General features: G+C 43.1%; 3 protein-coding genes across 5 annotated transcripts in view; 1 reads left to right on the forward strand and 2 right to left on the reverse strand.

Annotated features, from left to right (window-relative positions):
• Nucleotides 1–5,747: 5,747 nt before the first annotated feature.
• On the reverse strand, nt 5,748–40,457 carry mon2 (MON2 homolog, regulator of endosome-to-Golgi trafficking). 2 transcript variants are annotated; one of them, XM_068722598.1, is made up of 35 exons: nt 39,987–40,457; nt 33,980–34,043; nt 32,012–32,139; nt 28,889–29,020; nt 28,518–28,647; nt 28,169–28,266; nt 27,629–27,754; nt 27,234–27,428; nt 26,692–26,816; nt 25,993–26,132; nt 25,628–25,781; nt 24,347–24,537; nt 23,915–23,996; nt 23,218–23,399; nt 22,284–22,396; nt 21,414–21,518; nt 20,930–21,010; nt 20,755–20,828; nt 20,259–20,349; nt 19,964–20,065; nt 17,871–17,981; nt 15,989–16,164; nt 15,666–15,828; nt 14,829–15,122; nt 14,480–14,678; nt 12,900–13,537; nt 12,214–12,357; nt 11,385–11,402; nt 10,706–10,834; nt 9,300–9,490; nt 9,156–9,216; nt 8,947–9,070; nt 8,463–8,670; nt 7,154–7,236; nt 5,748–6,666 (listed from the first exon to the last, which is right to left on the reverse strand). In XM_068722598.1, the coding sequence occupies exons 1-35, from the start codon at nt 40,092–40,094 to the stop codon at nt 6,503–6,505; spliced, it is 5,124 nt and encodes a 1,707-aa protein (XP_068578699.1). In that variant the 5' UTR covers nt 40,095–40,457; the 3' UTR covers nt 5,748–6,502. The 2 variants fall into 2 exon arrangements, with proteins under 2 accessions (XP_068578699.1, XP_068578700.1); XM_068722599.1 differs by lacking the exon at nt 11,385–11,402.
• Nucleotides 40,458–43,666: 3,209 nt separating this feature from the next.
• Nucleotides 43,667–59,557, reverse strand: LOC137881751 (sodium- and chloride-dependent GABA transporter 2-like). 2 transcript variants are annotated; one of them, XM_068723836.1, is made up of 15 exons: nt 59,429–59,557; nt 54,835–55,008; nt 54,178–54,312; nt 53,161–53,301; nt 52,313–52,394; nt 51,948–52,080; nt 51,345–51,479; nt 47,962–48,065; nt 47,609–47,733; nt 46,008–46,120; nt 45,579–45,716; nt 45,156–45,258; nt 44,721–44,821; nt 44,320–44,490; nt 43,667–43,836 (listed from the first exon to the last, which is right to left on the reverse strand). In XM_068723836.1, exons 2-15 carry the CDS (start codon nt 55,004–55,006, stop codon nt 43,672–43,674), a joined length of 1,818 nt encoding a protein of 605 aa, XP_068579937.1. In that variant the 5' UTR covers nt 55,007–55,008; nt 59,429–59,557; the 3' UTR covers nt 43,667–43,671. The 2 variants fall into 2 exon arrangements, with proteins under 2 accessions (XP_068579937.1, XP_068579938.1); XM_068723837.1 differs by having other exon boundaries at nt 59,404–59,557.
• An 8,418-nt stretch (nt 59,558–67,975) lies between these two features.
• LOC137881752 (sodium- and chloride-dependent GABA transporter 2-like) overlaps nt 67,976–71,939 on the forward strand; it is a 17,896-nt gene continuing 13,932 nt past the window's right edge. Inside the window, exon 1 of the mRNA XM_068723838.1 lies at nt 67,976–68,104. The gene's annotated coding sequence lies outside the window, so the exon portion shown is untranslated. The remainder of the gene's footprint in view (nt 68,105–71,939) is intronic.

Genomic DNA, 71,939 nt, shown 5'->3' on the forward strand with positions numbered 1-71,939 from the left:
CAAGAGTCCCAGAAAGCTGTGGCAGTGAAGCAGCTATATGGAGTTCAGCCGGCATTCATTTAAACATTCACACCTGTGCTTTGATATGTCAACATGTCTTCTGTTATAGAAGACCTAGTGGAAGATCCTTTTGTTTCTCTTACTCCTCGCAAAGCATTTTGTAACTCAACACAAACCACACATCAAGGCACATAAAACTGGGACAAGGACAGCCGAAGCGTAGATAAAAAAACCTTACTTTTTTATGCTGGGGAAGTTAAGGAGATTAACTTTCAAGTAGTCCACACACATCTGAGTAGTATCGGTGAGCAGTGAGACCAATTAAGAGACACGGCTGCACAATACAACTTAATATGTGCAGGTATGACTGAATATGAGAACAATAAACACGATTCTGAGGCCTTTCCCATTTATATTACCTACCTTTAGTTTATTCTTCTCCCTACTGACTTTTTCTTAATAATATTTTGACTTTTTATTGAAATTAGTAAGCAAAAAAGACAAGAGGCTGGAAAGTTAATGCTCTGAGGGACAACAGAGCAGAGAGCCAGGAAAGGTTTATGGACCACCCATGTCTACAACAATTGTAAACAATCACTTTTTATAACTGGCTTGATCTCCTATTCAGGAAGAGTGTGATTGTGTCACACAAACGTACATCTGTGGACGCATTTACATACTAAAGACGGTCATAAAGTGCTGTCGTGGGAGTCTCACACTCCTGGGTTCCTCTGCAGGAGCTGAAGGGGCCATCTGGTCCTCACAGGCCAGCGCTGCATCCTCCTCCAGTCCGGCCAGCTCTGATCAGGCACCCCACTCCTACTCTCCACACGTGTGTGTGTGTGTGGTCCAGATTGCATGACGGCAATGATGACACAGTCATTCCTGTGGGCGGCTGGTTTTTCCAAGGTTACAGCACTGCCCCCCCCCCGTGGATGGATCTGAGGGAGATGCTGAGTGGGCTTGCAGCGAGATACTCATCTCTTGTGCTGGAAAGGTGAGGCGCTGCTGTAGGCCACAGCCTTCGAGCCTCCTATTATTAAAAAGATACTATTCTTTACATCGTTTTTTAGCTTTTTCTTCATGGATTTTTCTCACAAATTTTTGGTCTGACTAATTGTTCAGAACTTAAAAGATATTCAATTTAATGTGTAGTAAAAAAAAAAAAAAGATAAAAGCAAATCTTCACATTTGAGATGCTGGAACCATCACATTTTTGCTTAAAAAAAAATAAATCAAATTATTTGCCAGATAATTTCCCGTCAACCACTTAGTCGTTTCAGCTCTATTTTACAAATCGATGACTCACTTGGGATATAAAATGTCAAAACATTTAGAAAAACTCATTTATTTGACTTTTAATCAAAAATGATTGAAAACATTTAAAAAACATTTTTTTAAATGTTCTCGGAGCCCAAGATGACGACTCCACACGGCGAACATTTGGAGCTTACAGAAATGTACTATTTTGCTGCTTTTTAAAAATACATTATAATTACTTGAATAAATTTGGGGTTTTTAACTGCTGGTCGGATAAAACAAGACATGTAATGTCTGACTCACCACGTCCTCTAGGATATTGAAATAAGCAATTTTCACTGTCACTGACTATTACTGTGAAATTGTTGGCAAATTATTTTCTAATGATCAACTCATCATTTAATCAACTAAATATGTTTTAGGAACTAATCCCGCTCCAGCATGTTGGATTACAGAGGCAGCGCGTGAGGAGGTATTAGAGGCTCGACCGTCCAGTCCGGACGAGGGTGCGGCTGCTTCAGCGGTGCAGCTGTGATAACCGTCTGAGAGGGCATTTTTCCACAGGGGGCTCGAATTAACCGCTTTAGGGCTTCGGCTGCCTGAAGTATGATTTATCTGCGGCCCCGGTTCAAATGAGAGCTCTGACACAAGATGGATGAGGACGAGGGCCGCCTCGGAGCTGCTTACTGGCCCACAGACCGGCTCTCTTTACAGACAGGGTTTGATAAATGATGTTTTGGAGGCCGGATTACATGCATTTCTTAAACGAGACAGACTCTTATTTGAATACATGCGATGCAGACCTGTAGGACAGCTACTCAACAGGGTTGACAATAACCACAAGTCTCGTGAGTGTGTGTGTGTGTGTGTGTGTGTGTGTGTGTGTGTGCTTCTTCTGCGAAAGACAAGCACTGCTTTCCAACCTCCGTGTGGAGTAGAATTTATTGTTTGATATCAGCACAGATGCTAGTGGGCAGAGCTGTGGCCCAAGATTCATAACTCATGCCTAACACACTATCAAGTGTGAACTCATAAATAATTCATCGGGTGTCTTCTCTGGAGGTCAAACGCTGGATTCAATCTTCAGTCAGTCAGTCATCGAGCGAGCAGAGAGCTCTCTTCTGGGCTGTGGGGGTCTGACTCTGAAGTCAAGACTGCAGCCTGCAGCCCCCCCCTCCCCAACGGTTTCATCAACCCGGGCTGCCTGGCTCCAGCAGCCAATCAAAGCTCATTACTCATTCCGGTCTCCACCCCCCACACCCCACCATCACGAGACCCCTGGCTGCCCATGCTCTGTGATACAGAGCAACCAGATGCTGTTGGGCCGCAGAGGGGAGGATTTCAAAAGGTTAACCCTCAACGCATGACCCACATAGGCGCTGCACTCGCAGACCTCTGTGAGGACGCTGCTGCTAAAACCCCTGTGGGGGGGGGTGGGGTCATGTGGTGCGCCTGTCTGCGCACACCACGGAGTTCAAATACACACCATCCAGATTTAGCATAATAATCAGATTATTACTAGGGCAGTGCCAACAGCCCTGCACGGATTTATGGCTGAGCTCTGCCCTGCATAGATGAGGCGTTCAGGTGCAGGGGGGGGTGGGGGGGAGCACGAGCACGCGATATCTGCTCCAGTGTCTGGTGGTATGCAGCATTATCAACAAAGGACGTTGGGGGGGGGGAGCCACGAAGCCAGCTTGTGTGCATCAGAGCAGATGTATTGTGGGATACCTCTGTGGGCAGCGGGAGCCACGTCACAGCGACAGTGCCGTTGACCTACATGCTTTCTACACAGCCCACTCCGCCCGAGGTGGTGGAAATGCAAATCCATACAAGATGTCGACTTCCTCGTGCATTTAAAAAAAAAAAAAAAAAAAAAAAAAAAAATGTGCATACAGATTACATAAACTTGCATGTCGGATACCCTGCTAATACATGCACGTTCTCTGCTCCATCCTGCACACAAAAAAAGAAGGCATTATGGTACCACTTAAAATCAAATGCATGCCAGTGAGTCAAATATCACACCGTCAAATTAAAACTGCATACAAAAAGTGATTTTTCTTCCTCCTCCACAATCATTCTCCGTTTTATTGGACGAAACACACGATACAGATCTCAAAACGCAACAATGCAAGCACGACCTATTTCCAGCTTAAAAGCAGTACATTACAGCGTTTAAATGTAACACTAGCTGCAACAACAGCGGCGTGCATTACCTGTTCAGACCGTAAAACAGCGTAGGGAGCTGGGCTGCTTTTTCTCTTTTCCTCCGTCCTCGGCTGAAGTGGAGGCACCAGCACTAGCAAGGCAGTAGCTTGCGCAGTCATCTCCATAGCGGGCAGTGTCACAACCCAACCAACAGCACAAACTACTACCTCAGCCAGTGCGTGGTCAACAATGCCAGACGGGAGACGAAAAACGAAAGAGCATGAGCGAAAAAAAAAAGACACAAGAAAATGTACATATATGTGTCGTAAAGCTGAAGAAATGCACCGTCTCGACTACACAGCGCCATTCCCACACACAGCCGGAGACGGTCCGTCCTCGACCGCGCCGCTCCTCGTTCTGTGCAGAAATAAGAGGGGAAACCCCGCCCAAGCAGACCTGCTCCCTCCGCTCTCTTCCTCCTCCTCCTCCTCCTCCTCCTCTTCCTCCTCCTCCTCCTTCTTCTTCTTTTCCAAACCACAAAACGGTCCATTCCCCTCGTATGACCTACTGGAGAGTCCGAAACTCGGTGCTCGGGGAGCTCCAGGGGACATTTGAGAGGGAGCCGAGGGGTCCACGAAACCGTTGTTTCGTGTTTAGGCTACTGAGCACAATATGTTAAGAGTAAAAAATACAAAAAGGTGTTGTCAGCTATAACCCCACCTACTGTACAGATGAACCACTTGTAAAGTACAAGTGACACCAGCAACCAGAAAATACAAATAAATATGTTATACTTCTGTAATACCACATCCTAATAACACACTATTAATATGTCATACTACTATTAATATTATATCAGTGTGTTCATTAAATAACTAAGGGTGAGAATATTTTTGTTTTAACGCATTTGAGACAAATCAAAAGTGTGGGCCTCATTACAATATGGTAATTATATTGTAAAATATTAAAATGCAGCAAAACTCATTAGAGTTAATGTGAAATTCCAGGTGTCCTGTGCAGTTTTAAATTAAATTCACCGTGTAAACTGGCTTGTTTTTCCAAGGCCTTTACACACCGGGGGCGTTATTTAATTGGCGTGTCACAATATTTCTTAAAATGTAGTTTTTGTCATGAGTTGCCTTCTTTCACACAAAACACAAATATGTAGCAAAAAAAGCTTCACAATTATTTTTCGGAACGAGTGATTTTTCCGAGCTTTTGCACAGCAAATAAAGTCATTAACCAATCATATGGTGCGGTCCACACCATGTGATTGGTTAATGACTTTATTTGCATTTATAATAAAACGCGGAGGCTTCATAGTCCCAAACAACAAGGCTAACTGTATTATGCCTTTCAACCTTAGCATACCAGATCCACACCTTCTGTTCTTACCTTTCACAATAAAAGCCCTAGACAGAAATTATTCGCAGGTAAGTTTTTCCGCATTTTCGTGTCATTTATTCGTCACACTGGTGCGTAAAGGCCTTCAGTCGCAAACTCACGAATTCCCATTTGGCAGGTTTGCACACTGTCCACAAGGGGGAGCTGTTCCGTTATCAGACCAGTTATACACGTGCAAAGTGACACACATAGGACAAGTAGGCAGCCATTCGGACCAGCAGATGCAGACATTTCAATGTCGCCACCTACGGGAAAACAACGAAGTGGCTGCGATTTACACTTGCAACCCCCCGGCGGGCAACAGCGGTTGCAGCAACATTTGTTTTCTGCCATTGCAGCTCGAGGCTGCAGCTGCTGCGCGGAATCATTCTGCTGTAGCGAACGTAAACGTGGGCAGTTTTTGTGGGATTGTGTCGCCAACGACGTTCCAGATAAAGAGTCGTTGCTGTTAAGTGAAGGTTCTCCTCCACACTTGGATAGAGGGGCGTCACAGAACTTAATCAGGATCCCGAAGATAAACTGGAAAAGACAACTAAGGTCAAGGACATATTTGTCACGCGGGGATAACACTATCCCCACTATACAGACGACATATTTTCTCATCTTACTCTGTGAATGAAGGATTCATTTCAACCAAACCAGAGTTGCTGATTGTTGGAACAATGGAAAGTCTAACCACGATGTGTTTGGCAAGTTTATTTTTGTTTCTGTCCAGGTTGAATGCTGTGTGTTTAATGATGCGTTAACAAGGCAAATCAACCCGGTCTTAGTTCGGTGTGAAAGAGAAACTTGAATTCAAAAAAGGTATACGGTTGTATTTGTTTGGTTTAGGTTGTAAGAATGATTTGCAAGTTCATTTTGTCCATTTGTCAGACGTTGGCGCAATGCATCCTGGTACATGTAGGCACAGCCGGCACATGAAGTCAATAAAGCACGCAGAGGGGGAATTTATTTCTTCAGTGGACTACATTTACCATCAGCACTGATTGGACATCCACATTAAAAAAAAAGAAAGAAAAAAAAAGGTGGCCAACGTTCCCTTTGCCATGCATTGTAACTGAGCACACTCAGAGCACAGAGCTGATCATAGAACTGTCCCATTTATTTTACACAGACAAGTACATCCCTTCAGATGGCTGCTAAAGATGACATGGAATGTTACAGCGAGATTTGTTTTCTTGCATAAAATCCTCACCGTTGAAAATGTTGCAAAAGTCTAGGTGTTCATTTTTTTAAGATCAACAAAGCCCATTTTTTTTGCCATTTTTTTCTTTTGTTAATTACATCATCAACACTATCACCACACACTGTACATCGACTCGGCCGCATCAGGGGAGAAAAACACACTAAACCCAGAGGCAACACTGCAATTTTTTTTTTTAATCTCTGCAGTTAACACAAGAGAGCAGTCAGTCAGTATGAGGATGGAGGGGGCAGATGCGTAATCAGCTCACATGAGAAGCATACCATGATGCGTATGAAGGTTGTGGTCTGAGCGGGCCCTCGGATCTCCGTTCACCGCGAGGGGGAGGGGGGGGGGGGGGAGCTTCATGTCACCGTAGAGGGGGGGGGGGGGGGGGGGCTCACGTGGAGTTCATGTCCGTGCACTTGTGAAGCGCGTGGGGTCGAAAAAGACACATTCAAGATTTCTTCATTATAAAAAACAAACAAATTTGAGTGAGCCTGGTCAGGACTCTCCGTTCTGGACTCTGGAGACGGGTGGCTGCATAAAGTCTTTGAAGGGCCCCAGGGCCTCCTTCAGGGCCGAGCTCACCTCAGGCGAGGAGCACGTGATGCACTCCACCAGCGTGGGGTACAGGGCGATCACTTGAGCCCACGTGTTGCCGTCCACTGCAGACGGTAAACAAAAGGGTCGCAGAGGGAGGCGAGGAAGGAGGATTGGGGATTGGAGGGAGAAGGGAAGAGGAGAACGTGAATTGTGATAGAAGGCTATCGAAGAAATCATTGCCTTCATAAAATCCCCACAGGCGCATGGAAATGAGTTTTTGCTCCGACGATGTAATGCAAACATCTTGAAGGGCACTTCAAAAACGTAATTTTAGAACGTCTCACTTCAATCTATTGCGGTGAGAAGAAAAAAAAAAAAAAAAACATGATTTCTTGTAATTGACCTTGCTGGAAACGTAAACAGTTCCACACAGATTGGAGATTAAACTCATTTGAAAAATGGTCCCAACTGTGCTCTGACACATTTATCTGAAATGAATAGATGATAGCTTTATGGCGGCATTGTTGTATTTTCCTAGTCCCCCCCACCTCATCGTGTCAACTCTTTTTTTCAAGATCTATTTAATCCTTGACACAGTTTGGTACTCACCATTTTCCGGCTGTGTCTTTTTAAGCGAGTCCATCAAAGTGCTGATAGCTTTCAAGACAAAGATTATCTCAGTCACTTGTTGCCTGAAACGACAAAAAAAACAAAAGACTTATACAATACAGGAAACATGTACAGTTCAAGGACGGGTTAAAAAAAAAAAAAAAAAAAACGTGAGATGAGAGGTGTTGAATGAAAGATGTTTGCTGAATAAGTTACATTTAAGCTGTTTGTAGGAAAAGGTGAGCAACCAAGAACCATTTGATCTCCTCTATACAGCAGATAGGAAGCAAATGATCATACTGTGTCTGTGATAACGCAAGATATTGATCTCTGACAAGAACAGCGAAAGAAAGACAAAATGTTGCTCAAAAGATTAAATATGACTCAATATGTATTTAATCACTATGAATAGGTGTACAGAGAGATATAGATATATATACACAGGACATATTTGTGTCTTACAAATCAATTTATTATATACAATTAGTATTATTTGTTTATTTTTTTCCCCCACATTCACAAATCCTCTCATTAAAAGAGGACTCCATATTTTCCCTTGTCAAAAACCGGCAGCCATTACCCACAATGCAACTCAACAGGAGATTGAGGCGTGCTAGCAGCAGCTAACGTAGCCTAAAGCCGCCAGTAACAGCAGAGTGACACTGCTTGTAGAAATCAGTGGAGTTCCTCTTTACATCGAACACAGATTTGAACAATGTTACCAATTTGAGTGTGAAACCATTTCTTACTTTTTGTATCTTCAAATGCACGTATACATTTTGTATATGTAGAAAAAAAATGTCTAATAATGCAATCCATGATCTTATTATTCCTTGGTTTTTAATTTGTCATGGTTAGTTTGTTTGAATTTGAGCAACCTTGCATTTGCTTTCCATGTGTATTTTCTAATTATCCTATTTTTTCTGAACCCCCTCCCCTTTGCCATTTTCTGTGCTAATGGCCCAATATCCCCTTGGGTGTCATTTAACTGCCATCGAGTCTTAGGGGGAGGAATGAAGTGTTACAGCCAACCCTAAAATGTGGTGCCAGTGTGTAAAACTGAATAAGGACCGTGGTTTTGTGTTGTTTACAAAAGAGGAAAGCAGAAATGATGGATGCACAGCTGGAGCTGGGGTGGTCTTTGTTTTGCGTTGCTAAATGTCTCGGTGGGGAAATGATGGCACTAACAAAAAACAGAGTTTGGCGCGGAATTTGTGAAGGAGACGTATGTCTAAAAACATAGAAAAAACTGGGGTTTTTTTAGCGAGTGCACCCCGTGTTGTATTTGGCGGTGCATCGTGGGGCGTACCTGGGCAGGGGGCAGCGTCCGCTCAGCCTCTCGTCCTCTACGTAGCGCCGCAGAACGTCCTGGGATCTCTTGAGGAGCACAGAAAGCGCCATGCGAGAGATGTAGCCCTCCTGCGGGGTGGACACCTTGTTGCTGAAGGAAAACTGCAGCAGCGTCTCAAAGCACACCTTAGAAAACTCCTCCCTCATCCGCACGTCGATCTCTGCCTCTGTGAAGAGGAAAGCCCTTTACGTGAGAGACATTCTGCCCTCCAGAGTGATTTACAAACGAGCGGACAGACGAGGATTTGCCGTCGTGCTCAACAACGCATGAAGAGTTTGACATGAGGCATTGTTGGTGCTGAGACACAGGGAGGGCTTTTGCAACAATCCCTTAATGGTTACAGTGCGATTGCAGCACTTGGCCGCCCTGACGTCCCATCGGAAATACAAGTGAACGACACAGCTGACGCCAAGTTATTTTACCTGCCAAAAGTACATCTTACCTGTGAACGAGGCAGACTGCGAGTGAATGGAACCTCTATTGAGCATAGTCATGATCTGGCCAACAAAGTCTTTGGGGATGAAATTGGCAAACGGTAAAATCTCTGTGCTGATCAGCTGGACCACCTAAAAAAAATAAAGAGGACACAATGCTGATGATATCAGCTCCCACACAAACACCACACTGATGGGACTGGAAACAAGCATCTACCTCAACATCAACGGCTTCATTCTTCTGGAATTCCTGGATGGACAGGTTATCTGGAGGTGTGCTATGAAAGGAAAAGCACAGAAACAATGAGCTTGGTGCTCAGAACTTCCACATTGTGCACACTCACGTTTTAAGATTCTGTACCTTTTGGTAAAAAGAAAGTCTTCAAAGGCATTGGCCAGCTCTGGCCACATAGTGTCGAACTTTCCAGACGAGGCGTGCTGGCGTGCCACCGGCAGTCCGATAGACAGCACCTTGAGCAGGGAGGACACGGCGAGCTTCCAGGTGCTCTCAGATGGACAGGAATACTTCAAACCCAAGGGCATTCGTAAAGTCTAGAGGGTGAGGGGGAAAAACAGAGGAGGATGTGGCAAAAACAATACAATCATGAGGCTGAAGCACAAAGACTTCAAGGTCTATTCAACTAACTGCAGTAGCCTGAATCCCCTTCTTCTCTTTTACAGTGACATGTGGAGAGACTTTAAATCGTAGCGGTAACATCAAAGCAGTCACGTCAAGACGTAGCAATAGTAATGAACCATCTCTTTGACAAAGTTCTGTTTTGAGAGAACAGCAGGGTTCTCCAAAGGTAGAACTGCCTTCTTGTTTTGGAGACAAAAACAAAATGGGTGGGGGGGACCAGATTTAGATTTGTCCAAAGGGAACCTTCATAATAGCTCTTTGGCAAATGGACTCTCTTTAGTGTGTGGTTTCTTTTAAAAACAGACTACGGGAAAAGAGCAGTTACACACAGGTGTCAGAAAATAGATAAAAATAAAAGGCAGAATCGGTGGCAGCTTTAGGAAGCGAAGGCTTTCTGTGACCTGCACTAACAAAATCTCGTGGTTGTTGGCAGAGTGCGTTGAGAAAAGGCTGCCGCTATCGGGCACCGCAGGTCAGGGAGACAAGTGAAGTGGAAGTCGAAAGCAAACAGAATTAAGATTTCAGAATATACCAGTTACCATCTACACAAAGCATCTCCTGGACTAGTTTTTATTAAATATATACATCCATCCGTTTGGAAAGTAACTCACACACGTTCCTCTGTTGGGTGCCAGAACGTGCAATACTCTCCCTTTAAGATATTTTCATCCATTGTGAATCCAAAAAAATATTGATTACAGCAGCTTGAAGAGAAAATCAAACTCAGCGATGGAAAAGTCGCCGCTTAGCCTTAGTCAGCAAATGGAAAACACCTGCTTTGACATCATCGATCGGGTTCGTATGCCAGAAGTTGAACTCGCTTCGAGGCCTCATCACACAGACAGAAGTGCAGCAGCAACATTCCTGCGTGACTCTTTGTTAGCGTGCCCTTAACATTTTCAAAACCTTCTCACAACATCGCACCACACTTTATGACTGGATATGGTTCAGCAATAACTGCTGCAGCCAGTAGAAAGTAGAAAGACCGAAAGCTTAAGGACTCGGTGTCCTGATTTGATATTGCAATATATATATATATATATATATATATATATATATATATATATATATATATATATATATATATATATATATATATATATATATATATATGCTATATCCTCTACCTTGATTATGTTCTGCAGAACTTTCTCGCTGATGACAGCTTTGTGGCACGCTGTTTTATGGTACAGGTCCACCACCACCTCCAAGGAGCGCTCAGCAAAGGGCACATAGTTTAAGGCAACCCATTCCGCCTGCGAGAGAAAAAGGACAACAGGAGTGGATATTAGTCAAACAAATCTTAAAAGCATTACTTGTACTTTTTTTTTTTTGGCAGAGCCACAATGAAAGCAGTTTTTAAAGGCACACTTTGTATCAGTAGTGACACGCACATTTACTTTAAAGTTACAGTGACTATTAGTCCGCTTCAAGTTTTGTTAGGCTTGTATGAGAACCACAGCTGAGATGTTGTAGCCAAACAAATGACTTGATGCTACAAAGTGTGTCTTTAAGAAATATAAACAGAACAACACACACACACACGTGTGCACATGGACGTCACCAAAAACACAACAAAAATCAACTGATAATGGAACTGCACAGGGACTGTGCACACAGAGGCATAACCACCAGTTAGTGACAGGCAGAGAAGAAAAGGGAGGAGGGGGGAGCATGGAGTGAGGAGACGCAGATGAGATGTGAGAGCCTGCCGTGCGGCGTGATGTACCGCAGAGGGTAGGTCCTCACCATTCAGAACAGCTTAGTCAAACTACAGAGGGGGCTCAAGTAGATGACGGAACTCACCGGTGCAAAGAGCTGGATCTAAAATGGTAATCCAGTGAGTAGTCCCAAGAAACAGAATGAGAGAAGATCGCAATTAAACTGGTGTTTCACTTGTATCTGATTTGCAGTGGCTTGTTGGCTATAACGGAGATTCAATAAGCAGGACTGATTTAGGGGGAGGTAACATTCCTAGCACCAAAAGCCAAACAAGGCAATAAAGACCACCCCTAACATCTGTTTGGCCGGGTGAATTTAGTTTGACGTTCTCACTTTAACAACTTAAAAAGGTTCCAATTCCGATAGTCCTGCATGAGGGGTCCAGACTAACAGTCAGGCAGGATTTGAGATTTGAGGCACGAAAGCATGACTGTACCAGCCTGTCGGATCGAGACACCTGCTGAACTTTGTAACTTTCCGCAACCACCGTGAGTAAGAAAGACACTGATATCGGAACACTGTTGAGAAAAGACTCCCCTGCTTGTGGGTTTATAAGTGAAGTCATCTTTCTGACGGTCACTGGAAAACTGTGTCTGAACTGAAAAGAGGTGAGACATTTCTCTGGCGAGCTGCCAGCAGGAGGAAGTGTGAGGGAGGGAATATTTGGAAAAGAATGGCTCGGGGCTACTGATGGGGGTCCAGAAGAACCTGTCAATCTCATGAAGGACTTCTTCATAAGGACTAGACTGAAGGAGGGAGGGGAGGCGCTTCATGAACTTGTTGAAAATGGCTGAAGAGAGAAGGGCAAACGAATAACAAGTGCACACCGCCCAACGTGTTAATGAAACAAACTGTAAAAAGACATAAAATGAAAACCAATGTAGTTCGACAGTCAATTCTTTTTCCCCCCTACCTGGTTGTATTTGGCATTGGCCACGTGTTTGGTTTCCATCCGGCCGTACTGAGGAGGCTTGCAGGAGAACTCCACGAAGAGTAGCAGCTGTTCAAAGATGGCTGGGTACATGACCTGCAGGTTCTCCGGGCCCACGCAGATGGCCTGCAGCAGGGAGGGAAGGGAGGAACAAACACTGCTGACATCCACCACGGGACTGCGTATTGCATAATTTAGCAGACTGACACATTGTTTCCTGGACTGAGTTGACTCGAAAATAGGAAGAAATTACTTTTGGTTGACAGGGAGAGTGAAAGGCTCTGCTTCTCTCATAGCAGAGAGGTCTGGAGATGCTATATCAATTCGAAGCCATCTTAAAAGACTATACTTTAGGACAATCAACGATAAAAAAGAATCATTAGTTGCAGCCAGTTTTGGGATATAATTAGGTTTTACACTGGAATAAAGCATTAGGGCTGCTCCTACATAATCTTGCAATTTTCTAGAGGATATCTATGCAAAGTCAACAGATAGACCGTGAATTTGGGGAGCGAGGAGGATGACATGCAACAAAGACCTCCTGTTGGATTCAAACTGGGACTCCTAGGTCAACATGACACCTGACTTGGCTCTAAGCCATCTTCAGTGGTACATAATGTCTAACACATGTTCTCTTTTTGGTACCGGTACATTTTTTCTTTGCCCACCTTCTGCAAAACATCCAGAGCGGTGAGCACGGCTTCCTGCAGGCTGGTGAGCACCGCCTCAGTGTAGGAGGGGAGGATAAAGGGCGAGGCGTCGCTGCTGATGGGCACCGACACGGCCCCGTGGAGGATGACCCCCAGCTTCTTCAGGTCCTCCATGCTGAAGTTGGCTTTTATGTGCTGGTAGAGCGCGGGGAAAATCTGGATCAACGCCGTGAGAAAGGGCTGGCTGGGGATGAAGGAGAACTTCTCCGTCGGGCCACTAGGGGGTCTTGTGCTGTCTGTTCCCGTCCGGTACCACGTGTTCCACGCTGACCACCATAACGCAGAGTCTTCCAGGGCCGACTCCTCCCCCGGGGGAGGGGCCTGCAGCTCGGCGCCGTTGTATCGCGTCAGCCGCTCAACCAGTGAATCTGAACGCACCAGGGGTCTGCCGGGGCCGGACGCTGAGAGGGGGTCAATGAGCACTGGGGGGACGCCCATAGCAGCGAACGCGTCACCCGCTGAGTCTCTAACAGGTGTAACGATCTGTAGGATCTCCTGAAAGCTCTTGAGGGCCGCCAGGGAGACCTCGTTGTTTTTGCTGAGAGCGGCTGACTGAATGTGGTTCAGCAGCACCTCCCAGGCCTCGAAGAAATCACCTGCAGATACACGGCACAACGGCGGGAGGGTGTGAGACTACCGTGGAGCCCACACTGTCACTAACTGCACTCACTGAAACAAATATTATCAAATAAAAAAAAACAACAACCAAAAAGTGATTTCAGAGAGAAGCAGACAGAAGAGTCTACTATATGTGTTTTAAGGATATATCAAACTGATTCAACAGCGAAAACAGGTAGATAAGATGAAGATAGAAGCTAAAGATCACAGTGTGAAAGTGAACCACCATCTTTATTTACCTTTACCATGAATACAAACCGAAAGCAGCATGTGTAGGCATTCAGTATGCCTTCAGTAGCTAGTGTAGCATAGAAGTGCTAACGCTAGTTATTGATGTGCCAACGTACTCTGCTAATGTTAGCTCCACGGGGTTTTTACTAAAATATAACGTTTTAGAAACAAATATCTCCTTCCAACCTCTCTGGGGCGGGTCAATAAGCTGCATGAGTTAGCAGTTTCCTGTTAACATGAATATGAAATGCGTTCACCCTCAGGAGGAACGTACTGTGATATCACATCGCCGGAAACAGTTATTTATTATATCACAGCTGCATGTAGGAAGAGCAGCCTTTCTCTTCGTGATCTAACGTGTAGTAAGCTGAGAATGTGTTGTATATTATGAGTCACCTCTTGTAATTTGGCACTGGCTAAAATGTTAAGAGGGATGAGTGCAGTTAATGAGGAGCTCATGTTTTATCATTCATATCTCCCCGATGTGTTAATCCTGTCCGCATGGGGCTTAACGTGACTAAATGTGTATTAATACAGCAGTAAAAAAAACAAAAAAAACATCAGGGCTGTTACTGAACTTTTGCTACGCTTGGCACAGACTTATGAATACATTTCAATATGTAACCGTCATTGTTTACGACTCTGTGGCAAACAGCGTCAGGTATCAGAGTGGATCACGCCTGGCTCACCTAACTGCTGGAGGAGATACCGTCTAGTGTTGAAAATGCGCGCCACCCCGGCTAGCGTCAGCACCCACGTCTCCGCCCACTGTTTTTCGGCTGTGTCGCGCGAGTGGTGGATGAGGATGTTCCCGCCGCCAGACTCGATCTTCTCCTTGTCCGCTGTGGTGGACGACGTCCTCACGCAGTCTAGCAGTTGGAACAGCACCTAGTGGTGACACCAGGGTAGTTCAACCAGCAGAAAGAGCTCGAAAGCCTCTTTAGTCAATAATCATGTCAAATAAGATAACAGATAACTAAATATCTATGGATGACAGCCTTTTCTAGTGTAACTAATTAACTCATTCTTCAACGTTACCTTCCAGACCACGATATGCCACGTTGGCTGCTGCAGCAGGGTCCCGTGGGCGGCTATGGTGGAGAACAAGGTCTGCCCGGCGCTTTTACGCACGGCGGGCCGTGGGTCCACACACAGCTCGCCCAGCTTGGCGTACAGGCACAGCCACAGGCAATCAAAGGGAGGGGCGGGGTGGAACGGCCTGTTCAGGGTCTCTCCTTTCTCCTGGGCCTGCTTCTGCAGCGCCTCCTCCTCCCTCTCCAACTCCTGTATGATGGCTTCGCCCCTTTGGAAGAAGTAGTCCGAAATGTTCCACTGTGGGTAAAAAAGGGGAAGGGGGGGGGGGGGGTAGCGAGCACAAATTGGAGAGGATGGTTGGTAAAATGCTTCTGGCAGTTTTGCTATCTTATTACCATAAAGTAATCTCACAGGAACAGCCACGGTCCAAGAGAAATAATCCCGCAAACCACAGATCAATATCGGGTTTTGCATGTCCTGAATACTGTACAAAGTATCTGTGAAATGTCAGCAGAGTGCTTAAGTGCTGTTAAATTAGATAAAACAATGCATAAAAACAAGGAATTATGTGATATTGTAAATGTAATGATATTAAACATAATATGTTTAAGATTTTACAATAGCTGGACAAGAAACATGTCCAGCCTGTCAATCCCTTCAATAACACAGAGTAACAACAATTATGACTAAACACGCATTATTCTACCGACGGCTTCTAAAAGCCCAGTAGTCGGGTTGATCAAATGGTCCATTAACACCAGAGTAGAGAATGAAATACTTGCAGGAGTGCGTGTGTCCAAGCAGAACACAAAATGAAGACCCCAAAATAAGTTCTCTCACCAGCAGGCCAATGGAGGTGAGGCTGATGTTGAGCTCCTGGTTCTGCAGGCCGAAGCTGCCGGCTACATCCACTACGATCTGGAGGCACGTGCAAGGCATGGTGGGCAGGAAGTCCGTCACCACCAACTGCAGGCACTGGAAGGCTGTTCGGATCAATGACTCGCTGAAGGGAAACAAGACACACGGCACGCTTTTGGTTGAGTTCGGCTCCCACAAATAAAATATTAGCTTTTAGCACAAAAAACGGGAACTATTTCTGCCACAGCTAAATAAGTGAAGGCCAGGCCTGCGTTGTACATCCCCTCCTCCCGTTGTGCTCTTACCCTTGATCATTGCGGATGGCTCCTATGACCCCCAAGACGAGCGGCCAACCGGGCCCCAAGCTGTCTCCCTGGCTCTGTAGGATCTGCAGGACACTCTCCAGCTGTTTCTGCCGGATGTCTGCATGCAGCACGTTGGACAACTCCTTCAGGGGGTTCAGCAACAGAAGCTGCAGCCGCTTGGGGACAAAAATCAACTGATTTGTTGACTTATAGACAGTTAACAACGAAGATAAAGACTTTGTAAACTATGCTATTACATGGTACACATATGCAATTAATAACACCAAACATTATAACAGTTGCATCTTATTTAAACTCATTTATTACGTCCAGTTTAGGGGACACATCGATGTCTTTTTGTTAGAGTTAGCTTATTTCCAAGTCAGGGCAGATATGTTTGTGCTCCAGCTGACAGAGTTGTTAAATGTGAGTCATAACTGTCTTTTGTTGATTCGTTCCAGCACAATGGATTCACCCCAAAAACCGAGTTCCCTGATTAGCATGATGCCATACAGACACGTAGAAAATAAAAGACATGCCTAAAATAAATGAGTGGGGAAACAGAACGACTGCAGATGCTTCACGGATCTCTGTTATGATTGTTAAAATATGAAAGTGTAGCACACTGAGTGTCTTTTAATAGCCATTAGGGGCATTTTGGTCTTTTTCTCTAAAAAAATAAATAAATGTAATAATGCATGACTTAATTTACCCGAGGAAAGCAGTTAAAAAAGGCTTTCAGTCATTTTTATTTATTATTTTTAACTCACCTGGGTGTATGGTAGAAAATAAACCACTTAAATGGCTGATTTAACCCCCAATTTATTATTTGCTATTTAATAACACTTTCAGTATGTTTAAGGCGGTGAGTTTGAGTCGAATGTATTTGTCCTTTTTTTATTTTGTTTATCGTAGAGAAAAAAAACAAAAACATTGCTTACCCGGTATCAGACTTGGCTGATAGATGAGACTATCAAACTAAATGAAAAAAGCATTCGCACAAACTCAGAATTATTGTGTATTCAATCTTATTGGTGTGTATATTGTGTATTTTATATATTCAACGTGCAGCTTAGTTGTTCTTGTCTCTCTCTAGACACTGTGTCTTTAACTTGTATTTCATTATACCCAGGACTAGAATTCCTTTGATGTTTAGCCACAAAAGTTCAACTGATTGACACAAGTGTTCTGCATTAAGGCGAATCAAGTGATGTCCCTTGAACCGTGAATGCTGCATTCACTTGCTAGGTCTGTGAGCGCAAAGTCGCCTATTAAAATGATGTTTTCACAGATTGTGTGCAAATACTTATTTTTCATTCCGTTATGTCGTCTTTTCAATATTTTAACACAACAACATGCGATGGTAAACGCTTGCCCACGCTGCAAAAGAAAAAAAAAAAGAAAAAAAAAAAAGGTCCTTGAGGAAGCGACTGCATTGTGCATTTCTGCAGGACAACCATCATTTGTATGGCTTTGTGCCGTTTCTATTAACCTCCACACGGCTCTTTCAGATAAGCTCGGTGCCATTCCCTTTATCTGGCTCACTAAGTTGAAGGTCACAGACACCGTGCATGCGAGTGGCACGAGAGAGTGACTGTGACATTTCTGTTTGCCACATTTTAAGCAGTAGGCACGCACTTTTATCTCTCATGCCATACACTGCAACAGAGCAGCAGCTTTCTCAAATGTCAGCATTACAAACAAACAATATTAAAAGGGGCTAAACCCAGAGAGGACCAATAACACATCTAATTAAATACTCCCTACAGTGTTTATACGATAGAGAATGGCAGAGAGCAAACATCGTCGTCCACATTGTTTTATACATGCAACGTCCTACTGCAGATTTTTGCTTTTCCTGCTCTTCTGTAGCGTCGCCTACCTGATTTTGCGCCAGTGGAGGGTCGTGTTTGTAGGCCAGGCTGGCCTTTATGAGTGCCGTCAGCGCCTCGGCCCCCCACTCTCTCATCCTGGAGTTCGGGTGCTGGCAGACCTGCAGGACACATCACAGACGCACAAAATGCAGACACATGCGCACGATGACAGATCTGATGCAGAGGCTGTTTGAGCGCAGTGTTTCGCAGCAGCGCTCACAGTGTGTGTGTGTGTGTGTGTGTGTGTGTGTGTGTGTCTCTGCGAAACAACAAGTGGGTGAAATGCACCTCGGTCTGTGTGATCAGGACCGGGATCCCCTGTGATCACACGATATGCGGTGACAGACGGTGGAATCATGGAAGCTAGAATAGATACACAGGAAGAGGCCGGGCTCAACAGAGAGAAGTACACTAGTGTGCCGCAACACCTGTCGTCTGCTCTTTAGATCTCGAGCTCATTTGTAAGCCAAATTAAATCCTCTTTGGTCTTTAGGGAAATATGTCAAACACGCTGTTCACTGTTGTCACGTGTGTTTATATGAAACTGTTGTACTGCTTAAAGGCATAGAGAGAGACTGCTTAGTAGATAGCGCATCAGAGCCCAGATGGTCCATGTGTATCTATTTAATAATTTGGCTTTCATAGCCCTGCATGATCAGTAACGTGTCAGATTTTAATCTTGATCTTTATCATATTGTACATCTGCAAATAAACATTAAAGGTGATGTCATCGTCACATTTCCTTTAAATTGCAACAGCATTGCATTTGAAGTCGGCAAAGAAGGATAAGCAGCGTTGTATCCAAGCATGAAGTATACTTTGCAGGTGCAGCTTCCGCGACAAATCAGAGCTCCGCATTGCAAATCGCGCACAAGAAGGCGAGGTCAAACACGGGTAGCGGAGCAAATGCACTGTGGACACATTGTGACACAGCGACCTCTCAAGTCCAACATGTTTAAAGCAGACAGAGAGAGAGAGAGAGAGAGAGAGAGAGAGAGAGAGAGAGAGAGAGAGAGAGAGAGAGAGAGAGAGAGAGAGAGAGAGAGAGCGAACGGATCGGGAAAAAGAGAGGAGACGGGAAAGCAAACGATCATAGAGGAGGGAATCTGAGCTTACCTTCTGCAAAACAGACAGGAGTGCAAAAAGAGAAGACATGGAGAAAATGTAAAGAAAACCTCTAAACACACGTCTTTACACACACACATATAAAAGGAGAATCCTCTTACAGATATGACAACACAACCAAAGTACAAACTAAACACACGTTACTTCAACTTTACTGAGAGTATATAGCATCGATCTAAAGTGCTTTAACCCTAAACACCTAGATCGGTTTGTTACAGTGCTAAGAAATGTGTCGTCGTCTTTCTTTTAAAATAGCAGAAATAAAAGTAGGAACATCCTTCTTTCTTTCTAAGAATTGCAAAACTCTGGTCGGGTCCCATATAACATAGAATCAGATATGCTGCTAATAATAGTGCTAAAACCGTAATTTGAAAGTTTCACCAATATGTAAGAACCAACAGGAAAGAGAAGAATCTCGTATTCACTAAACACTAAAAAGCTGTAATTCTAGTTGAAAACTTTCAACCCTTCTACAGCTCGTTCAACTATTTTTCTCCTTCATGACTAAACCACATGTGTGCTCCAGACTCCATGGAAAAATGTTCATTATTAGAGCTTTGGTACTGGGTCACGTAACCAAAAGGAAGGGGGCAATTTTGACATTCTTTTAGGTTTAATTATTATGATTATTATTATTATAGAGTTTGGTTCCAAATTTTTCAATGACATCTCCAATGAGTTCATCAGCCTTGGAAAAGCTGACAATCACTGTTACCAAGTTTAGACAAACCTGAGCTGGAGAGAAACTCTTAACAGGTCCTTGAACGCTTGTTGTGCCAAATTAAATAAAGTCTGATCAAAGCCTAACCAGTAAAACAAATTAAAATTCTAAAATGACAGCAAAAATATTGCCGCATGCCCTTGGTCGACAAAGAATATACCACATTTATAAAGCTCTCGTCTTTCACAGAGTTTGAGTGAAAAGTTGGGACGGCGACGCTGCACCTTGTGGGATGGAGCTGTAAATAGAGGTTACCTCCAGTAAGTGACCGGTTAGAGGTCTCCACAGGATCTCTATACGATCCATGTTGACAAGGCCGGTCTCCAGCAGCTTGGCCACAGCAAACAGAGATGGCTCCTGAAGGAAGAAAACAGAAACTGTAAATAAAAACTGGACACCTTACTGTACAGCCTGACCTTTATGATCACAGCATAAGTAGGGTTAACACCCAAATCCTATACATTTTATCATCCTACATTTGACATGTTAACCAAAGCCAAATAATGACACATCCAAAACGTCTGTGTACTAAAACACAGGGAGTGTTTACCTTGTTGTTTCCAGAAGCCATTTCCATGGCTTCCAGGGAGAGGGAACAGAGAGCGTTGATCAGGTGATGCAGGGACACATCATCCAGGTACCTGGATCACATATTAAAACACTTATTGCATATCATATGTGCATATTTTGCATTGCATGAATAGTTGCAATTGTTGGACCACCAATTCTCCCAAGTATTAAGAGAGCATATTCAGTATGTTATTGTTCAGGTTGAACAATTGTTCTCCGAGCCACAGTAGAAAGATGAAAGATTGGGATTTAGTATTCATTGTGTCTAAAACAACAAAGATTTACTGAATTTGTAGATGCAAAAAAATGACTATTTATGCCCCTATTGTTGTTATTGGTTGTGAGCAGAAAACGTAGCCCAATTAACCTTTAGAAGATGTATATTTCTGATAAAATCTACTGGTCGATTCATAGGGATGAGTAACCGGAGTTTTGAAATGAGTGATCATTTTCACAGGAAAAGGGCCGGTCCTTACTGGGAACTCTCAAATAGTCTGGACAGGATGTTGGAGATGACGGGGAGGTCTGTCATCACGGCTGTGGTCAGCACCTGTTCATGTGACGGACACAAACATCAGCCAGTGAGCTCACCGCCTTCAAACACACAGCACAACGCACGGTCAATGCACAGTTCTTAGTAAAAAAACTCACTGTGCTCGGTCCCTCCACGGCTCGGCCAGGCTTCAGGGCACCACCCATCCCCGGCTTTAGCCCCAGGATCCACACTAAGTGCTGGGAGACAAAAGTGAGACACTGAAGGACAGTTGACCGGAGGAGAAACTACATTTACATAATTTAACGCGGACGTCTCACCCTACTGTATATCGTCAGTTTGAGTGAGTTTTACAAAGCACTAAAACAGGTGAAGCAACACATTTTAATAGTTATTCTTCGCAAGTCATTGACTTTCTAAATCGCAGTACAAGCATACATTTATGCATGTATAAAAGTATTTTTGCTTTATTAGAGGAGGAAGCGTACATGCTTGTTTGTGTGTAAGAGAGAACGTGGACTGTCTATTTTGCCTTGTCTTCTCGAAGTGTGTGTGTGTGTGTGTGTGTGTGTGTGTGTGTGTGTGTGTGTGTGTGTGTGTGTGTGTCGTTAGGTGTAAACGTGTGGTATGAGTCGGCAGTACCTGCAGTGTAGCCAGTACCAGCTGCCAGGAGGTGCCCAGCACGGCCCCGTGGCAGTGGGCCAGGTTCAACAGGGTTCGCATGCACTGGATGTTCTTGGCAGTTAGCTGAGAGGAACAGACAAAATCATAGTGCATTTTAAGCGTCATCAAGGCTTTGGCTGGCGCACTTCTGGACCTGGTCTCCAGGGACAAATCTTCTTCTTCTTCTTACTAAAATGATAAGCTGTTGGTACCATGGAGCACAACAGTCACAGTCAATGGTAACAAAAAGAAGGTGAGGAAATACATGCACAGTGTAAGAGCTGAGACCAGGAAAAAAAAAAAAAAAACATGTTCACATTATTATTTCTATGGGGAGATTTGTAATTACAGGATAATGATTCCAGGTTAGGGTTAAGGTTACAGCCTGTGTATTTTTTAAATGTTATTTCCCTCAAGGGAAATTTAGATGCACAAGCTCTCCTGACCAGCCTATGTTCATAACAGTTGTCCCCTACCTGAATCGTGCCTAGAGAGACAAAGTGTGTCTGTTTGTTCGTGGGCGTTTGTGCATATAATCCATATTAATAATGAAATGAACAACCTGGTAAACAAATCGCTTTGCTCTGCATTTCACTCTTATCTGAGAGCACACGTGGGCGTCTTTTTGTATGATTCACTCTGGAGCCCATTTGGACACAATCTTGACCTGACCCTCTTTTTAGACTGGTCACGAGTCGCACTTAACTGTGATCCTTGTTGCCTTAGACTTTGGTGGTATTCAGGGCATTTATCATCCCAAACAGCAACAGTTGTGCTTTCTTTTTGCGGCTGTTAAAATTCTGGAAAAGTGTTGTATGATTTCACATGTGTGTGTGTGTGTCTCCTTACCACCACAGTGCCCTGGGGCTGCGAGGTGAGCGGCTGCCCCACAGCCACCACCTGCTGATGAGACTCACTGGAGGGGCTGATAATCTGCACACTCTGGCCCTGGATGGAGTAGGCTGTGGAGAACACACGCAGACATGAGCAAACACACGCAGACATGAGCAAACACACGCACAGACATGAGCGCGCGCGCGCGCACACGCACACACACACACACACACACACACACACACACACACACACACACACACACACACACACGAGTCAGGTATTTCGATGAGCACACAAACAGAATTTGTAACAAGCTTACGACATGCAAGAAAAGCTTTCTTAATTAACTCCAAAGGCAAACATCCATCGCGAGTTGAGACCCAATTTGCCGGCTTTATCTCTACAAGCTAATATGCAAATAACGAATGTCTGAGTGGTTGGTTTGAGAGCAGCTGTGTGTGTGTGTGTGTGTGTGTGTGTGTGTGTGAGTGAGAGTGTGTATAAAATCCCCAGACACATTTTCTGTGGTGTTCCTAATTAGAAGCCACGGTGAAAAGTTAAGGATTAATGCAATAAGAGGGACAGGCAGAGTGCCAATATTTTACATGTTAAGCCGAGTTTAGCAGCATTCACGTCTAACCATATGGGAGATGAGAGGTGCTTGTTAGTTTAACATAAACACACATGGCCAGAGGCCATCCTCGGGGGTAGGAAAGGGGGTACTTTGAGCTGTGCGTGGAACAGTTGGGGTACAAACATGCATACCAAACTCAGCATCAAATGGTTTGCAGCAGGTATTTGTGTTTGTGTGTGCGTGTGTACAGGCAATTAAGTATTTGTGCCACATCTTGTACAAATAAAAAGGAGGTAAAAGGACCCCTGAAGTACTGCTCATACTGTGTTTCCTATGTAGTTTTAAGCGGCATTCCCAACTGAGGAGCTGCACCTTTGCCGGAGAGGTTGGCGGCGTTGCTGCTCAGTACAGTCAGGGCATAGTGCGGCGGCAGGGAGGCCTTGCAGATGGCCGTGATGAAGGCGTCACGGGGCGTCACCAGGCCCAGGCGGCCACACAGCGAGGCCATGGTCAGCTCTGCCTTCAGGATGTTCTCTGTGGCCGTCTCATCGGTGCTGAAGTGAAGGGGACGAGAGGGAGAAAGAAGTGAAGAGTGTAGACCGTCTGTGGCATTGTGGAATGCACTTTGGTACTACAAAACGATTCCATCATGGCTGATTCCGATGATTTCATTTGGCATTAAAGTAAGATTATTATCACTCTGGAGAAAATAAGGAGCAGGTGTGTGATGTATTAAGACTCAAGCTAAATCTTTGTGTGTGTTTTTTTTCTCTCAGGTTAGCTGGTAGAGTTGTGTGGACACTAACCACTAAAAAGTATTTTATTTTGCTCGACCTGAACATACAATCAATATCTGAATAATTTCATTTTGCATTGCTATCAATTAGTTGAGGTTCCAAGTTTACCTCCCGTCAGCTACTGACATTTTAAAACACAACAGTTTGTTTTCAACTGTGCACACAATTAAATGGATCAGTATTCAGCATCATTTTGGGAATTCCTATGGGACAATTCCTTCTCTCCTGCTTGTACATGCAACGTGACTGCTGACTGCAAAATGTCCATTTACCTGGCGTCTAGCAGCAGAGACAGAGCAGCCAGTAGACCACACCAGCAGGCACTGACCATCTCCTCCCACACCAGATGAACTCCTGAGACAACACAAAGCATGCATGAGTTCATTCAGGGATCACATGGGGAAAGAAACAAAATATTCCTCCATTTTATTTTTTATCGTATTTGAAAAGTTGAAGACATACAGGCACAATACTGGCCACCAGGGGTCATACCACACACATTGCTAACCGGTTTGGCAACGATGCAGTAAAACATACAGTGTGTGTACAGTTTGCGCACATGCTTTGGTATTTCCCCCTTAACATGTTGCTCAAGCTTACCGATATCTTCATATTTAATTTGATTTGGTTTATATCCAATACATTTCTCTACATTATCACAACATGCTCGTCTTCCACACACTGCCCCTCCTGTTCCTTCTCACCAGGTTGTGGCTGCCACTGCTGATCAGGATGAGTGTCCCTGAACTCAGCAGCCGCCTCCTCCTCCACGGCCACCTCTCTCTCGATCATCGAGGTGATGCCCCGCACCAGGTCCAGGAGGGCACTGAAGGCCACAGACATGGCATAGCCCTCCGGGATGGACGGGGGCTCCACCTTGTCCAGCATCTCTAGACTAGAGGATGAAAGAAAGGGACAGATGGAGGATGAAGTGTGTGTATGTGTGTTCTGGTGTGAATTGATTAATAAATACAAGTCCATACATAAATTGAAATGTTTGTATATGTTCCATTATGACATTGAAAAACTGTCTCCCTCTACACAAATGACTGCAGTACAACAGTATAGTATTCATACTTCCTTCTTATGAATCTGCACTCTGTATTTAAAGCCCCTTGTAGACCGCAGGAACTTTCCCCACGCACTAGGACACTTTTGAGGAATTCATTGCATTTCGTTTGTAGGGACTACAGTCTAAATTCTGGGGATGTTTTACCCCCAAAAAAGGCCCTGGTCGGGAGGTAGAACTGGAGAAGTAGTCCCAGGACTAAAGTTACCAGGAGCAAAAGGTGTGTGCCTAACTCTCCTTCATACTAAGGAAAGTCAGCCTCCAAAACCACCAGCAAGAATCTTAACTACAGGAAATACATTTAAGTACCATCAGAAAGGGCAATTTAGACACACTTCTCTTTGTGACAGGAAGGCCTCTGGCTAATGTAATTCTCTGTATTTCAAACCGTGTCTTCCTGTGAGACTCCAAAGGGGAATGACAAAGCATTTTTTTTTCTCCTCAAGCAGGGTTAAGCCTTTGATCTCTGTCGTATTATGATTCGTATTATGATTCCCTGTGGTTTAATGCTAAATTGTTAATCACTGCTTGCAGGATGCAGCTATTGTAACAGCTATGCTAGGAGCTCATATTTATCCCACTGCAGCTATTGTAACAGCTATGCTAGGAGCTCATATCAATCCAACTGCAGCTAATGTAATAGCGATGCTAGGAGCTCATATTTATCCCACTGCAGCTAATGTAATAGCTATGCTAGGAACTAATATTAATCCAACTGCAGCTAACAGCTATGCTATGAGCTCATATTTATCCCAATGCAGCTATTGTAACAGCTATGCTAGGAACTCATATTTATCCCACTGAGCAGCACAGAGATGGTCATCCCTACAACTGTTCACTTGTTCTGTGTATGTTATGGATATAATTTGTGTGCACGTGAAAGAAAATAGATAAAAGGGAGACAGAAAGTACGTACTAGGTGGCTTTGGCGCTGCCCTGGACACTAACAGTCATAAGGGGGATCCAGATACCACGATATTCAAACGCAGCCTGGGTGGTCAGGTTGCCGCTGACCCCTCCTGCCCCTGGGCCGCCCTGTGCGGCACTCTGGGCCCCTGAACCTGAGCCACCTGGACAGAAAGTCAGAGTGTTATGCTGGAAGATGGATAAAATGAGAAGATAAATCACAAGATTATTTATTTATTGATTATTTATGCAACTCTAAATATCCATTGCATTCTTATGACAACTTGTGTCTGTACACTTTTAAATCTGTTAGTACCACAGTCTTAGAGAGCTCAAAATGAGGATTTAGTCACTGTTAAAAATCAGTGAACTGACCAGCAGGTGCACTGACAGCAGTACTGTTGCCCGCATTTGGGACGATGAAGAGAGACTGGATGAAGGAGCCCAGGGCGTTGACAATATCTCTGAATACCTTGGTGGAGTGCTGCTTCATGTCGTAAGACTGGCAGAACGAACTGAAGAAGGAAAAGAAAACAGAATTTTGTGATGAGAGGTTAGCGAGACAGAAACAGCAAGAAACTGTCCATTTGGGTGCTGACATGGTGCAGAACTATATTGTGAAAAAAAACACCATTTTAGGACATCTCAGACTCTGATTAGCTCAGGCTCAGCTCATGCTTTGTCAGCCTCAGCTGTACATAGTAGTTAACATGAATATTTGCATGTTAACCTGCAAATATCATCCTCAACCTATGGAACCATGAAAAATTACCACAGAGATCAACAGATGGAACGAGTCACTGACCTGACATCATGCTGATGGCATGCTTGAATATCTTTCATATCATTTAAACTATTTAGTATTCTGTTGACGGCACAGACATTATAAGTATTAAATTACGAGACGACTAACAAAATCATATGCTTGTATTAATTATACGATAGTACGGCGTGGTATGCGTTTTAGGTTTCCTTTCCTGCTTTGCTCAACCTGTTGTTGTATCAAGAGCAATAAAATAAATGACTGATAATTAAAATGGGCGGTTGGCTTTTGTAGAGCTTAACATTGTTTACCGTAATAAATGTGGCTGCACACATAGCCTATGGACTGATTCCACAGCCACCGCCCTCAGCCACTGTGGCTTCTCCCCGTCCAGAAACTTCACCAGCAGAGACAAGAAGATCTCACACTCGGTCACCTGTAAAACAAACACACACACACACCAATCAGATTGGGACAGACCAGCTTTGTCCTGTAACCAGATGCTGGCCTCTGGCAAAATCCCTGAATTGCTTTGGGCTTTGATGAAGCTATTCTGTGGCTCGCCACGCTTCTTGACAGATGGGCAAAAAGACAAATTTCCATTTTGAAGATTGATGGAATATCACTATAAAAAAAACAAACAGCTGCAATGGTTAAGTACTTAGATGCAGCTAAGCTCATTAAAGCGCCTGGAGCAGAACTAAGACAAAACTACTGCTATGCTAATCCAATGCTAATCAGACCAGATCAATTAAGAGTACCAGCTCTGTGCTGGAGAAAATCCCTTACTCGTAAAGCATCCATCAGAAGACAGCTCTGGCTAGCCGACCGTCGCTGCAGATCGGCCCCTTACCAATAAGCTGTAGAAGTGCTTGATGAGGACCGAGACCACGCGCAGCAGCCTCATGCAGATGGGGAAGTAAGGTTTCTCCACGGGTGCTGGTGAGGCGGCGCTGCTGCTGCCCTGCCGGAACTTGATGTTAGGGGAGAAGAGCTTGATGACGAGGGGACAAACCCGTTCCTTCAGCAGGAAGCTGAACTCTTGGTGCTGGGTGTGAAATAGAAAGAGAGAGAAGGGGACGTTGGGATCAGATCAAGCATAGTAACACCAAGACACACTTCCGGTAAAGAGCATTCGTTTCACTGCAGTGAGCTGTATATACTCTGATGTTAAGATAATACAATATACACAGGAGGGGGACAAAATATATATGTTTTTACATGTTTGTCCACTTGTGCTGCATGTACCTGTAGGAATACACCTGGAAAATCATTAAGAACAGACTCCAGCAGCTCCAGGCCAAATGTCCGGGTCATCTCTGTCATCCCCACCAGCCAGTAGGGGGCATCGGCATTCACCAGCTGGCACAAGTCCTGCAAAGGAGGCACACAACAGCATCTCAAAAACAATGGAGCGTTATGTGCTACACACATCACAGTGGTTGAAACACTGCAGTCACTGCTGAGCTCTGCTGGAATGAAAACAACGATCACACAGAAGCAAAGTGTGGGTGATGAGTAATTTCGAGACAAGGGACCTCTTCACTTCTTCCTGCAAATGTCACTTCATTGCAGAGATGAAAGCAATTTATCTAACTTATTGTCAACTTCAAAACACCAGCTTGTTTGTTTGGTAATACCAGTATTTTCCAGTTGTGGGGACCGTTTAGATTTATTGTCTCTCGTCCATTAATGATGAGATTATGAGCCCTCCATTTAAAAAGCTACTTGGTCCTGAGAAGAGGGCATGACACTTAGTAGAAGGCTGTCGCCCCCTGGTGGACATACCTGGAACAGCATGTATGCGTCTTTAGCACTGGGCCTCAGTGTACTGACAGACCGCCTGTTGGTGTTTCCCTGGACAGGAGGAGGATGCTCCACAATGCCTGGGGGGGGGGGGGGGATAGACAATTTGTATTTTAGACATTAAAGCAACAGAGTAGTGATGTTACAGATTAATATATATATATATATATATATATATATAGATAGATAGATAGATAGATAGATAGATAGATAGATAGATAGATAGATAGATAGATAGATAGATAGATAGATAGATAGATAGATAGATAGATAGATATAAACACTATGTGAACTCTTTATTTTCCTCAAACAGGAACCAGCGCCCTCTGACCTTTGCAACGCTCGTCCTCAGCCACCATCCTCTCAAAGACCACAGTGACGACCTGTCTGACGGTGGCGGCCGCCGTGTTGTTGGTGATGTTGTCCTTGGTGAAGTGAAGTCGGAAACACAGCACAATGGCCTGGATAGGGGAGAGAAAAAAAATGATAAAGTATAAACTGAACCTAAATTAACTTCTGCTGCATTTGCGGTCCATCGTCAGGAGGGGTAAAATACAAATCATGTGATCTCAGCCATTACAGGTAGAGTCTTAAAGTTTGACTTTACAATATGTGTATTGTATCCAATTATAGATGGTAGAGGGGAGTAAGACATATATATATACAAACAGTCTGTGTGATAGGAGTGTGTTGTTCGTGTACCTTGGAAAGTACTTCATCGTGGACGACCGTGTTTGTAGTTAGCAGGACCAGCACCGTCTGTAAGAGCTTCAGCTCCTCCAAGCCGTTTTCCATCAGCTGCCACAACATGTTGATGATGTTCCCCGCCGCGCCCTGTCATGCACACAAACACGCCTTCAATTGTTTACGGTGATCTTCATTAATACCTTACTAGAGTGACCAGTCTGCACACACAAGCACTTGTCAACTCAAGAGGCAGTGTCGAGAGCTGACAAACAAAAAAAAAAAAAAAAAGAAGTAAAGTGAGAGCTCCGCCTGAGGAGACAACCCTAAATCAAAGACTGTGTGTGGGACCAGCTGGAGCCGCCTGCTTCGGGGTCACAACATCATTGAGTTCACGAGGAAGCTTGTTACCAGTTAATACGGTGCCACTTGATGCTCACAGAAAGTGACACTGCATTTCCTTTCTTAGGTCAAGCTGTCCAAAATACAGCTTTCTCCTCACGCAGCCTCTCAGAGCGAGAGTCACAGGAGGATGCATTACTTCAAAAAGTGGGAAATAAAAAAATTAAATCTAAATCAAGACACATTTCATAATGAGTTTCTGCTTTTTAGATTTCAGAAATGAATCATTTAGTCTATGAAATATCACAAAATTGCTTATGTCAGACCAAAAGTCCAAAACAAAAAGATAAGACAGATATCAAACAAAAAATTTCAGAAGCTACAACCAGCGAATGTTTGCTATTTTAGCTTAATTAATGACTCCATATGATCGATTATCAATTTGTGGTCTTATTAATTCTGTCTCCTACAATTTGTTTCAGCTCTAAATCCACTAGTACATTCAAGACACTTAACGGGGCGATTTCTCTCCGTTCAGAGAGTTTATGCTACAATGCAGCTCCCAAATATTTATACAAGGGTTTATATGCAGTTACTTTTGGATCTCTACATGGATTCTGTTATCGAGTGTCACAATCATCCAACAACAACAAACTTGTTTGGCGGCACATTTTTCTATGTAGATGTGGTTCAGGAGCATTCAATCATCATTAGCAGTGTCTTCATTGTAGATATTAATGCCCAGGTTTGGTAATGTTGACAGTCTTGCTCCTGAGGACACCAGCAGATGTCTATCTGTCTGTCTGTCTGTCTGTCTGTCTGTCTGTCTGTCTGTCATCAGTAAGACACAATTCAGTGTCTGCTCTTTACTGTTAAAACATTTTCCTTCAAGACGTTTGAACGGACCCCTCTCCTTCCTCAAGGAAAACAAACCCTGCAGATCAGAGCTGCTGCTGCTGTGTGTGTGTGTGTGTGTGTGTGTGTGTGTGTGTGTGTGTGTGTGTGTGTGTGTGTGTGTGTGTGTGTGTGTGTGTGTGCGTGTGTGTGTTGTAGAATATGTAAAGTGTGCATCGTTATCAAGCTGAGAAAATCTGCCTCATGTCGCACACTCCTGTTGATCTGCCCTTGAACAAGAAACTCACCCACCACCCGCTCAAGGAGACGACTGTAATAATGTGTTTATTTCAGTTCGTATCTTTAGGGTGAAAAACAAGCAATTTCAACAATCATGGTTATTTATAAAGCAAAAATGACAAACAACAGCTGGTCCCGCTTTCTCAAATGTAGGGATTTTTTTTTTTCCTGTTTAATATAAACTGTATATTGTAAGATGTTGTACTGTTGTTGGTATGGTATAGTTTATCAAAAACTTAACAGATTAATTAGTAATGATAATTAGGTGCAACACAAATGTGAATACTATGGAATGAAAGGAGTAAATGAAAGTTGTTATAGAGTTGGTCATGTCACATTCATCTTGTTCTGGGAGGGTAGAGCACTTAGACTCTCATTCCACAGGAAGACGCTTTGAAACCAACATGAGCCTAATTAAATAAACGGCTGATATCAAAATGTAGGAAGCGTGGGGCGGCTCCGTAAGCTTTTAATAACGGCGCATTAACAAGACAGTTGTGCAGCAGCTCCGGGGTGCTGGCTTTGAAACGGCTCTAATATCAGGTCGGACTCCAGCTGGGTTATTTAAAAAAAAAAAAAGGTTCAAAACCCGTTCACTCATCACATAAGCTTATGTTAAAATACATCAGTAATTAGGAAATGATTCCAGCCGCCCATTTCCTGAAACGGAAACCTTATTCCATGTAATCACTCAGCGCGGTTCCAAACTGCCGTCTCAAACTACCGGAGCGGCCCGGTTATACCGGTGCTCTTTGTAGGCCGATGGCTTCCTCGAATACAGAGGTTGTGCGAAGACTAGAAGGTTCTGCGGGACAGAATGAGCCGTGGAACAGGAAGGAAGGAATACATCTAGATGAACTGTTCTAATATTTACATTGTCTACTTGGATATTGATCTTAGGATATTAGAAAGGATGTTGCTAAAGTGGTACGTGAACCTAAATCTGCAAGTGTGTGTACACTGAATTTACAAAATCTTAAGGAACATTGAGGATATACAGTATATTCCCTGTTTGATTACTTACTTATTATACTTGTTTTGTTTCTTTACAGATAGCTCTTGTGATACAGCAAATCTCCCCACTATATGCTATATGCTACACTGTATACCCTATTGCTAGGAAAAACAAGCGGCTGTGTGGAGTGATCTGTCTGAGAAGACCCGTTCTCTCTTGTTTTCTTAATGACTACACAGGAAAACTTGTCTCCATAAGGACATGTGCATTGATTCGGCGTTCTTCACCTCGTGTCATTCTAGAGTGACAGAATGAATCCAGATGAGAGCGCGGGGGGGGGGGGGGGGGGGGGGGGGGCTCTTATTGAGGTCACTTTTTTAAAACCCACCAGACTAAAAAGGGGAAGATGGAGGAAGTGAAGCCTGAGAGATTTGGAGGAAAATCTGGCTCAACTTCACTTCATCCAAACAAGCTATATTTTTTTATTTTTCTGATACTGTACTGGCCTAATATTCCCTTAGAGTAAAAACGATATAAAAACGCCAAATATTTCCAATTACACCTCTGCATGTTATTAACTAGTATAATGTACTTGACCATATAAGCATCTGCTGAGGCTTATAATGTCGTATTGTTTGTCAGTACATATCTCACCTCTGAACAGAACCACTGTGTTCATTTGAGATATGAAGCTCGCTCAAGGTGCTCACCTCAGATACCACCTCATGGGACATGAGTCTCTGGATGGCTGCCAGACACAGCTGGGTGATCTTTGGCTCTTTGGTGCCACAGCCCATCAGAAAAGGCTGCACGACTTCTAAGCTGTTCTCCTTCAGAGCTGCAGGCAACGGACACAGATAAAGAGGAATGTCACTGCAAGTTCTTTTATTTATATATATATATATATATATATATATATATATATATATATATATATATATATATATATATATATATATATATATATATATATATATATTTATTTATATATATATATATATTTATTTATATATATATATATATATATATATATATATACATACATACATACATACATACATACATACATACATACATACATATATATATATATATATATATATATATGCGCTTCAAGTTTAGGGAGGAAAAGTACAAATATGCCAACATTAAAATTACATCAATGATTTACAATGCGTGGAAATTATTATCAGAAACAAATCACATCATGTTGTTTAATACATCCAAATGACAGGTTATCAATATAGTCTGCAACCTTTCATGTGTTTAAATCAATAGCAGTAACAAATGCTGGTACGGGAGAATAATATCTTAGAAAAGGCAGAGATGTAACGAAAACTACAGCTACAAATAACAAAAACAGACTTTAGATACAATAAAAAAATGTTCTTTTAACTATCAAAAGTTGGAGGATGTATTTTAATGTACTTTGTCTTTACGATAAATTGTTAAAAATGAAAATATGTCCTTGCCGTCTAATCACAACAGTGAAGAGTGCGTCTCAACCGTCCACCTGTATCATTTTCACCACATCTAGTTTCTAGCATCATTTCTAACCTGGCCTAACCCAGGATTCACTCAATCTTTGTGTTCCCCCTCATTACGCCGCTTTGACAGATCCATTCTCAAAGCAAAGATAAATGAGCTCTTCTGCAGCGAGTCGCTGTGCAGAGGGTGTGTGTGTGTGTGTGTGTGTGGGTGTGTGGGGGGGGGGGCAGCGGGAGTCAGACGGTCGACGGCGGACCTCGGGAAATGTCGACTATGTGTCAACACTGCAAATGTGACTAGAAGCTGGACTTAGTTCATCGAAGCAGCGCGGAAACAATCCCCCATTCAAGCGTTCAAGAGACCGGACACGTTTGAAAGAGCTTCGGCGTAGAGGTCGACCGGTGGAGGCTTTCAATGGTCGATACAATAACGATACGGCCGACAGACGAGTAATCGGACGATACCGATCAAGAGCTGATGAGTGTCGCGTTGTACATTCGAGAGATAACTTTTATTGAGGAAAATGCACAAAAAAACGTGTCAGGTATGACTCGTCAGCTTGCTGTAAAATCAGCTGTTCGCAGCAAGTTTTAGTCCATATTTTCTAAATATATCGGCAGAATGATAATAATGAAAAAGTCATTTTAAGTATGTCGTGTCAGTCTCAGAGTGACATTTCATGGGGTCTTTAACAGTAGGTTAGATTATTATCAGGAGTTAATCACACGCACACGGATATTCTCAGCAAAGGTGGCTCATTATGTGGGCGGAGCCTCGATGCCCCCCCCCCCCCCCCCGACGTGACTGCGCAGCAATCGGCCATTATCGGAGCCCAGTTCCACCGATAACAACAGTTTGTCTTGTGAGCGGTCGACCTCTGAATTCAGAGCAGATGTCGGCTGAATGGAATCAGTTTACAAACAAAGCTGAGCGATGAGCACTGATATATGTATTAATATGCAGGGTAACAAAAACATTTAGCTTTTTCTTTTTTTTTTTTTTAGAGAAATTAAAGGTAATGTGCTTACAACACAATGCAAATGACTTGCCACAGGCTGACAGCATGAACAAACAAACAAAAAAAAAAAGCTACATTAAATGAAAACACAGTGGATGACATCCTTTTGACAGCGTGGCAACTAGATGCCTCAGCTGTGGTTAACCACCAGCCCTCTCAGTCTCTCACTCACCTGACAGTATTTCCGTATTCCTGGCAGCAATGGTCTTAATCTTCACAATGCCCGACTCTGCGGCCTGGGGGGGGGGGGGGGGGGGGGTAAAAAGAGAGATGAGACATTTAGGGTGACATGCATCGGAAGGTGCTGAGCTACACTTGTGGTAGACACAACTTCTTGTAATGATGGCACCGGGGGGGGGGGGGGGGGGGGGGGGGGGGGGGGGGGGGCTGGTAAGGCTGTTAACAACAGGTTTCAACTTGAGAGGGATGTGCGAGTAGAACGTGATTTCCCAAGTGCAATAGGAAAGACAGGAGGAATGTCAAGAGAGAGAGAAAGGGCTGGGGGGGAGACATGGAGACAGACTAAATGTGAGTCAGTCTGTGTGACAGAAACAGAGAAGCTGCACATTTACCAGTGAAAACAGAGGATGTTGTTCTAAATAACGTTCTAAAACAACCACAAGCCTTTCAAGGTCTTCTCTCGTTCTCTCCAGTCGCTGCTCCTCCTCCTCCTCCTCCTCTCCCCAGCATTCTTCCACATCACAGCTCCCTCTCTCACACTTTCTACCGCTTCTTAATATGAATTAAATCGTCGTCTCCTATTGTGACTTTCACCTAAAATGTCTAAAAGACACACGGTGTAAATGTGACCCTGGAGACAACAGCTGTACTGTCAGTGTAACGGACCATAATTACATTATTGATGTCCTTTAACGGTCTCTTACGTGAGCTTTTTTTTTTTTTTTTTTTTTTTTTTTTTCCATTTGGCAACCTGATGCTGAGGTAACGAGCTTCTGCAAAGCCCACACACCTCAAGAAAAGGCTCACACGGTGAACAAAGGCTGTCTGTCCTGTCATCCAGTTAGCTATTGTTTCATCACTCTTTGTATGAAAAAAGAAGAAGAAAGAAACTGTTGCATTTAATACATTTACAGTGGAAACCTCCAATAGTGGGTCAAATGAAACACCTTAAGCAGATACTTATCATTTTCCTTATTTCTCTAGCAGAGTACATCTAATTGACATTTATATATTTATTACATGAATATAAAGACCTGAAACGGACAGCTTCAGCTCGTCAACTTACTATACAAATTAAATTACCGCACTGTGTGTAAATCAAATACACTTTAATACAGTACAGTACATCAAATATAGCTTACTGTAGTTCTAATTATTAGTATTGTGCTGTTTACCTCAGTAGTGCAAATAGTCCACTAAGCCACAGCTTGGCGGTGTTTTCAGTGCATTTCTACATTTTTAACAGGCCTGAAAATAAACTGTGATCGCTATAAGCAGTTTCCACTGTATTCTGGAGAAAAACTTGCATATTACAGCTTTTAATCACAACATCTGGCAAATCACTGATTCCAGTGGTGGCAGTGTGTGTGTGTGTGTGTGTGTGTGTGTGTGTGTGTGTGTGTGTGTGGGGAGGGGGATAATGCAACTGCTCTTTACGTCAGAGTGGCTGAAACACAGTCGTTGGTCAACAACATGATCGTATCGCTTCAACATGTCATTTGAGCAGCCACAAGGTTGAGCCACTGTGGAAGTCAACAACTCACAACCCGCTAGTCAGTGGGTCGGGCTGTTGATACAAACGGAGCTGGCCTATTACCGCACACCTCCTTACAAAGTTAATCTCCAAAAAAAAAAATGCCGGCCTCCCTCTTGTCCTTTGTTCCTCCAGCAGAGCCGGCCGTCTATGCAAGGCAGTGAGGAAAACACACAGAGTTTCTACTCCCAAATGATTCCAACCTCGCTGTGGTTACTTTAGATACGGAGCGCTGGAGGAATGAGTCGCAATCAAACACGGAAATTAGTGAGAATTTTTTTGCACTTCTGGTTCCCTCGACTCACTCAAATCACAAAAGTTTTGTTCATTTGTGAAGATTATCTTGCTGACAATAACAATGTAAGTATCAGCAACTTATTTTCTGCAAAATTCCATGGAAAACTCCCATTGGTGTTCAGTCGAAGGGAACAGTGTGACGCCTCCAACAACAAGTCCTCACTATGCAGAACTATGCAGAGGCCATAACACACTGTAGCTATGAAGGATAACAAAATAGAGAAATGCAAGAACTGCAAAGTCTGAGGGAGCGGGGTAACTGGTTTTCAGATGCATTCACACCCATGAACTCTCGATGCTCCATCAGCGCCAAAATACCAGAGCATAACCGCGCTGCACACTGCGCTACAGCCATCAATCCAGTCGACTGAAATGAGACAACAGGAACTTCTGCAGCCTGTGGCCCAAGGGCAGTGAGAGGCACGAGCAAAGTTATAAATAGGATCTCAAGTCCCCAATCAAAAGGCGAGAGCACAATAATGGGATGTTGATGATGGGATTGATGAAATTGAGGGACTACTGCAGGTTTGAATCCAGATATTCGGCCGGGGGGGGATGTTATTAAATGATAATAGTGGCTGTCAGGGAGGCTGATGATGATGATGAGACACAAAAGTGCATTTGAAAAAAAAATGTATCTTGAATAATCGTATCTGTCCGCTGCACAACTCCTCAAATAGTTTTCATCCACTCAGTCACATAGGACTAATAAACCAATAAATGGCTCTAATTAGAAGCAGACTGTGTGGTTTGCCTTTGTTCAGCCCCATATTCTCCACCACACTGCTTGATGTTTGGCTCAACGTCGAGCTCAAACCTCTCGTTTTGCATGTGAACACATTTTTTTTTTTTTCACCTCTCTTCTTATAGAAAGTGCCGTTTAAGCTTTCTGTTGTCACGTCTAGACCTTCCATCTCTCCGACGACTGTCAGCATTATCTAGTCACCCCCGTGTGGAGGGAAATACCACCGGCCTGATGATGTCGTAACAGAAAGCAGAAATTCCACCCCAAAAAAAACAGTTAATGGGTTATTTCACGGATGATTTCTTTCTTCAGTCTTTCTGCAAAGCTAGAAACCGGTTGATGGAGGAGTTGTCTTTATGCTTAGTTAGTCTGGGTGTCAACAGTGCTACTGTGCTGGATAGTCAAATTGACCAAGATAGAATGACCACTTGTTAGCTTGTTAGCATTTAACAGCCCCATAATCACCTACTTTCAGCCACTGGCATGTCGTCAGTATATTGTCGTTGTATATTAATCCTTTATGTGTCTACTATGCTAATATTACAGAATTCAATGGATTCAAACAACCGAGCAATAATACTGTGACTGTAAAAGAGCCGACATAGTATTTTTTTGTACAGTATTACTGGTTTCTGCTGAATGAATCAGAAAGTGCTCGGTGATTCCAGCTCTTCTCCGGGGCCGTTTTGTTTTAGTTTTTTTTGTGTGGAGATCCTCAAAGCGGAACTGACCGACATCTGAGTGCAAAGCAGCATTAGGGAAGCTCATCACAGATCGACTTCCTTAGAAACATGCCCGGGAGTCTATAAACTCAGCAGTTCTTTTGGAACTGACTGGAACTGTCAAGAGTTTCAGTGCAACAGTGTCAGTTCACCAAATCCCCTCTCCCTGTTGCTCCGTCTCATCCTACATGAACCCGCCTCACAAAGTGACACAAACAAAAGGTTGCCCACAGCGCTTTCATTAATTCTGCAGGTTTCCACCCAAGACAAGCGGGCACATCTCACTGTGAGCCACATGCAGTTGACAGCACCCGACTCATCCACAGAGAGAGCGGGCTGCTTGATGGGGGGGGGGGGGGGGGGGGGGTTCCCACCTTATAGGAGAAAGCAATCAGAACACAACAAACAGCAAAGCCTTGGTGGTTTACTTTCACCGCCTGCTGCTCAATGAAAAAGACATTCTGCTATGATGCAGAAAAAAAATCAATGGGCCTCGTCTTGGCTCCTCTTAACCCAGAGAAACCACCGGCTGTGGAGCAACGTCTCTGTGGGACATGGGCTGGGAAACGGGGGAGGTACTGGAATGTAGATGGGCTGGGAAATGAGGACGGGGCTTCTTCGTTCTTATGCAATAAGGACACAATGCTGTGGTATTAGGGTTTTAAAATATCCGCACAAGCAACACAGCGACTCTACACAGCTAATTCCTTTAAAAGCGGTACGTGCTGAAAATGTGGAGCTCTTGCTAAATAAACTCACAAATCTTAACAAGAAACCGTATTCTAAGAATGGATAGAGCGAGGATTACATTTGTAAGCTATAAAAAAAAAAAAAAAAAAGCACTCAAATGATTTGAATTCACAACAAATGCCACCGGTACTCGTGTTTGTCGCACAATAATAACACCCCATCCAATAGAACCATGACGGCTCAAAATGAAGAAAAAAAAAAAAGGGTGGTTCCAATCACAACTCCATTAACCGGAGGGCGAGAGAGCTCAGGTCGTGGGGAACATCAAAGAGGCTCCCTGCACTGCTGTGATCCCTGAGGAGGAGATGTCGACAGGGACCAGGAAACACGGGCGGTGATAAATCAATACTGAAGGAGATGTTTCATGAGGCCTCTAGGCAAGGGTCAGCAAAGCAGCCCGAGACGTGAGACCAGGTGGAGGCTAACGCTGTACGCAGTGACAGAAGCACATATGGAAACTGGAAGCGCTTGCTCAGCTGTTTCTCTTTGTGACGTCGTCTTTAGCCAAGGTGAGAACCGAGAGAAAAACAAACCAAGCCAACGTAGCCGGATATGTATTGCCCCCGCTGAGCTGGATGGCAAATATATTTCCATGGCCTCAAAAACAGCCCCCACACCAGCCTACAGTGCAGCGCTTCATCTAATGACCCGTGTGACCTTATGCAAGCAAACAGTGAGCTTGCTATACCTGGGAATTACTGGGAACTAAGGGAAAGGGGATCTGACCGAGATGGTGCCAGCTGAATCGCATAACATAGGCAAACATTAGGGGCTCTGTGTGCATTTCAGTGCAAAGCATCTATATGTCCGCACAGTTAGGAAATAGAGCTCGGCCAAAACATAACGGAGAGTGAATGGAGGTCGTGTTTATCCACTGCTGTATGCCGCAAGCCTCATGATTCGGTGTTTATCTTTAAGCCACTGAATTTAAGGCTCAAAAGAAAAATGACATTCCTGATGTACGTGAACTCTGACCCAGCCCTGTGGAGTGCTGAACGCAGATCGCATAATAAAGAGGATTGTGTTGTTTGTGGCAAAATTAAGTCATAAAAAGCTGGGTGCACTGGGCTGTCCTGTCAATGTGAACCCAGCAATGGAAATACACGGTCAACGGCGCTGACATTGCACCTCCTCGTACTACTCTGTTCTGAAACTAAGCCAACCCAGACGGCTACACAACGAATCCTTGTCAACAGCCGCAACCAGTAATTCATTCCCAGAAATAAAAAATAAAAAAACACTTCTATGAAATTGCTCTCGGCTGTGTCGATACTGGCAAGCTTGTTGTGAAACCAACTTGCAATGTGAGATCCCAGACAAACCTATTCAGGTCAAACAGAGGGTTTGTCTATGACACATTTTTTTTTAAACAAAAAAAAAAAAATTCTCTAAAAATAGCACAGCTGATGATTGTCCACTCATTAATGCACTGCTGCCCTGCTATCAAAATAAAAGCCTGGTTCTCACAAATCACAAAATAATAGTTCCTCATTAGTGGCTGCTTGTCTGAGATGCCCATTTCTAGATCATATTTGTGGGATATATTCTAACAATAGACTGTAAAGCACCACACTCTTGCAATAAGTGGGGCATAAAACTATAGGCTGAACTATAACTTCCAAAAGGCAGACAATTCAACAATAGTCCCTCTATGAATACCTCATTATAACCACATTAACCAAAAGGTGTCACATTTTTCAAAACACCTGTATATTCCTTTAATTGGACGCCTGGTTGTCAGGAAGGCCCAGCAGCTGACACAACTTTTAATTAAGAGGACAACTCAAGTGTCCACAGAGTAGGGCCCCGGTGCATGATGGGGGAACGGGCTCAATCAAACAAAACGTGTAAAAATCTACAGTACAATATAATATTATATAATATATAAAATGAGAGAAGCTGCTGAACACCATAGTAAACGGCACAGTTGAGCTAGCTAGCCCCGGCTAACCTCTTTGACTGGGGGGAATTTCTTCTTGCACTCCATGGATAGAGACCGCAGGTCCGTCTGCATGTTCTCCAGCAATTTCTTCACCGCTTCGGGGCTGCTGGTCGACATCTTTGACGGCGTCTTCGGACAGAAATCGCACAAAATTTAAGGAATGCGGACGCGCAGTCGCCCCCCACCCATCCACAGCGGGGATTATAATCCCGTTGGTCACTTTATTCGGCTGTCTTGGAAAAGAAAAGAAAAAACGCCGCGGTCCATTGACACAGTATCCCACTTCTTCTCTGCTTTGTGCGCAGGAGAGCAGCGATGACACCGGCATATGTTCCTCTTCTTCACACCCGGTTGGCGTTAGCTCCGTGAAGTAGCATCACTCCCCCTTGTTTTCTGCTTCTTAAGGCTGCTCATTTATCGAATATATTTTGGCAAATTGAGCAGTCTGCCATCAGCGGCCGCCAGCTCCACTTTCCTTCCCACAATGCTTCAGTGGACAGTGACACGTCACTTGAACTTCCGTAAACAGTGACCGATTCAGAATAATGACCACAGCGACCCCTGCTGGAGAGAGCGTGATACAGACAGACAACGATGAGCCGTGTTCTGGGCGCTTCTGCGAGTTACATGTCGACATGCACCGCCTAAAGGCCACGAATGACGTGACATCAATGCTTTTTAGACACAGCTGCATTTTAAAATGATTTTACTGTATAAATTATACAGCGATGCAACAAGTACCTCCTGTACATAAGCATCATTTTGATGTGTAGGTAGGCCTGCTACTTGAGCATTTCAATCATTTTGTCTGCTTCTTTACTTTTACATTTCAGAGGAAATATTGTGTTTTCCTTCACTCCATCAATCTGTCAGCTGCTGTAGTTACTGTGTTTTGGTGCAGATTACGATTTTTCATCCAAAACACAATACTGGTTTATGGAATATGATTTATCATTAAGGTTAAACTTCCCAACAGTATACAGAGTATCTAAAATCAGCTACAGCGCAACCAGCCACATACAACATTACAATGCAGCTTACATGTTTATGCAGCAGCATATTAATCCAATAATAATTATACAATACTGACTGGCCATTTTTTTGCATGATTGCTTTTGATAGTTTAAGTATGGTTGTTGTTATGTGGTACTTCTCTGGTATTATTCCTTTCACTTAAGTAAATCACTACCTATTAATTATATAACTGATAATCAAATCTCAGACATTAATTTGACAAACTTGGATCTAAAAAATATAGAATAGTGACAACATATACATGTAGTTCAAACTCTGACTGGTTCCTGATTCTCCTTTTGTCGTAGCTTAGATTTCTGTGCTATTTTCACCACATTCAAAAAGTGTTCATCATTCTTTTCCTTTGTGATCTAAAAGCAGTTCAGTCTGTTAACGGCCTTCAACTCATAGGAGCTGCTCATTTGACAAGAAGTGTCCCACCCATTGCTTTTTGTTTTCTAGGATGGTGGAGTTCTGTATTGTCTTGCTGACGAATCAGCTCTTGTCCTCAGAGAATTGCAGCAGAGACTTCCACACCTCCTTACGTCCTTTTGATTTGTGATGAAAGGGAAAACAACAGCACTGGTAAGAGTAGCGACAACAGAGTAGCAACACTTGTCATACAATATAGAGGAAGTGAAGTTAGTTTCAGATTAGTTGGCTGCTTTAAATTGAGTAATGAAGAATGTTGCAACGTTTCCTTATGCTGTCATTTCTCCAGAAATGGACAGAGTAAGTCATTTTCCCAGCGTCACTGACTTTAAATAACATCTTGTACAAGCCATTCATATTTTTGTGTCTAGGTAAACATTTATCATGAAAGAAAGAACTTTTTTATCTCATGATCCCAAGTTAGTTATCTTGTGATCTCGAAATATCAACGCCTGTTTTAATGAGATGAATTAACGTGTGATCTTGAGACAACAGCATCAAAAAATAAGTGATAAAATGGCCATTCTTGTCTTCCGTAGTAATGAACCAAGAGTCTGCTGATTTGAAGGTGTGAGGGACAGGGAAGTGAATTATCCACATAAGTACACCCTTTGGATTTTTATGTTGTAAAAAAAATAGTCCTTTATGCATTCCACAGACAGGAAATGATATGAAATTCAAACTTAAATTGAAGTGACAGATGTCTCAGTTTATTTATACCTAGTGTGATGGACCTTGGAGGATTATAGGATTCACACAATCATTTTCTGTGAAACTGCATGGCAAATATATTAAAGTTAAATGTTATCAGAGATTATTTAATAGGGTATATCATAACTAACAAGTTTAGATATTTTCTAATGTTAAGGCAATAAAAAAGCAATACAATACATATATAGCATGTTATTGGATTGGTGGAGTCCAGACATATACTACATTGTATTGTCTAGTATTTACAGTTACACATATTTTACCAAGATCACTCACAATGTTAAAATCTAATTATGGAACATACATTACGCAAATTTAGCAACGCTTAACACTTGTCATATTTTCAAAATACTTGTTTTCTAACAAAATTAAGGATCAAAGAAATAGACTAGTTTGTGTTAGTCAATTAAACTGCAACTGCCCAAAAGATAATGTATTTTACTATTTTACATTACTGTTTAATGCTCCACAATCATGAACATATAAACACGCATACATATTTTAAATGAAAGTATTTTTATTCAGCCATGAAAAATAATTATAGCATAAGAAAGTTAAAAGTTGTAAAAGTATTCCCTATCAGCAATAACGGACCATATATACATTCAAACATGTAAAGAAACCCATGCTGAAGTTCATTATTATACAGCAGAAAGAGAGATCAACTAGCCTGCCCTGCTCATATTATCTAAAGGACACAACTGTCTCCTTCAGGCACTTAACATTTTAATTCCATACATTTCAATGCATTAGAAATAAGGCAAAACCCAACTAAATTAAAATCATGTCAATAATCAGAACACAGAACAAAAGCATGTGACATATTCATGCCACTCTGCAATGTTCAGCAAAAGAAATACACATTGAATAAATGAGCATTATAACATTAATCTGAAAAGAAAGAGCAAAGCTTACTTGAGCCGAGTTGTGGTCAGTTCAGCTAAATATACATTAAAAATCAATTATTGAATTGTGAAGCATTGGTTATTAGTATGGTTTTGTATGATTTGTGTTCTTTAGAAAATCGTACATCCTGAGATGATAACTTGGATCGATTGATGGAATTACGCTTTGCATTCAAACGCACAGCTTTTATTCATGTGACACCTCTTGTGCTCCGTCCGCATCAGATAGCTGTTAGAATCTATAAACTGGAATGTCATGTCATACTAACTGAACATTAGAGATGTCCATAAGAGAAAAGAAAAATGCTTCCTTAGAAAGCATACACGATCAAAAGTAAATTCCTAGCCACTGTGTTACAACAATGGACACATTTTAGTTTCAAGTGTATATGTGACTCTGCCACTGGCAAATGAGATGGTAACCAACTGATGTAACTCTCTAAGTAGCAATCCTGATGCCGTCATACTGGAGGCAGTGTACTTAAGAGAAAGCTCAGAAAGCAGCAGATAAGCAGTTACAGGTCGGGTGACTCCTAAAGTCTGCACCGTGCCTGTTTTGTCACCTTGTCTGGTGAAGTATTGCGGAGGGAGTTGGAACAGGGCCGGAGCTCTGATTCCAACCCTCAAGCTCTCTAGCAGTGAGACTCCTTTTCATCAACGGGGAAGTAGCCGTCCTTAGACGGAGGCGACTTCTGATGGAGGCTGTCACCGTCGGCCTCAACGACGGCCAGCAGCTTCTCCCGTTCCTTCTTCGTCTTCGGTAAATCGAGGGAAGGTGTGGTCAAGATAACGAGGCGCTGTGAACGAAAAATGTATTCATTGGAAGAAAACTTGCTCTTTAGCTGCTAAATGCTTCACTGTGTTCAGCTAGTTACTAAATTTGTTTGCCATTTGTCGCTGGGTGGGTAGTGTACGGTGGGTTTATCAGAGCTTTGAAAACAGCTACCTGCTGGATGCAAGGTCAATGAGTGTGATGAGACTGAATCAAACAGTAAGGTTGTGAAACCAAATCAATGAGCAGAAAGAAGACTTAACACTTTACTGGTGTTAAGTCTCTGAGTTTGTTAGATGAGAGCGATCTCTTTCACATAATCGTGTGATTCAGTGCTAATACAAACACAGTGATGAGAGCAGCTTTAACACAATGCATTTCCCAAGTTTCTGTCATCATGTGGACTGCTATTTTTTCATGTTTTGTTCTTCTGAAGCGACAGAAGCAGAGCCAGTCATTCATTAGCACTTTTAAAGTTATTTATTTAATTTTTTTTGGTAAAACTTACCTCTCTCAATGTTCCCGGGGTGTAGTACAGTTTCACTGCTATCCAGAGAGGAATACACAGCATGGAGGACAGGGCCAGGATCCAGCCTATCCCATTGCCCCACCATGGGTATACGTATTCATTGTTGTACTTCAGAGGTGAGTACTTGATCAAGGCAAAAGCAAAGGTTCCCTAAAACAGACAAAGATATTTCATGATTCTGTATTGATGGACGTTGCCTATACGACATACCTGATATTTGAAAAACAAGTAAATACTTAAAGTCAAAACTTGATAAAAACCTTTAACCTTAACCATAAAAAATTATCATTGTATTTTCACTGTTGGCCAGCAGAGGCTGCTCTTGTTTCAGGAGAGTACAGTGTGAAAGCGTGCATGTTGACAATGAATGTGAGACCCACCAAGCATGTTGCAGGGGTGAAGTACAGCCAGCAGTATTTGAGGATTGGGCTGGGGCGGTAGCCAATCATGTCCTCTATGTTATCATAGAAACGGTCGGCACCTGTAATCAGGGAGAGATGAGGGAAAATGCAGTGGAAACATATCAATAATGTGTGTCAAGACTGTTGACAAAAGAAACATATTCATAATAGCATTGACTGACAGAAAGATGAGAACTGCTTTAATAGGCTAGTTTCATATTACTGACTTTATTCCCTAAATATACCAACTAAGACTCGAAACACTCTTTGGCTGGAATGTGTTAATTCTTAGTGATTGGCTGAATGTAGGGGGCAGTGTGCACTGGGATGAATAGTGCCTTGTGAGAATAAAGCCTTTGTCTTAATAAATACCTCCTTCATGCCTTCTCAAATAGCCTGCCTAACAAAACTCACCATAAACCCAAGCGATGCAAACAGTCTCAAAAACAGCCACGAAGAGCAGGCACATCCCACTGGCTGCATAGTAGTCAAAGAGCTGGAAGATGTACATGCCGCCCTGTGGAGACAGACCTGGGTTTATAACCCTATAACTAGCAAAAGAAAACCTCCAGGCTGTCAAATTATGAGGAAAAACTCAAATTTGACATATTATTAAAGCCACTTATTCATTTTGTATACTTGAAGACAATTCTGCAGAGTATAATTAAGAGGTAGTAGCTCTTTATATTCCTATAGCTGATTGTTAGGTATCGTCAATATGAGTTCAAAGTTATGTTGAAAAAGGAGTGAAAAGATTCTGCACATAAACCAGGGGTGTAGATATCCTCCTTCTCTTAATCTGTAAAAACATCATGAAGTGAGATCACTGAGACCAACCTCTGTCAGCATGATGAGCCCCAAGAGGAAGGACACCACAGCCACCACCAGGATGAAGAGCTCCCTGCGGTTTTTGCGCCGGAAGGTGGAGGGATACATGTCCACCATGGCTGTCACCAGGCTCTCCACACACACAAACTGATCAAAGAAAGAACTATGAGACATTTGCATATAAGAGTATATGCATGATTGTTTGTGCATGTGTGCTGCTGAGCTATCCAAAAAACTAACAAGCAAACAAAACATTTTCAGCGGATCTGTTCACGTATACGCTTGATAAATAATTCATGGTGCTTTTTAAAAACTATGTGTATCAGTGTGATATTGAAATTTCTCTTTCTCTGTCATCTCTGTTGTGTGTATGTGTGTGTGTGTGTGTGTGTGTGTGTGTGTGTGTGTGTGTGTGTCTGGGGCATATGTTGGTCTCACTTGACTGTCCAGTCCCAGAAAGACAATCATGATGAAGAAGCAGCAGGCCCATAGAGGGGAGAGAGGCATCATGGACACAGCCCGAGGATAGGCTATGAAGGCCAAACCTGGACCTGAGTCGGATAGAGTTTAAATGTCATTTTCTCATCAAAGTTACCCTTATTGGTCACCCTCGCTCACGTGCATGCTGTAAAAACAATAACATTAAAACCATTGAGAGGCTGAAGGAAATCCATTAATTCAAGCGGGAGCTTTGCATACATCTGTTCTGACTCATATTAAGTTTTATAAAATAATTCAACCAAAGTAATTCAACAGAAATAGAAGAACATGTTTCAGGTAGTCTCTCCAAGGACAGCATACCTAACAACACTGTTAAAAAAAGAAAATATTTCTTCATGTGAAAGCAGGGTTACAAACAGTACACTTCTGGGAAAGCCTACAAAAAGGAGCAATTGTATTTTTTTGGGATTGTGAGAATGACAGCACTCAGATAAGAGTTTGAAAAAAATTGGAACCTCCCAACGTAAACAAGTGTCTGGAAACAGCTATGGACATATATAGTATGAAGTAAATTCATAAAATCAGTATGAAAGAAAACTTGTTGGAAAAAAAGATGGGCTTTCTTTAAATTAAGTTACGGTAATTGACTAACTACATATAAATATTCATGACATTAAAAGGATCATGTTCTATAATAACAGAACATGAACATGAATATCATGTTCATATGCAGCAGTTTGGCATCATTTAGAGAGCCTGGATCCTCTCTGAGCCTGTTTATGTCTGTCATCCATGGGATTTTCTCATCTGGTTTCCAGTCTATGTCTCCTAGCTCAGCCTATGGTTGGTCGATTTCAGTCAATGGACCCTCCTTAGAAGCGTCTGAGTCCTGGCTATTGAACAGACTCATCATGATTTTGAATGACAGAAATGTAAGCCAATAAGGATTAAATCTGTGGCGCGTCGCCTGAAACGTGCGTAAAGTTGCTGAAAATCGAATCCTTTCCCCCACGGCGCCTTGTTAGACAGACCCTTGTTTCTACACGGGGACATTTCAGAGACGCACCGGAAATACGTAGAAATATTGTTGATGGAATTAAGCGGAGATTTACAGCAGAACAACAAAAAGGTAAGGAGCTTTGGATGATTTTGAAGGATATTGTGCATTGTGTTTCTGGTGTTTGTTTGATCACAGCCTTGTGAGGGTTTACTTGAGAGACATTCTGATGGTAGTTCTGGAATCTGTGTCGAATGCTCTTGCTTTTTGCTATCTCGGTTGTCTATGCTAACCGTTAGCTTTGTTATGCTAACTCTGAGAAGAGCGAGTTATGGCTAGAAATACGTGATATTGTGATAAATCTTTTATTTGCGTATAATAGTTGTGTAGAATGGTGTTTGGAGTTTGTAAAAATGTCTTCGATTGTTTGTTTTACCCAGATTTTTAATTTTTTTTGGAATATAAAATATTCATATTCATAAATTGTACACATGCATAAATGGACTTTTTTGACGGTAAATGCTACAGTGGACCCAAATTTGGGTCCGTCGGGCTGAATAGGATATGTATATTAATTAATATAATGGCAGGAAAAACCAACCAGATGCAGCCACTTCTGAGATGGGCACGTTCTGTTCGTAGGACATGAAGCCCAGGATGGAGAAGATGGCAAATCCTGCAAAAAAACTTGTAGCACTGTTCAGGAAACAAAGGGACAGGCAATCCCTAGAAATAACACAGAGAGGGGAATGTAATGATTAGGAACTGTGTGTTGAGAAAACCCAATATAGTCTGTACTTCAGATTTGATTCCTGTTCTATAAAGATAAAATGTCAACAATTATGGTAGCGTGAGGTTGAACAGGTTGCATTGTACTGTAATTTAAAACAGATTAGAAAGGTAGTGTTGTGCAGTTGATCCCAATGCCTAGTGCATCATCATGTCAGTCCTCACTTGTAGCAGTTGTTGTTGTATTTGTTGTAGCTTCCCAGGGCGGTGATGCAACCCACGCAGATGGCATAGGAGAAGAAGATCTGAGTTCCAGCATCCATCCATACCTTAGGACAGAATAGGACCGATAATACCAGTTTACTATATAACCAGAATAATCATAGTATGGAGTTCAAACACAACCGTCGGCTAATTGTGACAACAATCAAAGTATAACCAGTTACCACATTGTTACCACATTTTCTATATCATTCTAGTCTGCATATTTACAACCGATTACCAATACAAAGAGATGTATGGCTAACACTCCTAGAAGACTTGGTTCACTCTGAAGTGTGGAAGATGTATCTCACCAGTCTGCGTATTGACAAGCAGCATTTCATTAGCAATATAAAAAGATATTCACCACCAAAATAATATTACATCAAATGTCTGAGACTGCCCTCCTCACACAGCCTCCCATGTACTCATAATGAAAAAGTTATCTCCACTTACACAATCTGACCCCTTTTTAAAAACAATCTAGCAATGTTAAGCCTGTTGTTGGGACCGGAGCTGTGGGCACCATCCGAACGGTCAAGACCAAGCTGGTGAGTGTCTTTGCTACCAGGTTCTCACCAGATCTTGACGCTGAAACTTTATCTGTGTATCTTAAGGAAAAACTAGGCTGTGAGGTCAACTGTCAAAAGATCGACACTGTCCACAGAAGATTCAGCTCATTTAAAGTATCTGCTGAATGCAATGAGTTTGATGAAATGTACATTCCGGAGCTCTGGCCAGAAGGGGCATTTGTCCGACGCTATTTTGAGCCCCGTAGGGCAGGAGTGATCGGGTCCAACCATGCACTTGCTGTGGGGGGAATAAGTGTGCCTGCTGGTGCTATGGGCACTCACTTGCCTTGCTAAATGTTTATCCGGGCTTTGTCGTGGCCTGTGTGTGGGCCAGAGCGTGGGGGATAAAGCTCGCCACATGGTTGTTGACAACCTTTTGGAGAATTGTGACATAGTATTATTTACAAGAGACATTCTTACTAAAGCAAGACTTGGAAAAACTGAACTCTTTCAATGATAACTTCCATGATGCTGGGGAGTCTACAACTGACCTCGGCAGGGGACTAGTCAGAGGAAGGATACCAGGGGGTGTGGCTATTTTCTGGAATAAGAAGCTTGACTCATTAATAAATGTGGTCAGGCTTGGTGTTGACTGGTGAATTGCAATACAGTTTAGTCATGATGACAAGGAATTCATTATCCTGAATGTCTATACACCCTATGAGCGCAATCACAATGAGGATGAATATCTAAATAGGCTTGCCTTCATCATTCAAGATAATACTTCTTCTAGTATATATGTCAACCAACAACACAAGCTCTGGACACAACACTACACAAAGGCAGGTATTCCCAAGGCACCGACTCCACCAGCCCAATTTATTTGGACAGGCTGACGAGGAATGAATGTTAAGTTTGCAGGTTTACTATTGTTTCCTCGCAGCCTCACCTGTCTTTTTCTATAAACTATCAGGACAGGAATTGAGAAGGCTAGCTGCATACAGGGCCCCAACTTTTCCTGAAGAGAATCATTGGTGTCATTAGCCTTGTAGCCTGAACCCAGAAGATATCAATTATTGCCTTTATCATGTAGGGGAGACAGTAGTGGAGGTGGGAGAGGGGCACGGCGCTTTACCTTCGCCAATTGTGTCAAAACTGGATTTAGAGTCAGTTGCAGGGGTGGGGCTGGAACTGTACGTCGAAGAGTGGGGCGAGGAGTGTGTTTGGTTCCAGCAATGACCAGCTCTTTCATGTGGTCAGTGAACTCCAGGTGGGGGGAGGATGGGGAGAGTGTGAGAGAGGAAAGAGACCTGGATGGAGTCTGGGGGGTGGAGGTAGGTGCTGGGGAGGGAGGTAAAGACTCCTCCTCTCGGAAGGGTGGGGAAAGTGGGAGATCAGAGGCGGTGCCTGATGATGAGGTTGGAGACTCCTCCTCTTGGCTCTCGTTAGGCGGGGGCATCCTTCCTGTAAGGTCTCTACGGCGATGCTGTGTGGTTATCTCTTGTTTAGATTCCTCTTGTCTCTGGTCCTTGGCAGTGGGAACAGACGGGTGACACAGGAAGAAAAATAGGTTAGAGGTAAACAGTTTTACCCCTGACTTGCTCAGGCAAACTCTATGTGCCTTAAAAAGATGCCTGCGCTCCCAACAAATGTAGAAATTGTTGATAAAATGTACTGAATGGTCAGTACATGCAGTTGACAGCCATTTGTTCAGTGCAAACAGCCTGATGAATCCTTCATCTCCTCCTCTGACTGGTGGAAGAGGGCCACTGATAAACACCTCAGCCTTGACAGAGCTGACTGTGTTTAACAGATCAATAAAGTCTCGCTTCAGAACTTCAGACTGTTGTTTCACAATATCACAGCTTCCTGTATGCACGATGATGTTTTTCACTGTGGGATGGTCAGCCATGATGTCCAGGATTTTGTCTCTCATGTTAGAGACCGTATCTTTCGGAAAGCAGAGTATTTTGGTATTCTTGCTGCACATCGTTCTGACATCTTTTACAGCATAGTCATCAATAATCAGAGTCTCCGGGCCAGTCATTAGCTTTCCCTGTAGCTGCTTATCCAGGTCATCAGATGGAGATTTAGGATCCTGTGACAATGGAGCAAATCTGTTTTGAAGTTGTAGGCTTGGTTGTTGTGGTGTTTTTTTGCTGGTTTTACTTTTCTCAGCTGTCCTTGGCTTTGCAAGCTATTTATTGACAGTGTAACGTTTCTGATCAATCACATCCAGACAAGATGGAAACACACTTTCAAGCAATTAAATGCCAACTCAAATGCTGTGGAATATGTGCTAAATAAAAAGCTTTCAATGCCTAATCTGCCAAACTTGTGCACAACTAATCACCATCATTCCAATTTATAGCAACATCCTCCACATATTCCTGATTTAACCAGCAACTTTTAGGTCACTGCTCAGCCTCAGCCTCCATATCTCCATCATCCTGCTGCCACTGTTTTGCTAGGTGAGCAGAAGTTATCGGTTAATTTCTCAATAAAATCGCAGAGATGGCATAAGCTTCAGGGAGCTAGGAGGATGTGTTGGTTTGGCATTCCTCAAAACACTTTTAGTAACTAGTTCTTAAAAATGTGCTGAAAATACCTGTCAATGTGAGTGAGTATTATCACCTCAGCACGTTTGTGTAATTAATCTGTAGGGCTGGATATCCCAGGCAACACTGTACCAGTTTTAATATTATTACAAATAATTAACAATATTGACATGCTGGTAGAGATGACATCATTGTGTCTTACAGTTGAGTCTGCATGTGTCGGTGTTTTTGTTTCTGTGAATGTTCGCGTCTGACAGCAAGTGCATTTGCAGCATACCTGTGGGTCAGACAGCCGTTGCAGGTCGGGGTAGAGGTAGTAGTGGATTCCAGTGGAAGCTCCTGGCAGGGTGACCCCTCGGATCAGCAGGATCACCAGCATAACGTAAGGGAAGGTGGCTGTGAAGTAAACCACCTGCAGGGGAATAGCAGCAATTTTTAATCAGAGATACATTTACAAGACTTATAACAATGAGACGTTCTTCCTTCTCCAATAGTGTTTAGGCTAAAACGTGAAATGTTATATCGTGTAAAATTGGTGACAATGTCTCAAAGGGTTCTGCACAATTTATGTACAGTATGTTTGGTGTTCTAGATTTTCAGTCGATGAGGTTTGAGGTTCAGGTGGCAATTTATGTGCATTGACACTTTTTGAGCTAGCTGCTCAGTTCATGCAAGTTTTATTCCATCTGCTACTGTAAACAATGCAACACTTCCTGCAAGTGTTGGGAAGGACCTAACCACACAGCGAGCACATATTGAAGGAAATCAGAGCAAAACAAGTGTTTTAAATAAGGAATGCTCCAGAAAACTATCTTCCAATATTCTCTTTTTATAGTGTTGAGTGAATATTTGTCTGTCATGAGTGGGGGAGAGGTGTCACCTTGCCAGTAGACTTGACGCCCTTCCAGATGCAGAAGTAGCAAATGACCCACGCAACGGCCAGACAGATAACCAGGTCCCCATTCAGAGAGCCAATGTGATCAATGCCTGAGGAAATTCTCAGCACTCTTCGCCTGGGGATCGCACACAAATAAGACAAACAAAATATTTTTATCTGGAAGCTAAGAGTCTATACAAAATTCAAAAGAGCTTGGAGCGAAACGTTTCAGAACCAGTAGCAAAAGTTGTATCCGGTCCAACAATCACACATTTTTTTAAATGGATGGAAAACAAGATTCAAGTTTTTTGAGCTTGTTGGCGCCTATAAGGCCATTTGAGGACAAGGCCAAACAAAAAGGCACTTACTCCCAGAACTCAATGACAGGAGAGGTGGTGTTCTCATGGCGATTGATGGAGCTATTCCCCCTCTGAAATGCCATACAAGAATCTTGAATGAAAGAAAAGACAGAAAGACGTTCAATCCTGTGAAGAAATCCAAACTTTCTCTGAGGTATCCAAGTTACACACAGGAAAGTGAAACAATGCCACCACTGAGACGGAGAAGTGAAATGGTGCAGGAACATTCACTACCTTAAGATAAAATGCAACTGTAAATGAATGAAATGTTGAAAGGGAACACCCGAAAAAAATAATATTTGTAATTGTTTTAAAATAAACAAAACTAAAAGTCGATAGCCATAGTTGTTCAATGCAAACATGCAGATGTTTATAGCGTGTAACATATTTAGCATTTAAGTGCTTGGTGTTAACATTCTAACGTGCTATTTAGCACTTCACAAAGTTCTGCTGGAGTTAATGGGAGTAGTTTTCTTTCGGTATTTCATCATAAACCAGTAAAGTATTGGACAAATTAAAATCTAATAGTTGTCACGACATTTTACTCAAACTCCAAAATGTCAACTTCATAATGGCACAATAGGAAAAGACAAGGAATCCCCAAAGTCACAATGATTCATCCACTGTGGACCATGAATGTCTTTCACGGCAATTCAAATAGTTGAGATATTTTAGTCCAGCCAAATGTGTTGGACCGACTACTGTTGCCGTCCACGTGTAGCTAAAATGTTTTATTCAGATCTCCACAAGCATGACATGATGGAGACCTGGCTACACCTGGTTAATTAATACACACAAGAGTATAGATGTCTAGCAGAAGCACACATTGTTTTTTGGCATTTGGTCCTGTGGCTCACCTGTGTTCCAGGTGTTGTTGCAGGAGGCCCAGGGCAGATCCCAGGTGAAGCAGTTGGACAGATAGAAGATAGCCCAGGCCAACAAAACAATGTAGTAGATGTTAAACAGGCCAGCAATCACCTGGGTGGCATAACCCACTCCTGGAACAAAAACATCAAGTTTATGACTGAACTGTAAATGTTTTGGGGAAAAAAGGGGAAATTTAAAGCCATTTTAACTAGCCAACCTGCATTCACTGTGTGCACAATGTTGCATTTGACAGTAGTCTGAGAACGCCACTAATTCAAATTAATCAGTAATCACGTGAACGTAATTACTGTAGTTTCTCTCAAATGACTCACAGAAATTACTTTGACAAGAGCTCCCTGATAGATCCATTTACTATAGACAGAGGCACAGTTTAACCTTGTAAACAGCTTGATTATACCCATCTTTAGGTCACCGCTGCTGCCTTTTCAAAAGACTGCATCAGAGTACAATAAATTAGACGCAGCTTAAATTGCACTAGGCTACATTTTTTTGGTAGAACTCTTCTTCCAACACACGATTGCACGTCTGACTCGACAATTTACCGACTGTAATCCTGTGTGGGTCATGATTATGGCAGATTGGAGACTCATTTGAAAGAAGAAAAAAAAACAATGTTAGCCCGTGTTGGTTGCTTGACAGCTGTAACAACTGCATTCATGTGTCCACATGTGTATGGCGTTCACACTGGTTGTTTGACACACGAGTGCAGACACAGACGCACACAAAGTCACATATATAATGCACGTAATGTGAACAAAAAGATATATGCACATAAACAAAGAGAGTCATCCCACATGGTTGCTCCTATTGAGAATATGTCACTGGTTTGTCTTCATGCATCTTTGCATGCATCACATGCGGAGCACAAGCACCTCATTGTTTGTAATCGTTTCAGAATGAGACGCATGTCTTGTTTGATCCACTTGGTGCTGTAGAGTGTTTTTAACATCCACTAACTTATATTGTTAAGAAAATAGTTAGATTACCTTCAAACAAGGGGCAGATTTTCCTCCAGCAAGTGATGCCTCCCTCACTGGTGTACTGACCCAGAGACATCTCCAGGAAGAAGACCGGGATCCCACAAGCAAACAGGAAGATAAGGTATGGGATGAAGAAGGCGCCTGTATACGCACACAGATTAAAAGGAACAGTTAACCCACCAATGTGCTCCCAAGCAATGTAGGGTAGGAGAGGCCACTGCAAATTGTTGGAATTTAAAACCTTCTATGGTCATGATACAAAGTCATGCAGATATCATGTTGGTAGAATAAATCTGATATTGTCCATCTAGAGAATCAAACGATTTTACTTCCTATGGGACAATAAAGATAGAAGATTATATTGTTTACCAGATTTTATTCTTCGTCACTGATCTCTCAAACATCAGCTAATTGGCAACCACTGGCTCTTTTTCAGTGAACCATGGCCCCTCTTTGATCAATGGAATTGATTTATCTCCTGCTAAACTAATTCAAAGTCATCACCTCTCAGAAGCTGAACTTTGCTGCCTGCAACGCACTTGCAAGCAAATGCAAAGATGGAATTTCTAGAGGCTTTGTGTTTCTGTGGTGGAATAACCCTGATGATTAAATGCAAAAGTTTTTGTGTTGGACAGGCCAGAGAATAGCAATTCTAGCACTCACCTCCTCCGTTCTTATAGCAAAGGTAGGGGAAACGCCAGACATTTCCCAGGCCAATAATTTCTCCAGCCACTGACAGAACAAACTCAATCTTGTTGCCCCACTGACCCCGGTCTGTCATCTTCTCCTCTGTACTGGGCACAATGTCCAGGAACGTTTTGGACACGTTCTCCATATCTTGACCAAAGGGTAGCAAAATAAACAAAAATTACGAAGAAGAAATAGCACAAAAGACATCATCATTTCATATATCTGATTGTTTTGTTTTTCAATGGCAAGTCCTTTGACGAAGAATTAAAGACACAAGCATAGCACGTGTTCTACAGCTCAGTGTTAATTGGTTAACGTCAACAAGTATGTTCTTTATCTGAAAAACAATTAAACAAATGACATCGCTGGTGATGATGTCACATGGAGAATTATTTCACAATATGGCAAATGTAAGGAAAATCTTACGGTATATGTATTTTCTCTAGTGTTTCCTTTGATTTTCCCGTGTTCCCTGAAATGTCTCAAATCATAATACTGCAAACGAAGTATGCAAAAAATATGTCAAGATGTCTGTAACAAGCTCCGTTACCACCGTGTGGGTTTTCCTTAGCACAATGACTCCAGCACCCTCAAATAGGGTTTCTCACTTTTTTTATTGTTCATTGACAGTTTAGTTTGTCCTCGGCTGTGCGCTCTCCTGCCATGCGTCCGAACGCACCCACCGCGTAAACTCTGTCTGCGTTCCTTCCGGCTGCTCTTCCAGTCCAAGTGTCCTGCTCCCCATTTGTCTCTCACTCCTCCGTTCACTACTGGGGTTTATATTGGAGAGCGACACAATTCAAGATTGAGTCCAAATGAGGCTAGTTAAACCTCTTCGCGGCAGTAATCCAACCAATTTTTGTGGGTTTAGTGTCCCACTAAAATGTCAGAAAAATGCCTTCAGCTTTTTATCTCACCCTGTGGCTGAATCGTTAGGATTTCAGAATTATTGTCTTTCTGGCTTTCGCTGGCTTTAGCCTTGTCTTCTTGTTAAAGAAGTGTGGTCCAGTCTCTATGCTGGAAACAGCTGTTAAGCCTAGTCTTTTGATAGCAGAAGTGTCTTCTAGTCACCTCTAAGGGTGGAAGTAGTATATACAATTTTATTGTATTATTTAAAAAAAATATTGAAAACCAGACAGGGTTTTTCGGTGCGTCCTGTGTATATGGGTGTAGCTACCAAACCTATGAAACCGTACTCTACCATAACTGTAAACAATGATGCAATGTTTGTTTTAAAGAATGCCATACACACACAGGCCAAACACTGGAATTTGACGTGTAAATGCATATGTAAATCAAAACACTGTTTTGACCAGCACAAGCTTCCAGAAGCAGTCCATGGGGTCATCTCATGTGATGGTATGAAATACTGTGAGGATTGTGGTAAAACATACAAGGCTGGTAAAAAGTCACACAAATGCGCACCCGCTGTTTGTACACACTGTGGTGAGAGGCAGTTGGAGAGCCATCGCTCTCCAACTGCATGAATGAATGTTTTACATGAATGTTTTATTCAGCCCCTGGAGAAAAAAGAAGTGCAAACGGATTACATATTGTTTGATTTTGAGACTTGGTATCATAATGGCAAGCATGAGGAAAATTTAGTATGTGCTATGGACATTGAGGGAAACAGGTTTTGTTTCAATACATTGAACTGTGTGGATGCGTTTGTGAAGCGTTACAGAAAACCTAAATACCGTGGGTATACCTTCATTGCACACAATGTGTCCGGATTCGACAATTCCATACTGTTGGAATACTTTGTAAAACAAAAGATCACACCTTTGGTGACAATCGGGGGAGTCGGGTTATACTGATGTATGACAATGCATTCCGACAGCGATGGATTGAGTCATTCAGCTTTCTACCCATGCGCTTGTCAAAAACACCTGCTGCCTTAGGCTTTGAGGATCTGGAGAAGGGCTATTTCCCCCACAAATTCAACACTAGGGAGAATGAATATTACAGAAGTAACTACCCCGATCCCTCCTAGTACGGGTACAATGAGATGTGTCTCAGTGACAAAACAGCCTTCATGAGTTGGTATGACACAGTTGGTTGCGACACATTTGATTTTCATGCAGAGATTAGGCGCGATTTCGCCAACTTCTTTGACAATAAGGTAAACGATATCAGATCCTCCTTCTCTCAGACCCTCTCTCCCTCCCTCTCTCAGTGTCCTTGTCCACCCTCTCCCTCTCTACCCTGTCCAGCCCTTCCCCCACAGCTCTCCCTCCCCTCTACATGCCCCATCTTACCCTATCTGGCTCCCATCTCCCCTAACGAGGTCCTCAACCTTGTTACATCTAACAGCCCCATCACATGCTCCCTTGACCCGATCCCTTCCCCTCTTCTTCAGTCTATTGCGACCGAACTCCTTCCTTTCTTCACCCACCTCATCAGCACATCTCTTGCTTCAGGATGCTTTCTCATGGCTTTCAAGACTGCCAGAGTCACCCCCCTTCTGAAGAAACCATCGCTTGACCCCTCTGATGTCAAGAACATCTTGAAGAGTTCTTGATGTCAAGAACTCTTCTACCCTTTCTATCCAAAACACTTGAACGTGCTGTCTTTAACCAACTGTCTTCCTATCTCCACCAGAACAGCCTCTTGGACCCCCACCAATCCGGGTTCAAAGTGGGTCACTCGACAGAGACAGCCCTCCTTGTGGTGACAGAGTCGCTTCATGCCGTGAGAGCTAACTCTCTCTCCTCTGTCCTGATTCTCCTGGACCTGTCTGCGGCGTTTGACACTGTGAACCACCAGATTCTCCTCTCTACCCTCGAGGGGATGGGCATCTCAGGCTCTGCACTCTCCCTGTTTGCATCCTACCTGACAGGTCAATCCTACCAGGTGACGTGGAGGGGGGCCGTGTCGGAACCACGCATGCTGACTACGGGGGTTCCACAAGGTTCAGTCCTAGGCCCCCTTCTCTTCTAGCTCTACACAACATCTCTGGGTTCTGTTATTCGCTTGCATGACTTCTTTTACCGCCCCTAGGATGACACCCAGCTGGTCTTGTCATTTCCCCCCGGTGACACCCAAGTAGAGACACGCATCGCAGCGTGCTTGGCTGACATCTCAAAGTGGATGACGACACACCACCTCAAGCTCAACCTGGACAAAACTGAGCTACTGTTCCTCCCGGGGAAGGGTTGCCCGCACCAAGACCTGTCCATCACCATTGATGATACCGTGGTGACGCCAACTCAGACTGCGAGGAACCTGGGTGTGACCCTGGATGACCAACTGTCTTTCTCAGCAAACATTTCATCCGTTACACGCTCCTGCAGATTCCTGCTCTACAACATCAGGAGGATTCGTCCCTTCCTCACTGACGAGACGGCGCAGGTTCTCATCCAGGTTCTTTTCATCTCCCGCCTGGACTACTGCAACTCTCTACTTGCCGGAGCCTCGGCGTCGGCCATCAGACCTCTGGAGCTTGTCCAGAAAGCTGCAGCTTGCCTGGTGTTCAATCGCCCCAAGTTCTCCCACACAACTTCCTTTCTCCGTTCTCTACACTGGCTACCTGTAAGAGCTCGCATCCAGTTTAAGACTCTGGTGCTAGCCTACAGGGCAGTGAATGGAACAGCTTCTTCCTATCTCCAGGCCATGATCAAGCCATACACCCCCACCCGACCCCTTTGCTCTGCTGCCTCAGGGCAATTGGTTGCCCCGTCGCTCAGAGGTCCCTGCGGCCGATCAACCCGGTCACAGCTGTTTTCTGTCCTGACCCCACAATGGTGGAATGAACTTCCCACTGACGTCAGTACAGCAGAGTCGTTGCCCATCTTTCAGCGCAGGCTGAAAACCCACCTCTTTAGAAAGTGCTACCCTGAGCCTTCCACTTAGCACTTATTGTATTCATACTAGCTTGTTGCACTTATTGTATTCGTATTACTTTGTTGCTTATTGTTTTTTTTTGTTTCTGCACTGTACTTTGGCTCTGAGTTATGCTCTGCTTCATGCTCTTAGATGTTTGTTTGGAAAAGGAAATGTACATATGACTTCTGGTGACTAGTAGTTCTCTTGAATACCTATGTTGAATACACTTATTGTAAGTCGCTTTGGATAAAAGCGTCTGCTAAATGACTGTAATGTAATGTAAAAATATAATGTCTGCCAGCTATGCCTTGTTATCTGCTTCAGCTCTGCCATCTCCAATTCTTCCCTGTGGACCCTAGATTCCCATTCTCCACAGTCATTAGTCTCACATTCTCATCCTTGTGGCAATAAAAGATTGTTTTTACACCACCACGCTGTCTGTGTCCAGCGTTGGGGTCAAACTCGTTTTCAAAACAGAAAATCACACCATCAAGAATCAGATTGATTCTTCAGTTTGCATTACGTCAGTCAAAACTCTTTTGATGTGAATCACTGATCTTGACAAAGATAGCAATACAACATGAATGAACTGACAGTCAATCAATTATTATACTGAATTATATCCCTGCCGTTTTCACAGTAAAAAAAAGTATTGTCAAACATAACAAATCTGTAAGAAAAAGGGGATCTCAAAGTTTTTCTAGTTTGTGCAGTTACCGTTTTTCTAGTTTGTGCAGCTTACCGGCACAGGTAGAGTCTACTGGTTTAATAAAGGCCGCGTCCGTGGTATCTCCGGTTGATGGGAGCTCTGATCCTCCGGTGTGGGAGTCGACTGAGCAGCAGCCTGTTAGTTTCACTCCGGCAGTGCAGAGCGACATTGCTCCAGTTTGATCCATTTGTTGTGGAGTTATCTCCTGGCTCAAGGTTAGATTCTCGAAGGTGTGCCTCGCTTCAAAGGCTGTTACAGTTGTGTAAGTTGGAGGCAGAGACCTGTTTTACGATATGTGTGAGAAATGGCTTCGGGCTCCTCAGGAGGTATGTTATGGCAAGTTCTACGAGTGCAAGACAGTGCATGTGTCCGTAGAGGTGTGAATAGGGGGTGTGTAGGAGCATATTGTAATGGAAAAAAATATATTCTTATATCATGAAATGTTTTAAAAGATGTAAAACTGAAAGGTAAGGTGAGGAACACAAATAATGACATAACACAGCAGTCCTATAGAAGTAGTTAATCAGTTTTAATGAACACAGTGTCTTGTTTCTCACGGCTGGTCACACACTCCCACTTTGGACAGAGGAAGTGAAGACACAGTGTCTGACAAGTTTGAGACAGACCATAAAACCATCACGGATTCCCATTAATTAATTTACACCCGAGGCCTATTTGCAGGCCTCAGCTAGAATAAAGATAAGAAATACCTAATTAATTGTATAAAAAAAATAATAAAATAAAAAAATAAAAAAAAAAATATATTTTTTTAATATATTTTTGAGATGAGAAAAATCATGGAACTATCAGAATACATGTTACAGGTTCACATAAGATAAGGATGGAACACAGCAGAACTTGGAAAACTCAAAAGCTCGATCTTGAAAAACAGCACTTTTAGGGTATTGTTTTTTGGAAAGTATGGGTATCCAAGACTTTTAATATGCTGGGCTCTTAGAACAACTGATATAGGCTCTATATACACAGCTATACATAGATACAGTGAAACATTTATAAAATATAGAGCATATTAAATTAGAAAACTGATCAAATATTCCAATATTTGAATAAAAAAGTATTTTTTAAATTCAAAAACACTCTATATCACTTCTATGTATCACTCATGATGTTCAATGAATCAATAGACAGAAGATTGGACCTTTTTTGAGTGTTTAAAGCTCTTTCTAAGCCCTTTTTAGTTGTTTAGTTTAAGGTCAAATACTGCTTCAGACTCTCTGTTCAGGGCTGTATCTCAGCCCCCCCTTCTCCGATTTTCACCATTGAGACATCCTTCGAACCGTAGGAGCCAATAGAATTGCCTGGAATTGAAAGCTAGATGATTGACAGCACTATTAGCCAATAAAGCTCAAAAACGTCCAGCTCTGAAATCTGATTTGCTGAGCTTCCAACCCTCCCAAGAATCCGAGGAGTGTCGGAGAGACACGAATCGAACGGATTCACACGGAGCACCAGCAGCTGGACAAACATGCAGTGGAAGTACGAAGATATTCCATTTTTTCGCTGAGATTCGACCAAAAGTAAGTAGAATATTCGATGAAAGCTGTGTGACTTTTTGTGTTCGAAGCTGAATATCTCTGCGATGGTTTACCGGGGAGAGAAATGGAAACTATGTCCGTAATCTCCGTCAGGCGGACGTGCTTTTTCATGCTGCATGTTCGTAGGTAGCACGTTGCTAACGGAGTGTAGCAGCTGTTTTCTCCGGTCTGTCCCAGTCATATCGAGTATGATTTATGATATTTTGTTATTTGTTTGCTTGGCTAATGGGAGATGTGTTTGTCTCATGTAGAAGTGACCGAGTTCATGTTGTTCCCAGGACGCTGAGGTTTCTGCAGAACTATAACATCATTATATTCGTTCTTCGTGGGTTCTCTGCCAGTTACTTTTAACACAAAACTCTCTAAGTTTTGATGTACTCTGCGTCCAAATGGGGGACCTACGGGACCCACTTGGCGTGTGGTTAGATAAGAACGATAGCCAGGGTACGAGAACATCTACTCCTTGTCTATGATTTATCCCAGGGCGTGAACTCATGTGTGCATAAAATGGTTTGGTATCTTGTACGATGTTGAACTTTTCACCACAGACACTGACTGAGGTGGCTGTGGTGCATCTTTCCCTTGCAAGCAAAATAAAATAGAAGGGGACAACTCTGAATCATTTGAAGACTTTATTATTTTCTTTGAATCTGTGAACAAAACTCTTCTCCCGATTTATAATTAGAAGTTTTTCCAAAACAGTATATAGGGGTGTGTGTTATTTGAAGGGTAATGTATATAATACTTATAATACCGAGCACTGAGCATTTTGTTTTACCTGCTGCCATGTGTAGACAGCAAAGCATCACCCTATCAGACCTCAAACAGTGATTGATAGGTAGGTTGTATTTTTAACAATATCATTATATTTATAAAATGTGTTATTTTCTACAATATACTAAAAGCCTTATTGTTTTTTCCAGATTTTGAATCAGATACTGATATCCCCATGTCACCCACCAACTGGTCACCTCGATGTCTTCACCATCAACTCCTCCTCCTCCTCCTCCTCCTCCTCCTCCCCCTACTCCTCAGTCATCCCCTTTGCTCTACACACCGTTTGCCTCAACTGCAGACATGGACACCCTGTCTCTCCCCCCATACTGCTCACAAGCATCTCCCCCTCCTCCATCTCTGTTGGTCTGTACCCCTCCGGCATCACCTCCCCTCATGGAACCATTGTTCTATATTTGTTGTACACGGTTATTAACAAATACAGAGTGGAGATCTACTATGGGTTTCAGACAAATCATCCCAGCCAGATACGTCACGACTGTTTGTGGCCCGCCTCTGTGGACAGAGACAGTGTTGTCATTTACACTTCGGCTCTAACATGGAAAGCACGCAACATAAGATTTATTATGATCCATCTCATCCCGGGGGACTAGGCAGTGTGTCTAAACTACATAATGCCGTCAGAGAATGCACTGGTGTAACTCCCTCACTATTTTCCTAGGAATAGGGTTTTGGGCAATGGTATTGACAAGCAATTTCAGATCGATCTAGTTGATATGGGTGAATATACAAAGGAAAACGACAACGTGCGCTATTTATGAATGTGTATCGATGTATTTTCTAAATATGCATGGATTAGATGTCTTGCCAGCAAATCTGGTCCCTCTGTTACAAAGGCTTTTAAAGACATTCTGAGTGAGGGTCGTGTACCTGTGAAGCTTCAAACAGATATGTTTTATAATAAACAGTTTCAACTATTGGCCCAGTATAAAAATACGCATTTTTCAACATCGAATGATACTAAGGCCAGCGTAGTGGAGCGCTTCAGCAGAACATTCAAGATGTGTATGTGGAGATATTTGACTTTTGTTAATTCACTCAGATATGTGGATGTAGTTCAGGATCTGATTAATGCCTAAAACAACACGCACCATAGATCGATAAAGATGCATCCCACTGCTGTAAATAAAGACAATGAAAAAATAGTCTTCAAACACTTGTACAAGGACAAGCCTCAGAAGACTGTAATCTTTAAATTTAACCAGGGAGATACAGTGAGAATATCAAAACTCCGAGGAGTCTTTAGGAACTTGAAGTTGATGCTAGTGCCTCTGGAGCCGGTGCTGTGCTGTTGCAAGAGGGTGAGGGAGATGTGCCATCTTGTGTGCTACTTCTCTGTGAAGTTCAAGCACCACCTGCTGAACTACTCCACCATTGAGAAGGAGACGCTGGCGATGCTTCTCTCCCTTCAGCATTTTAAAGTGTATGTGGGCTCCAGTTCATCGCCGGTGACTGTGTACACCGATCACAACCCTCTTGTCTTCCTGGCCCAGATGTACAACCTTAACCAGTGGTTGATGCGTTGGGCCCTGCTGGTGCAGCTGAGGCCTGAAAATAGGCCTCGTTTTTAAAAGGTTAAAGGGAAGCGAGAAGTTAGGAGCAGACAACACTGGAGAACTACAAAGGAGAAACTTAGAGGCATTGAATGCATGACAACACTCAAAGGTGGCACCCGATTGGACACTGGGGCGACAGAGTGGAGAGAGACCATAGAAAAGACACAACACAGTACGTAATACCCCCTCCCATAAGACCGACACTGCAGGATCAGTAACAGACTCTGTTACACCCTTAGGGTCCTTTATGGTGCTGTTCACCGACCAACTAACACAGGGAGACCTGTTCTCAGACACAACACATCTGGGTAGCTCTGAGCCAGATCAGACATAGAGTCAGATATGGGGACATCCACAATTTCAGGGGCAGGGAAAATTTTACCTCCCGCTATATTGTTTTCCCAGGATGAAATCCACACCATCAACAGGAAAACAAGAGTGGACGGCCAAAGTCAACGTACGTCTGGTTGTGAGCCTTCTTAAGGCTTCGGAAAGGCTGTCTGGAAGGATCTGGCACTAACTCATACACTCTCCAAATGGCACCTTTAACCTTCTTGTAAACCAGGCCATCTTCCACAGAAAGTGAAGAGCAAGCTTCCTGAGCTTTACCTACCAACTTACATTGAAGAAGTATGGCCCACACATCTTCTGGCCAACGCAAAGCAGTAGCGATGTCCTCAAACGCATCAAAATACGACTCTACCTCAGACTCACGAAACACAGGGACCAAAGAAATTACTACTTTAAGTGATTAAACATATAAACTGCATAGACGCTTTATGTAAAATAGTCACTCAAACATTATATAATCCTTCCTGTACAGAACAGGATCAAGCATGCATGCGATCAAGCGCATGCTTATGGAAAAATGTGCATAATAATTATTTATTTTATTTTATTTTTTCAAAAATTTGTTTGAAAACTGATCGTTTTTACGCATGCATGAGAGTCCATGTGTCCGTGAGGGTGTGAATAAGTGTGTGTGTGTGTGTGTGTGTATGAAAACAGAACTTATTTACGCATACTAGAGAGGACAATGTGTCCCCCCTTAGAGGGGTGAAGGTGAGTGTGTCTGAAAACTGACCTGTTTTACGCATGCATGTGACCGTAGAGGTGTGTGTGTGTGTGTGTGTGTGTGTGTGTGTGTGTGTGTGTGTGTGTGTGTGTGTGTGTGTTCAGCCTTAAGCTTTGATGATCTGGAGAAGGGCTGTTTCCCCCACAAATTCAACACTAGGGAGAATGAATATTACACAGGCAGCTAACCCCCTCCCTCATACTGCAGGTACAATGAGATGTGTGACAGTGACAAAACATGTCACGTGCAGTCTGATTTGAATCCTGTCACCAAAGTCACCTATGGTAGGCAGTACAGAGTGTTCATGGACAAATTATACACCTTGCAAAATCGACATGGTGTGCGTATTGTTGTGATGTGGGAGTGTGAGTGGGCATCAATCCAACCTTGCTGTACAGACATTTATGGCTACTTACAAAAAGCTTGAACGCCTCGATCATAGAAATGCTCTCTTTGGCGGTCGTACAAATGCCATGAAGTTACATCACAAGGTTGTTGATGATGAAAAAGTCAGATACTATGACTTTACAAGTCTGTATCCGACTGTTCAGGCCACAAAACAGTACCCCGTTGGACATCGGCAGATTATCTGATTTCGATCCTATCGATAATTATTTTAGGTTTGTAAAGTGTACTGTGCTCCCCCCAAAAGGCTTGTACCATCCTGTCCTACCCTACAGATGTCACAATAAACTCATGTTCCCTCTGTGCAGCAAGTGTGCTGAAGATTTGTACCAGACTAGTGCTTGTGCACACAGTGACAGACAGTGACAGAGACAGAGTGTTATGCCTCTAGTCCCCGTAAACCATATGCGATTCTCCGTATTAGCATAATGCATAATAGGCCCCTTGACTGCTTTTGTATTAAACTCTGACACTACATTGTATATAGACTCATGATCCCCCAGGTTCAGTAGGATAACTGATGTCTGTTCAGTTTTAGAGTCGTAGAGGCTCACATCAGCATCACATGCGGGGAAGCTTTGCCACATTCCCAGGTATTGTATCTCCATAAGCTCAGCACGATGTGTTTTGCTAATTTTGGCCTGTAGTTCCATATCTTGTTATTTGGGTATACACCAAGTGAGGCGTTACTGGGTAATGTAATAGTAAAAACGTTCATGGTCACTACTACGAACCCCTATAACCATCAGCTTATCCGTGTTTTATCACGCCATCACAATATCTTTTTCTGGGAGCCAAGAGTTAAACTTCTCGGGCCAACCCAGCCATTTTACAAGGACCATTTTTTTACCCTTAGCCCCTTTTCTAGATAATATTTTTTCTATATCTTAAAAACGCCTTGTTTTTACCAATAATCACTTTTTGTAACTCGCGCTCGTAAAATGTCCCTTTCACAGTCTCTCCTGTGCAATCTGATCATTTAAAAACAGGCGGCTCTCTGGCTATGCGCCTCGATATTGTAAAATGCTCATCTGTAAATGTTTGTTTATAACCTTTCCTAAAGACTCCTCGGAGTTTTGATATTCTCACTGTATCTCCCTGGTTAAATTTAAAGATTACAGTCTTCTGAGGCTTGTCCTTGTACAAGTGTTTGAAGACTATTTTTTCATTGTCTTTATTTACAGCAGTGGGATGCATCTTTATCGATCTATGGTGCGTGTTGTTTTAGGCATTAATCAGATCCTGAACTACATCCACATATCTGAGTGAATTAACAAAAGTCAAATATCTCCACATACACATCTTGAATGTTCTGCTGAAGCGCTCCACTACGCTGGCCTTAGTATCATTCGATGTTGAAAAATGCGTATTTTTATACTGGGCCAATAGTTGAAACTGTTTATTATAAAACATATCTGTTTGAAGCTTCACAGGTACACGACCCTCACTCAGAATGTCTTTAAAAGCCTTTGTAACAGAGGGACCAGATTTGCTGGCAAGACATCTAATCCATGCATATTTAGAAAATACATCGATACACATTCATAAATAGCGCACGTTGTCGTTTTCCTTTGTATATTCACCCATATCAACTAGATCGATCTGAAATTGCTTGTCAATACCATTGCCCAAAACCCTATTCCTAGGAAAATAGTGAGGGAGTTACACCAGTGCATTCTCTGACGGCATTATGTAGTTTAGACACACTGCCTAGTCCCCCGGGATGAGATGGATCATAATAAATCTTATGTTGCGTGCTTTCCATGTTAGAGCCGAAGTGTAAATGACAACACTGTCTCTGTCCACAGAGGCGGGCCACAAACAGTCGTGACGTATCTGGCTGGGATGATTTGTCTGAAACCCATAGTAGATCTCCACTCTGTATTTGTTAATAACCGTGTACAACAAATATAGAACAATGGTTCCATGAGGGGAGGTGATGCCGGAGGGGTACAGACCAACAGAGATGGAGGAGGGGGAGATGCTTGTGAGCAGTATGGGGGGAGAGACAGGGTGTCCATGTCTGCAGTTGAGGCAAACGGTGTGTAGAGCAAAGGGGATGACTGAGGAGTAGGGGGAGGAGGAGGAGGAGGAGGAGGAGGAGGAGGAGGAGGAGTTGATGGTGAAGACATCGAGGTGACCAGTTGGTGGGTGACATGGGGATATCAGTATCTGATTCAAAATCTGGAAAAAACAATAAGGCTTTTAGTATATTGTAGAAAATAACACATTTTATAAATATAATGATATTGTTAAAAATACAACCTACCTATCAATCACTGTTTGAGGTCTGATAGGGTGATGCTTTGCTGTCTACACATGGCAGCAGGTAAAACAAAATGCTCAGTGCTCGGTATTATAAGTATTATATACATTACCCTTCAAATAACACACACCCCTATATACTGTTTTGGAAAAACTTCTAATTATAAATCGGGAGAAGAGTTTTGTTCACAGATTCAAAGAAAATAATAAAGTCTTCAAATGATTCAGAGTTGTCCTCTTCTATTTTATTTTGCTTGCAAGGGAAAGATGCACCACAGCCACCTCAGTCAGTGTCTGTGGTGAAAAGTTCAACATCGTACAAGATACCAAACCATTTTATGCACACATGAGTTCACGCCCTGGGATAAATCATAGACAAGGAGTAGATGTTCTCGTACCCTGGATATCGTTCTTATCTAACCACACGCCAAGTGTGTTTAATGGGAATCCGTGATGGTTTTATGGTCTGTCTCAAACTTGTCAGACACTGTGTCTTCACTTCCTCTGTCCGAAGTGGGAGTGTGTGACCAGCCGTGAGAAACAAGACACTGTGTTCATTAAAACGGATTAACTACTTCTATAGGACTGCTGTGTTATGTCAGTATTTGTGTTCCTCACCTTACCTTTCAGTTTTACATCTTTTAAAACATTTCATGATATAAGAATATATTTTTTTCCATTACAATACGCTCCTACACACCCCCTATTCACACCTCTACGGACACATGCACTGTCTTGCACTCGTAGAACTTGCCATAACATACCTCCTGAGGAGCCCGAAGCCATTTCTCACACATATCGTAAAACCGGTCTCTGCCTCCAACTTACACAACTGTAACAGCCTTTGAAGCGAGGCACACCTTCGAGAATCTAACCTTGAGCCAGGAGATAACTCCACAACAAATGGATCAAACTGGAGCAATGTCGCTCTGCACTGCCGGAGTGAAACTAACAGGCTGCTGCTCAGTCGACTCCCACACCGGAGGATCAGAGCTCCCATCAACCGGAGATACCACGGACGCGGCCTTTATTAAACCAGTAGACTCTACCTGTGCCGGTAAGCTGCACAAACTAGAAAAACGGTAACTGCACAAACTAGAAAAACTTTGAGATCCCCTTTTTCTTACAGATTTGTTATGTTTGACAACACTTTTCTTTACTGTGAAAACGGCAGGGATATAATTCAGTATAATAATTGATTGACTGTCAGTTCATTCATGTTGTATTGCTATCTTTGTCAAGATCAGTGATTCAGATCAAAAGAGTTTTGACTGACGTAATGCAAACTGAAGAATCAATCTGATTCTTGATGGTGTGATTTTCTGTTTTGAAAACGAGTTTGACCCCAACGCTGGACACAGACAGCGTGGTGGTGTAAAAACAATCTTTTATTGCCACAAGGATGAGAATGTGAGACTAATGACTGTGGAGAATGGGAATCTAGGGTCCACAGGGAAGAATTGGAGATGGCAGAGCTGAAGCAGATAACAAGGCATAGCTGGCAGACATTATATTTTTACATTACATTACAGTCATTTAGCAGACGCTTTTATCCAAAGCGACTTACAATAAGTGTATTCAACATAGGTATTCAAGAGAACTACTAGTCACCAGAAGTCATATGTACATTTCCTTTTCCAAACAAACATCTAAGAGCATGAAGCAGAGCATAACTCAGAGCCAAAGTACAGTGCAGAAACAAAGAAAAACAATAAGTGCAACAAAGTAATACGAATACAATAAGTGCAACAAGCTAGTATGAATACAATAAGTGCTAAGTGGAAGGCTCAGGGTAGCACTTTCTGAAGAGGTGGGTTTTCAGCCTGCGCTGAAAGATGGGCAACGACTCTGCTGTACTGACGTCAGTGGGAAGTTCATTCCACCATTGTGGGGTCAGGACAGAAAACAGCCGTGACCGGGTTGATCGGCCGCAGGGACCTCTGAGCGACGGGGCAACCAATTGCCCCGAGGCAGCAGAGCAAAGGGGTCGGGCGGGGGTGTATGGCTTGATCATGGCCTGGAGATAGGAAGAAGCTGTTCCATTCACTGCCCTGTAGGCTAGCACCAGAGTTTTAAACTGGATGCAAGTCCTTACAGGTAGCCAGTGTAGAGAACGGAGAATGGAAGTTGTGTGGGAGAACTTGGGGCGATTGAACACCAGGCGAGCTGCAGCTTTCTGGACAAGTTCCAGAGGTCTGATGGCCGACGCCGAGGCTCCAGCAAGTAGAGAGTTGCAGTAGTCCAGGCGGGAGATGAAAAGAACCTGGATGAGAACCTGCGCCGTCTCGTCAGTGAGGAAGGGACGAATCCTCCTGATGTTGTAGAGCAGGAATCTGCAGGAGCGTGTAACGGATGAAATGTTTGCTGAGAAAGACAGTTGGTCATCCAGGGTCACACCCAGGTTCCTCGCAGTCTGAGTTGGCGTCACCACGGTATCATCAATGGTGATGGACAGGTCTTGGTGCAGGCAACCCTTCCCCGGAAGGAACAGTAGCTCAGTTTTGTCTAGGTTGAGCTTGAGGTGGTGTGTCGTCATCCACTTTGAGATGTCAGCCAAGCACGCTGCGATGCGAGTCTCTACTTGGGTGTCACCGGGGGGAAATGACAAGACCAGCTGGGTGTCATCCTAGGGGCGGTAAAAGAAGTCATGCGAGCGAATAACAGAACCCAGAGATGTTGTGTAGAGCTAGAAGAGAAGGGGGCCTAGGACTGAACCTTGTGGAACCCCCGTAGTCAGCATGCGTGGTTCCGACACGGCCCCCCTCCACGTCACCTGGTAGGATTGACCTGTCAGGTAGGATGCAAACAGGGAGAGTGCAGAGCCTGAGATGCCCATCCCCTCGAGGGTAGAGAGGAGAATCTGGTGGTTCACAGTGTCAAACGTCGCAGACAAGTCCAGGAGAATCAGGACAGAGGAGAGAGAGTTAGCTCTCACGGCATGAAGCGACTCTGTCACCACAAGGAGGGCTGTCTCTGTCGAGTGACCCACTTTGAACCCGGATTGGTGGGGGTCCAAGAGGCTGTTCTGGTGGAGATAGGAAGACAGTTGGTTAAAGACAGCACGTTCAAGTGTTTTAGATAGAAAGGGTAGAAGAGTTCTTGACATCAAGAACTCTTCAAGATGTTCTTGACATCAGAGGGGTCAAGCGATGGTTTCTTCAGAAGGGGGTTGACTCTGGCAGTCTTGAAAGCCATGAGAAAGCATCCTGAAGCAAGAGATGTGCTGATGAGGTGGGTGAAGAAAGGAAGGAGTTCAGTCGCAATAGACTGAAGAAGAGGGGAAGGGATCGGGTCAAGGGAGCATGTGGTGGGGCTGTTAGATGTAACAAGGTTGAGGACCTCGTTAGGGGAGATGGGAGCCAGATAGGGTAAGATGGGGCATGTAGAGGGGAGGGAGAGCTGTGGGGGAAGGGCTGGACAGGGTAGAGAGGGAGAGGGTGGACAAGGACACTGAGAGAGGGAGGGAGAGAGGGGCTGAGAGAAGGAGGATCTGATATCGTTTACCTTATTGTCAAAGAAGTTGGCGAAATCGCGCCTAATCTCTGCATGAAAATCAAATGTGTCGCAACCAACTGTGTCATACCAACTCATGAAGGCTGTTTTGTCACTGAGACACATCTCATTGTACCCGTACTAGGAGGGATCGGGGTAGTTACTTCTGTAATATTCATTCACCCTAGTGTTGAATTTGTGGGGGAAATAGCCCTTCTCCAGATCCTCAAAGCCTAAGGCAGCAGGTGTTTTTGACAAGCGCATGGGTAGAAAGCTGAATGACTCAAACCATCGCTGTCGGAATGCATTGTCATACATCAGTATAACCCGACTCCCCCGATTGTCACCAGAGGTGTGATCTTTTGTTTTACAAAGTATTCCAACAGTATGGAATTGTCAAATCCGGACACATTGTGTGCAATGAAGGTATACCCACGGTATTTAGGTTTTCTGTAACGCTTCACAAACGCATCCACACAGTTCAATGTATTGAAACAAAACTTGTTTCCCACAATGTCCATAGCACATACTAAATTTTCCTCATGCTTGCCATTATGATGCCAAGTCTCAAAATCAAACAATATGTAATCCGTTTGCACTTCTTTTTTCTCCAGGGGCTGAATAAAACATTCATGTCCCTCATCGCTCTTCAACTGCCTCTCACCACAGTGTGTACAAACAGCGGGTGCGCATTTGTGTGTCTTTTTACCAGCCTTGTATGTTTTACCACAATCTTCACAGTATTTCATACCATCACACGGGATGACCCCATGGACTGCTTCTGGAAGCTTGTGCTGGTCAAAACAGTGTTTTGATTTACATATGCATTTACACCCGTCAAATTCCAGTGTTTGGCCTGTGTGCGTATGGCATTCTTTAAAACAAACATTGCATCATTGTTTACAGTTATGGTAGAGTACGGTTTCATAGGTTTGGTAGCTACACCCATATACACAGGACGCACCGAAAAACCCTGTCTGGTTTTCAATATTTTTTTTTAAATAATACAATAAAATTGTATATACTACTTCCACCCTTAGAGGTGACTAGAAGACACTTCTGCTATCAGAAGACTAGGCTTAACAGCTGTTTCCAGCATAGAGACTGGACCACACTTCTTTAACAAGAAGACAAGGCTAAAGCCAGCGAAAGCCAGAAAGACAATAATTCTGAAATCCTAACGATTCAGCCACAGGGTGAGATAAAAAGCTGAAGGCATTTTTCTGACATTTTAGTGGGACACTAAACCCACAAAAGTTGGTTGGATTACTGCCGCGAAGAGGCTTAACTAGCCTCATTTGGAGTCAATCTTGAATTGTGTCGCTCTCCAACATAAACCCCAGTAGGGAACGGAGGAGTGAGAGACAAATGGGGAGCAGGACACTTGGACTGGAAGAGCG

This window comes from Cebidichthys violaceus, unplaced genomic scaffold, assembly GCF_023349555.1.
Source record: "Cebidichthys violaceus isolate CVI_PGR_0920_01 unplaced genomic scaffold, fCebVio1.0.p SCAF_3, whole genome shotgun sequence".
NCBI classification, from domain to species: Eukaryota; Metazoa; Chordata; class Actinopteri; order Perciformes; family Stichaeidae; genus Cebidichthys; species Cebidichthys violaceus.

What these genes read in the sequence shown, in the direction of transcription:
- LOC137881751 (XM_068723836.1), bottom strand. Translation starts at nt 55,006, where the DNA reads ATGGAGAACGTGTCCAAAACGTTCCTGGACATTGTGCCCAGTACAGAG. An exon ending in CAACAACACCTGGAACACAG is followed by an intron (nt 52,395 to 53,160) that starts GTGAGCCACAGG and finishes CTTTCATTCAAG; the next exon opens with ATTCTTGTATGGCATTTCAG. An exon ending in GGCTCATCATGCTGACAGAG is followed by an intron (nt 45,259 to 45,578) that starts GTTGGTCTCAGT and finishes CTGTCTCCACAG; the next exon opens with GGCGGCATGTACATCTTCCA.
- mon2 (XM_068722598.1), bottom strand. Translation starts at nt 40,094, where the DNA reads ATGTCGACCAGCAGCCCCGAAGCGGTGAAGAAATTGCTGGAGAACATG. An exon ending in GGCATATCGTGGTCTGGAAG is followed by an intron (nt 14,679 to 14,828) that starts GTAACGTTGAAG and finishes TGTCACCACTAG; the next exon opens with GTGCTGTTCCAACTGCTAGA. An exon ending in GCAGTCTGCCTCGTTCACAG is followed by an intron (nt 8,671 to 8,946) that starts GTAAGATGTACT and finishes TCCTCTTCACAG; the next exon opens with AGGCAGAGATCGACGTGCGG.